We start from the raw sequence: 60,948 nt of genomic DNA on the forward strand, positions 1-60,948 counted from the left end.
TAGATATGTAGCCATAACCAGTGTAAGAAACACCCACTGGTATGTACTTGAGAGTTCTCCCTGGAGTTGATCAAAACTAGAGAAAAAAAAAATACAGGGGCAGTGTCAGATTATATATATTTAGCTAAAATCTCATTTTTGATGAAGAGAATATTTGAATATCCTTCTCAAGTTTAAGTGCTGTTATTTAATTTAAATATTAAAGCTGCAATAAGCAATATTTTTATATTAATGACTCTAATGACAATGTGTAATGTGAAAGGTGTCCCTCCTAAGGATAAACCCAGAGTAAATTATCACCTGACTCTTCAGATTCCCTCAGCTCTATGGAGCTTTTTAGTGTCTTTCAGCACATTATTTTGGTTTTCCAGCCTGCAACTTTAATGTCTCTGTCCCACTGCTCTCATGAAGTTTTTCTTCCAGATGCAGTAGCAGGCAGCCATTTTCAGTGAACGAGCTCAGATAAGCCCACTCTCCACTACCTGCCCAGCACCAAATGGCAGACAAAGTTAGAGACTAGCTGGTGAACACAGTGGAGTATTTAGCAGCCAGATATTTTTGTCAGGAGTTGGTGAAGACCAAAACAGAACAAAAAGGAGAGTGAATATTCAACTTGCGAATCTTGCTCCATATCTGTTGCATGTATAAATAGGCAACTGTTTGCTATCACGTTCACCATATCAACTTTATTAGGTGATAATATGTCAATATTGGGCTGGCAACAAGTTCCAAAAAATCAATTAATAAATGTTGAAGTAAAGGTAAGCGGCTTTTGTCGAAAACTAGCCATAAAAATTACAAAAGTAAACACAGTTACTAGTAGCTCGAGTACTTGTTATTGGGACATTTCCACCCTTAAAGCACAAAAAAAGTACATATAATTCCTGGACGATCACGTGCTTGGAGTTCACATATTCTCTCAGTGTTCACATCCCCTGTATAGGTGTGCCTTCAACTCAAACATCCCAGAGACATTCAAGTCAGGTGAACTGGAGGCTCTAAATTCCCCATGCGTATGATTTAAGTGTCTGTCTATCTGTACTCATCCTTCGATGGACTGGCAACAATCAAGTATGAGGGAAAAATTAATGAACAAAAAATAACATAATCACTACACAAAATAAAGAAGACCCATGGATGTTGTTTAGTATCAACTGGGACACATAAAGATGTTCACCCTCTTGGCCACCGTACAGAAATCTGTACACATCTCCCCAGCCAGTGTATCAGGTTGGTGATGGGAAAAACTTATATAATTACCAGACCACTATAGTTTATGAGAGGACAGTGCTGTGGCTCATCCTGAAGTAAACTATGTGGTTCTCGTTATGAAACCCAAACCCACTTTCTTCCCATTTGGTGATGAGCTGGCATGACAAAGTGACGTCTCACTTGGCAAACCACACAGAGTAAACCAATTAGAGTGATTCAATGATAGATGCCTGACTATGAGGACAGACAGATAGCCATGTCCACACACCGAATCAGTCATATTTTTGAGAAAACACAGTATGGAGCAAAGTATATAATAAAATTGAGCAATGTGTGTAGGGCATGTGGCATACCATACATAATTATTTATAGGCAGAAGGCTGCCAGATCACGTGCGCCTGCAGCCAGGGGAATCCCAGAAACCCACGTTCTTTCTTAAAACCAGCAACGGCTGCATTAGATCAGCCTAAATCTTAATATATCCTCTGTGCTCTGTTGAAAACATTGGCAACTAATACAGGAGAACTAGTGCTTTATTTCCTTCAACTGAATTAAAGTGGAGTAGCACTGAATGTTTTTCTGTCCTTGGTTTTGTTAGTGGAGTGGCTCCAAGCTGTTCATCAACGTGGCATTAAAGATTGGAGTTTTGGCTCTCTCCTCTCTGGCTCTGAGATAGATTTATTTCCTCTCCTGTACAGTAAGAACCACACATGTGAATTCTTAAATCAAGTCTTTGTCTTTCCATGTCTCTGTCTAGATCCTGGCCTTATGCATCATCCAGTTGGAAAGAATAAGAGGCTGTCGTTCCTCTGTATTCCTCTTCCTGTTCTGGGTTTTGGCTGTCGTCTGTTCCTTGGTGCCTCTCAGAGCTAAGATACAGCTGGCCATGGATGAGGTATGTGGTTAGCCTATTAATCAATATGTAGCATTCAGACAATGTCATACCACTTTACATGAATATTATCATCATGTAATTACACATGAAGCTGTATATTGCAATCCTACAACAACTCTCCACAATACTCTCTATAATGTAAATCAGGAATACATTGCAGCCAAAGTGCGTGTTTTTGTCAGGATCGAACTCGGTGAACCTGCAGTCCTGCAGTGTCAAAACACTGTGTAGGGATATCTAATCAGGTCTACTCCTACTCATAGTCTAGACACAAGACTCCAGCAGCAAAGCTTGAGATATACCCTGTGTCAGCAAAGAGTTTCTATTTCATCCCCCAATTTTAACCAAGGTAACCTAAAGTTAACCAAGTGTTGGAGGATGACACTGCCAATTCTGGTCAAGCCTGTGTGTGTTTAAGTTTTCCCTTTCTTCCTGTGTCTCCTGTCAGACACTGCAATCATTGTTGTATGGGGTAAGTTTCTATTCAAGCACACCCAGCCATGAGGCAGTCACATTTGCATTTCTATAAAAACACACAAACACACACTTCCATATTTCTGTTTTATCGTCCTCAGTGTGACATTCCCACACTACTTGGGGGAGAGTAATGATGGCCCTGGGATAAAAGCTGGTGAGGCATGGCAGCCCAGGGTCAGACCAGAGGAACGTCAGCGCTGTGTTTACGGGCCTACACTGCTGTAAACACAGCCAGATGGAAATCCATGCATCCACAGATAATGCCAGGCCATTTAAAACTTAGACACAGATGTTTTCATTTCATGCAACCCCGCGTGCACATAAGATGCACACGTGACCCAATATATATTTCTCTTCCATGTCATATATCAATGTCTTGATGAACAATATTCAGATTGCCAGGTTTGGTTCATCTGTTACTTTTCATCTTTTAATACCCTCTGGCCACATTTTCTCTTACAAAAACTGTAGACCATGGGAGCTAAAAAAACCAAAAACCAAAAACAATCAGGTTAATAATTTTGTAAAGACAGAAATTTAATGGTATGCTGCAGTGTCAAATTTACAGATGATACAGACAAAGTTGGACTGGAAATAATGACAACAATGAAAAAAAATGAACAAGTTCAAGGGATGGAGCATGGAAGAGCTCCTGAACCCTAAAACCAATAAAACAAAGGAAGTGGTAATTGACATTCCATCACAGGCTAATGATGTAACTCCTGTTAAAGGAGTTAAAGAGTTAGATGAGGAGATTGATACCACTCTCTTGACTGCATTGTATATATAGGTTAAGCTATTTAGCTTAATTTAGCATCAAGACTTGAAACAGGGGGAAACCGCTAGCCTCTCTCTGTCCAAAGTAAAGAAACCCAACCAAGAAAAAGCTCATTAATTAACATGATATAACTTGTTTTTTTTTTAATACGTACAAAAATATGTACAAAAATAAAGTGTAAAAACAACACTTTGTGGTTTTACACAGGGTTACGTGTCTGAATATTTTTTGGCCAGAAATATCAATGTGTCTTTCTTTTCACTTTCTTCATACAGATTAAACAAATGAGATATAATGTGTCAATTAGTGTTAGCTGTCTCTATGCTAAGCTATGCTTACCTGCTGGTGGTTATATATTTAGTGTAGAGACATCTAACTCTTTGCACGAAACAAAATAAATGTTTCCCAAAATGTCAAAATATGCTATTGATATTCATACAGTTGCATTAGAAACAGTACAGGATTAACCAACATCCATTCAAAACTGAACTGATGCACAGGTAATATTTAAAAAGGAACATCACAGTTACCTCCTGCCAAAAACATAGGTATGAAATAGCAAAAAAATAGATCCACTTTATAAAATCAACATTATAAAGATTTCCAAGGTTTAAATTCTTAGCTGGTATGGTTCAACTTTTGTTTTTCTAACTCTGGTCTGAGATTAAAAACTCTCCACATTTAATGCCCCATTTTATCCTTTCCCCATTTATCCCAACGAGTATCACTTTTCTAAAATAGCAACAATTTTGAATGTATTTGACAGTTGTTTTTGTACATTTATATATATATGCACACACACATATATATATATATATATAAATATATATATATATAAAAATGATGCAGTTCATGTCAGCAGCTTTCCTCTGTTTTCTGTGTCAGCTCACATTTAAATATTATACAAATTCATATTGCAGCGTTGATGGCTCGAGTTGACAGAGTTCATATTTGTGAACCCTTGGCCAATGTTAGTCATTTGACCTACATTTTTCCCAGCCACTCTCTGGCCATCCTGACCGTGTTTTTCACTCTGTGGCCGGATCCATTTGGCCCCTTCATATCTCCTTTCTAGGCACTGCATACCCATAGTGCTGCACAACAGACTGGCTGTGGCAGCGGTGCTGACCCAGTAGTAAACAATGGCTTTGCCAGAACCCACAGTTTCTGTATGTCAAGAATAACATGCCAGTCCTACATTTCACAAAAGTCTCTGAGTGGTTAATATTGCAGCTGTTGCCTGGACTGAATTAAGGGTGGTGGTTTGTAAAACCACAATCTCCCTATTTACAGATACAGCCGCTTAGCGTGACAGAGAGGCAGCCGTAACTATGCTTCACTTATATAAAGTACACCATTAAAGACTGGGTTTTCACACTGATTTAGCTTAAAGGTCCAAAATACTCTTTATTGTGTCTTTGATCTTGGTGTATAAACCATATCCTCTGCTATACAATGTGTATGAATGGGAAAAGCTATTTAATGAATCTAGTGCTGTCGTGAAACTGCACACAAAGCCACAGTGAAGATAAATGGCACAGTATACCACAGGATGTTGTGTGATTTGTTAAGTAATGTTGCAAGAGATGAACCAACCAAAGCACATTTTGATCCTATTGAAAACTTTATGTCTCGATGTAAGTACAATGTTATTTTTCTGTGGCATGTGCTTGGCCATGAAACCAGTTAATATTGGCCCTCGGTTTAAAATAAAAGACACACTTATGAAACTTGCCTGGAATAGCTTAAAGCAAGTAAACTCAATGAACTCTGACTCAAAGATTCTGACATTTTTTTCAGCCCTATAGCAGCCTCCTTAGTCTTTGTTTTCTTATTTATTCCACAGGGCATTGCCTCTGACATTGTGCGATACCTCGCCTTCTTCTCCTACTTCACAATCCAACTGGCCCAGCTCTTCTTTTGCTGTTTTGCTGACCAGCCTCCAGTGGGAAAAACCGTCATGGAAAAGGTAGGCAAAAGAGAATTTATCCCACTTCCGTCAAAACCGTCCACTCCTGTCTAATACCCAGCACAGAAAATGCCTGAGCAGCTATCTTGTGGTTTTGAACTTTTTGTGTGAAGACACTTTTCCCTTTTGGAGGAAATGCTGTGATTCACCTCCCTCCTTCCTCTCTCAATCTCAGTTCACTACTTTGGCTTCCTGTGAGGGGAGTGTGAATGAGTGCATGTGTGTGTTTGACAATGTTCTCCTGCATACCGTCAACACGACTCACCCACTTCAGCGTTGGATAACATCATGACCGCTGCTTGGAGTCCGTGACCACACAACAGCAAAGCCATTATTTAATACAGATCTCACTCTCCCAGCAAACATAAGCCTGATAAATCCTTTTCAAGCTCAAATTAGTAAGGTGTACTGCAGGACGGCTGACATGTGAATGAAAATGAGCTTCTACTCAAACCAGCAGACGAGTGATGTAATACATCCCTGGTGATAAACAAAATAGCTGGAAAAGTCCCTTACAAACTCTTGGCTGGCGGTGAGGAGGCAGAGGGTGCAGCAGCCGCAGTCTGGCGTGGTGGTCACACCCACTGGTCACTCCTTGTTGTGTCCTCTTCTTCCTCCACCTCCTCCTCCCCCTTTCCGCCCCACGGTCTGGTTAGGGTTACTCACAGGAAGAGCGGAAGTGCACTGCGCTGGTAATGTAAAGAGCACCATGGTGAGTGGGTGGCAGGGTGGAGGGATGCCATAAAGTACGCATGAGAGAACAAACTTTCTGTGTATCTGCGTATGTTCATATCCACTTGTTGGACAGTTTGTGATGACACATTTCCGCTCTGTCTGCACTACAGCTCAAAACGTCATCTTCAGCCTGCGCTAACACTGAACTCTATTTATTCTGTCCCGTGGGAGTTCATGGCCTCTTCTCCCCACAATAGACCACCTGACCATACAGTGTTGTTTACACACATTAGCATCTTTAAACACACTCACACACTCACCCTCACAAGTGCAGCATTCAACCATCAACCAACAGCCTCAGTTGAGCTGTGTATTTCTCTAAAGCCTTTAAGTGTCGAGAGATTTACTGCAAATCAACAGTGAGTCTGGTCTTTAATCTGTTGCAGAATCCCTGTCCCGTGAAAGATGCCTCTTTCCTGTCAAAGATTCTCTTCTGGTGGTTCACTGGGTAAGATGGTTCTCCGAACCCCCCCCCCCCCATTTTTAAGCTTCAGCTAAAAAGCTGTTTTTACTTGTTTACAATAATATGTGTGTTTGGTTAACGACTATGTACGTGATCATTTCTGCACTGCCTCCTCAGGCTTGTTGTGAAAGGTTATCGCACCCCACTGGCAGCAGAGGATCTGTGGACCCTGAGGGAGGAAGACACGTCACACAAGATAATCTCCGAGCTTCAACAGGACTGGACAGCAGAGTGTGCCAAACTTCAAAAGTGAGAATTATTGATAATTGATGTCTGACGGTTTAAAGGGAGTACCGAGGCAATTTAGTATTGCACTATAATAAAGTTGGGGGACTCACAAAAGACTGATTTTTAAAAAATAAAGGTCAAAGTTGACGCAGGAGAGGTTAAGATGTCCTGACTTTCAGTCTGTAGTATGGATCAAGTTAAAAAAAACTGGATCCTACATTTCCTGGAATGCAACAAGCAGCATCATTTCATTTGACCCTCCCTGTACTTTTAACACACTCACCTTTCAAACTTCAAATTTTTAACGCAGACTTTCCCTTATGAATTTTTAGTCTCCAAGCCACTGACAAGCTCATGCTGATGACATCATAACCACCTATGAAATCATTGGGGTTAAAAAGCTCCTTCTAGAGCAACAGAAGATATAGTACAACTGTTTCTCAGGCTACATAATACTCCTCGTGATGAGTAAACTGACCTCTGCCTCTTTAATGACCCTTGTCATTGGCTCACTAACTTCAGTGTGCATTAGCCAGGAGCTGTAACATGAATATGCAGCAGAAGCCCAGACTTCACAGGGAAATGACATGTGCAGGACACGCACATGTTGTCTTTCATGTTTCCTCTGGCTCACATTGCTTGCTATTTCGACACAGGCCTGTGATCCACTTCACAGCTCTTACTATTGTCATAGTTCAACAGCCGAAGAATCAATTCTGTTTTTATTGCAATGTGGTCAAACAACAGCATGGTGCTGGTTGAATTAATGACCCAAGCAGAGCATGACTTGGCCATGATTGCGGTAAACTGAACTGTGGGACGTCTCATCACCAGAAGCATTCAGGGCCAAAAATAGGCCCAGTAGAGTTGCCTGAGGACGTACAGTACCATAATGTTAAGACAAGAGCCCTGTGTTATTTTCAAGGCTTGATAACAGTATCCAGTGCTTCTGAGATCTGTCTTTATGCCCAATATTTACTTCATTGAATAATGCCCTCTACTGTTGCTGGCGGATTCTTGAGTCCATCAGTGATGGCATGAATAATAACCTTTTTTCTTACAGTCTGTTTTACATTGAAGACTTAAAAAGTTGCCAGGACCATGTTGGGGCATCTCTGACACAGATGACTTGTCTGTAACCTTGCATTTTCTCCCCGTGGCAGGCAGGAGAAGGCCTTGGCATCAGGTGTGCCGCTGGGGAGCAGGCTGCCAGACCAGGCTCAGCTCCTCAGGAAGCTGCAGAAGGAGCAGAGCTCTGGCTTCTTCTTGCTCAGGACCCTGGCACGCAAGTTCGGTCCATATTTCCTAACTGGTACCCTGTGTATCATATTCCACGATGCCTTTATGTTCGCCATCCCCCAGGTGCTCAGGTAAGACATGAATGTAGAGTGGACTCAAACCTATATCTGCTCTCACCATGAGTGCCATCTGGCGATAAGCAGCTGTGGTGGGACTTGCCAATGTTTGGAAATATTAGCTGTATCTCAACCCAGTCTCATAAGGCTCAGGGGTATTTGGTTTGTGGTGCAGAAAGCCCCCAAAAATGTATGTTTCAGAGATAACCAATAGATATTGTTTTGAATCGTTAACATAAAGATAGAATTCAGATGGTTGCACTTTGATAGCAAGAAGCTCTCAATAAAACTGCTTATAAGAAGGTTACTGTTGCAAGTAACTGTGTAATTATATTTGGAAAGAAATGTTGTTGTTGAGTTTTTCACATATGACTTTTTCAGTGCTCGGAGTCCCACAAACCAAATGGCATTGAGCGGGCTGTATTAAGGAAAGTTGCAGCCAATATTTCCAAACCTCAGCTCTGAAATTACCTGGATGGACAGCAATCCAGGCTAGAGGGCAAAAAAAAAAAAAAAAAGGTTTTATTTTGTTTTGAGGTGAAACTGTCCGATTCATTTTGGAAATTTGAGTAAAAGAAATGATATTTTCCTGGTATGATAATTTAAAGACGTTTGTGGGGAAAACAAACCATATATATATATATATATATATATATATATATATATATATTCCATTGTCTAGATAGACAGATAGATATTGCTGTGTAAGCAGCTCTTCAGATATCACCTTCATTGTTCTATTTTAAATGATTTATTATACCGACAACCAAAAAACAACAGAAGCTGGCCCACCATCCCACTAGCCAGACTGGAATGTTGTTGATGCACAGCACAGAATCATTGGAAGTGTTAATTATGGTCATGGAGCTGTGAGCAAGAAAAGTAGACGAGACCACAGCCCTCTGTGCTCCAGTATGGAGGACACGCAGTGCGGGAGAGGAGGCTCTAAATGGCAGAAATGCAATTGGACCACAATAAGGGAGCCGCTGGCCAAGTGTGAGGGCAGCCTGGCCACAGGCTGAGTGCTGTTGTGCAACCTGAGCTACTTTGTGTGGAACGGACAGCCAGCAGCCACAGCAGTGCTCAAGGCCTTTGGTTTACGGCACACAATGAAAGTCAAATAATACCAAACTGAACTTGTGTTGACAGGGTAAAAACCTCTCTGTGTCTCCTTTGTTTTGTATCATTTGCTACTTTCCAGGGAAAAATCACATAGGACATAGGGTTTTGGTACAGTATCGTCAGTGACTCTTAAGTGCACTGAAGGGTCAAACCAAAAAAAATGAACGTTTGAAAACTATTGCAAATCCTGTAGTAAGCTCCTGTTTCTCTTCCACTAGTCTTCTCCTGGGTTTCATGAGAGACGAAGATGCTCCGCTGTGGAAAGGTTACTTCTATGCCACTCTTATGTTCCTGCTCTCTTGCCTCCAGTCCCTCTTCAACCATCAGTACATGTACACTTGCTTCACAGTGGGGATGAGAGTGAAGACAGCTGTTATGGGCTTGGTTTATAGGAAGGTGGGTAAATCTGTGTCCATGGACATGTAGCCGCTAACCTCTAGAGACAACATAAGTTACGTCTTAAATGGCAAAAACAAAAGCGTTCTTTGCTTCCAGACTGGAAAACAGTACACAGTGTGTGATTAACAGCTTTTACCTAAGATAAAAGATTGTCTGAAATCTTTACGAGGGTGTAAAATTATATTGTACACAATGCACTGAGGGCGAAATGTCTTTGTCTCTTTTGTTGTCAATCCAGTCTTTGGTGATAAACAGTGCTGCCAGGAGGACTTGCACCGTGGGCGAGATTGTGAATCTGGTTTCAGCAGACACTCAGAAGCTCATGGACTTTGTGGTGTACTTCAACGCTGTCTGGCTGGCTCCTATTGAGATTGCTCTTTGTCTCTTCTTCCTCTGGCAGGTATGTTGAAATGTAGTTTTGTCAAAAGGCTGCCCATTCATGCACAATTTCCATTTAACCGAAAAGCCCTCGACACAGTTTTATCCTTTCTCTTATTTAGCATCTTGGCCCATCAGCTTTGGCAGGAATTGCCACTGTCATCCTCATTTTTCCACTCAACGGATTCATTGCCAAGAAAAGAAGCAAGCTGCAGGTAAAAGCTGTTACATGAATCCTTCACACTTTTGCTCCAGTAGCCCTTACATATGGCATGTTAGGTCAGGGATGCCACAGCTGGTTTAGATAGTGGCTGAAGAGCCATGTGGGTGTTTGGCCTGGATGGTACATTTTCTCTTGTCCTTTTGATGTCTGCCACATATAACGTGTTTGAAAAACAATGACAGGAAAGGGTAGGCAGTAGGAAGCCATAATTTTTCATTTCTTTGGAAAAACAACAGACGGTTCTATAAATTTGGATGCCAATTTAATCGAACTTAGGCTTCAATGCACCGACCACATTCCTGGCCCTTTGTTGTTTCCTTTTTATAAAAATCACTAAAATGTAACAAGCAATAAATTCTTACTGAATTTAACAAGTTCTGTGATGTTCAGTAAAACTATTACAGCTGTAACAAGAGCAGAAAAACCCATGTTCACAAATGTATGTATTTGCTTTGGTCTGGTAATTGTCTTTCCACTGTGTCCAGTTTCAGCTTAGGATCGTTTTTTTTTATTATTACAATAAAATGTGAAAAAAAGGAAAAAGAAAGAAAATATTCTTTGTCTGGTCAACAGGAGGTCCAAATGAAGTTCATGGATGGCCGCATCAGACTGATGAACGAGATCCTGAATGGAATAAAGATCTTGAAGTTTTATGCCTGGGAGAAGGCCTTCCTGGAGCAGGTTTTGGGCTACAGAGAAAAAGAGCTCAAGGCCCTGAAAAAGTCTCAGATCCTTTATTCCATCTCCATTGCATCCTTCAACTCCTCTTCTTTCCTGGTAAAAGCAATAAAACTGAAAGAGCTACTAATAAAGAGGCTAATTCCAAAGTTGACTCAAAGGAGGAGGCTGGTGATATTTAATATTTTTGTTACTGTCAAGAAATTCAATGAAAAGACCAAAACCAACAACTAATTGATTCTACTAACAAGTATGTGTACCCAAAGCCTGATATGTTTTATTCCACTGTGCCGCAGATCACTGTTGTTGTCCAACAGACAATACAGCTATGCTAAGCGAAATGCTGAACATCAGCATCTTAGCGTACAATTTTACCATGTTCACCATGTTAGCTTAGTCTGTTAGCATGATAACGTTTGCTAACGCTAATTAGTACTCAACACAGATTAAAGATGAGGCTGATGGGAATGTCATTAACCAAAGTATTGGATGAATTAAAAAAAGAGTTCATCTTTAGGGGACATGAATATCTGTACCAAATGTCATGGCGATCGCGACATTTCATTCAAAACCACATGCTTAACTCATGGTGGCGCTGCAGGAAAAGGGGATCGGGGGATTACCAGAGTCATCGGGATTCATCCTCTTGGCATCATGAATGCCGGGACCAAATTTTATTTTCTATCTATCCAGTAGTTGTAGTGATATTTTGTGACCACTAGTGTAGCAAAACAAAGATTGTCTTAAAGATTTATGCCTTCAGTAGCAACAAATGGGCTTAGGGCTGAGTGCCACAGACAGGGCGGGGAAGTCAGAACAAGAGAGACAGAGCAATGGGATTTCACAGGATATATTGAGAGTGCGAAAAATTTAAAGTACCGCCAGCCTTATCCTTTAAATTGTAGCTCTAAAGATCATCCATCACACAAAATTCTGCCTGTTAAGGTAACATTTAGCGTCTTTTCTTTCCTCCAAGATTGCCTTTGCCATGTTTGGAGTCTACGTAATGCTGGATGACAGGAACGTCCTGGATGCACAGAAGGTTTTCGTCTCAATGGCACTGATCAACATCCTGAAGACCCCACTTAGTCAGCTGCCATTTGCAATAAGCACAACTATGCAGGTAGGTGACATTTCACTTGAATACTCATGATTGCTCTGAGATATTTTCTCCATCCATGGTGCCTGGTGAGGAATATTTTCATGGTACCATATGATGGATATAGGTCAGTTAATTAACCACTGACTCTGTTTCAGGCTGTGGTTTCACTGAGACGTCTGGGAAAGTACCTGTGCTCAGAAGAACTGAAAGAGGACAATGTCTCAAAGGCTCCATTAAGTTCTGGTAGGAGCCTCACCAATGTGTAACTATTAGACTGAATGACGAAACAACTCTTCTTCACTGTTAAATTTCACCAATTTCCACAATTTGGTTCCCATGCTGCCTGAAATCATAGGCTGTCGTAATCAATATAAGCAGCCCAAAAAAATTTGTTGTTTATATCTGTGGATTACCACAGCCTTGTACGGATCATGTGCACTGTCACTTTCTGGGTCCCGGCCCGACTGGTAGACATGGTAATTATAGGATGTCCCTATTTAGTGGTTGAATGTAAATCATAGCAAGAATTCAGACAAATGATTCATAGAGAAATAAAAAAAATACTGCACTCCTCGGTCTGTAATCTGTCAACACTTCCTAGGACAGCTTGTGTAAAAGCAGTTCACTTGTAATTATGCCTAGGCTGCACTCTGACGACAAACTTCAAGGGGGAATTTTGTTTTGACAGTTTGTTTGTTTATTGCTCAGGTTGAAAGAATATGTCCTGTCTTCAGTGCTCATTGCAGGTTTTTTTCATTTCACTCAGCCTTTCTTTCTTGTCTAGATGGGGAAGACGTAGTGATAGAAAACAGCACTTTCAGCTGGTCTGCAGAGGGCCCTCCATGTCTTAAAAGGTATGAGTTATAAAAAAAAAAGATTAGAAAAATGTACAATCATATCAAGAGAGACTTACTGGATACTTCACTTCTTTGTTGACAGGATCAACGTCCGTGTGCCACGAGGCTCCCTTGTTGCTGTGGTGGGACATGTGGGCAGTGGAAAGTCCTCTTTGTTGTCCGCCATGCTTGGTGAAACAGAGAAAAGAAGTGGTCAAGTCACTGTCAAGGTACTGAGTTTATGTTCAATGTGCAGGATCTATTTGTACTATATGGGTTAAATCTAATAAATATTGACAGTCTCCTATGACATCTGTCTTCACAGGGCTCTGTGGCGTATGTGCCCCAGCAGGCCTGGATCCAGAATGCCACAGTCCAAGACAACATCATATTTGGCCGAGAGAAGCTGAAAACATGGTACCACCGTGTGTTGGAGGCCTGCGCACTGCTGCCCGATCTGGACATCCTACCTGCTGGAGATGCTACAGAAATTGGAGAGAAGGTATGGAAGTTTGTGTTCTTTTAAAATAAATTATTTAAATTTCTTTCTTGTCCTTGTCTGAAATTTTCTAATAATCTTGTTCGTGCAGGGACTGAACCTCTCCGGTGGGCAGAAGCAGAGGGTGAGCCTGGCCAGGGCTGTCTACAGGAAGGCCGATGTATACCTGCTGGATGATCCACTGTCTGCTGTTGATGCACATGTGGGTCAGCACATCTTTGACAAAGTCATTGGACCTAAAGGAGTCCTTAGAGACAAGGTAATGCATGTAACAAAATCTGCAAAAGTGCAATTTAGCCTCTTCGGTTCAGCTGCAAAGAGCCAAAACATAGTTTTATGACACCTAAACCACTTGCACTTGACCTGTGCTATTGTTATCACAGTATGAAAACCACTTTGCTGACACTTTTGTTTTTGAGAAAGCCTCAATTTAGTGTTGGATTTTTCTGTGTGGTTTGCTATACAGACCCGCATCCTGGTGACCCATGGGATGACCTTCCTGCCGCAGGCTGACCTCATTCTCGTCCTGATGGATGGAGAAATCACAGAGAGCGGCTCCTACCAGGAGCTCCTCAGTCGCCACGGTGCCTTTGCTGACTTCATCCACACCTTCGCCAGCACAGAGCGAAAAGAGAGCGCCATACAGAGAGGTGAAGAGACATTTCAGCAGTCACTGTTCTGTGTATTTCAGTTTTTTTTAGTCAGCATAATTTATTTTATTTTATATAAAAGATTTCTCTTAAATAAACTTCAGAATAAAGAAGAGTTAGGTATGCAGTTAACATGTCCTTTTCTTGTAGCTGGTTCCAGGAGGTCCAATGCTCGTCTCAGCATGGTCGACTTCATGCCATTCTCCAGAGACCTGTCACAGGAGCAGCTCATTGGGTACGTAAACAAATGTGTAAGCTGTCGTAAACGTGTGTTATCCAAAGCATCTTTTTCATGAAACTGACTTTGGCCTCTCCATATCCTCCAGGGGTGATACCACTAATACCAACCTGCAGAATATGGAACCTGTGTCTGAAACAGACCAGGAACAGGTACCAGAGGATTTGGGCAAGCTGACTGTGGTTGACAAGGCCCGCACCGGAAGGGTAAGTCTGACAATGGCTTTTGACTTCAATTTTAATTGTGTGAAATCAGGCGAAATTGCTCCAAAACCTATCACACATTTCCTTTTTTAAAGCTGCTGCAATCGATATTTTAATATTAACAAATGGATCAAATGTCTACTTGTATGTGCAAGGAGTTACTTGTGATGCACCCACACAGAATTATCCAACTTTGCCTTTCCCCTCAGCTCTACAGTGCTTTATAACTTCTGTTAGCTAATTGTTTTGTTTTCCAAGATGCAACTTTAATATTTTGGTTCACTCTCACCGCTCGCATAGTGTTGTTTTTGGCAGCAGCAGGGAGCTATTTTCATTGAAAAAGCTCTTAAAACCCACTCTAAACTACTTGCTCAGCACCAAACAGGAAATGGACACAGTTAGCAAATAGCTGTGAACACATTGGAGCACTTAGCAGCCAAAGAGCCAGATTTTACCCTCAGGAGTTGGTGGAGACCAAAACAGGGTTAAAATGAGAAGGAATATTAGACTTCCATTCATCAGGTGACCAGAAACTTGATGTCAAATGAAGGATAATGTTCCATATCCTTTTGATATATGAACAGGCAACTGTTTATTAACAAGTTCACAATAAAATCTTTACAGGTGATAATATCATTGTTGTGTTTAAAGCTTGTTCCCATTGTCTCCAAGTCCCCTAAAAATCAGTTATTGCAGGTTTGAACGTGAAATGAACGTAAATGAAAAGTATAAAATTGTTGATACAAAGATAAACCAAGTTTTCTCTAATTCCTGGAGACTGAATGGTATTTTTTGTTTTGTTTTTCTACAACAGGTGAGGTTGGAGATGTACAAGAAGTACTTCAAGACCATCGGCTTGGCCATCATCATTCCCATTGTCTTCCTGTATGCCTTTCAGCAAGGCGCCTCATTGGCCTACAACTACTGGCTCAGCATGTGGGCTGATGACCCCGTTGTTAACGGCACCCAGATTGATACAGACCTGAAACTAACTGTGTTTGGAGCTCTGGGCTTCGTACAAGGTCGGTTCCTTCATGTTTTGAATCTTGAGCAGTTCACATTGGTTTGTTAATGTTGGACTCTGGTTTAATCAAAAATGTCTCCCCTCTGTTCAGGCATCGCTATCTTTGGTACAACCGTTGCCATCTCCATCTGCGGCATCATTGCCTCTCGCCACTTGCACATGGACCTGCTAATCAACGTGCTGCGCTCTCCAATGTCTTTCTTTGAGTGCACGCCTAGTGGCAACCTACTCAACCGCTTTGCCAAAGAGATTGATGCCATCGACTGCATGGTGCCTGATGGTTTGAAAATGATGCTGAGCTACGTCTTTAAACTCATGGAGGTCTGCATCATTGTGCTGATGGCGACACCTTTTGCAGCCGTGATCATCCTGCCGCTCGCTTTCCTTTATGCCTTTGTCCAGGTACATTTTTCCCCTGACATGTAAACTCACCACTGATGACTTTGATCCTTATTTTTTCCTTGAGACCATTATATTAAAGGTGGCTTAGCAGGAGCTGGATTCCATTACTGTGTGTTATTAGAAAGCTCTGGGCTCAAAAACCAACCCTGCTTATTTTGCCATTCACTTGTATTTTGTTCCCCACCTGCTGACATAGATGTTACACACATTCACTATGAATTATGGGAAAGCCATCAGCTCACCCTCTTGGTTTCACTCATTAAAGCTGGTGTTTTACTTTTCCACTGTGGTCTACAGAGCTTTTACGTCGCCACATCCTGTCAGCTGCGCAGGCTGGAAGCTGTGAGCCGCTCACCAATCTACACCCACTTCAATGAGACAGTGCAGGGCGCCAGTGTCATCCGGGCCTTCGGAGACCAGTCGAGGTTCATTATGCAGGCCAATGAGAGGGTCGACTTCAATCAGACCTCCTACTTCCCCCGATTTGTGGCCACCCGGTGAGATGATATGTGATATTTAAAAAGTGCTTTAACTTAATTAATATATTAATTTACTTAGTTAACAGTTCATGGGGGATGGTCATAATTCAAAGCACCAAGATTTACCATTGAATGCTTTTTTGCTACATGGTTAAACAAAACTACTTCTGGCTTCAGTAATGAGGACACATTTTGGAACTTGCTTGCCCACAGCTAAATCAATGTCACATCCACAGGTGGCTGGCAGTCAATCTGGAGTTTGCTGGTAATGGTGTGGTCTTAGCTGCTGCCATTCTCTCTGTGATGGGAAAAAACACACTGAGCCCAGGCATTGTTGGTTTGGCTGTGTCACACTCCCTCCAGGTAAGGGGCTCTACCCACACACGCGATCACACAGTAGTACTGGAGGTGTCCCGGTACCCAGCGTATTAACATCAGAGACAGTCATTTTCATACACCACGCAGCATTGTGGGAATTTTCATCGTTTCCAGGCTGCACGAGGCAATTAAAGGTTAAACCAAAAAAGAAGAAGAAGAAAAAAAAGTGAAACATAAAGGCATTGCTTTGCTCAATCAGCAAATACATTTTCAGTGCAGGAAATAAAAGGATTTAAAGTAAACCTCATTGCCTTGGATATTACAGGTGACTGGAATCTTGAGCTGGATTGTGAGATCCTGGACCGATGTAGAAAACAACATTGTTTCTGTGGAGAGAGTCAATGAGTACGCTGACACTGTTAAAGAGGTCAGGGTTCCCATCAAACACACGCACGCTCACACGCACACACACACACACAATCACTGCTTAGGATACTAAATCCAACAATGTACAGGAGGAGGGCTTTTTTGTTCTCTACTCACCCTTTGTTATTGTCTCATTTAGGCCAGTTGGAATATAGAAGGCAGCTCCCTGCCTCTGGCCTGGCCCCAGAGAGGCAATATAGAATTTCAGGACTACGGGCTGCAGTACCGTAAGGGCCTTGACTTGGCTCTGAAAGGCATTACCTTGCATATTCATGAAAGAGAGAAGGTGAGTCATTTTGTGTGATACAAAACAATGTTTGCAGTCTCCACCAGTCTTAATCCTGGATCACTTAAAATGCTTAAATTGCAACGTTATGTCATACAGAAATTCTGACTAAAAACCTCTTTTCATAGGTTGGAATTGTGGGTCGAACAGGAGCAGGGAAGTCCTCACTTGCCCTGGGAATCTTCAGGATCTTAGAGGCAGCAAAGGGAAAGATCTTTATAGATGGAGTCAACATCGAAGACATTGGACTGCATGACCTCAGATCACGCATTACTATCATTCCCCAGGTACGACAGTAGCGATAACAGAAACTGAGCCCTGGCTTTCGTCAGGTAAACTGTTTGCAATAATTTCAATCAGTATCAAATCTAAAATAAACCATTCTAAATTGTAATAACCCTTGTACCAATCAAGACAGTTCAGTGTTGAATAACAGCTGCTGTCCTCTCTCCCAGGACCCTGTGCTGTTCTCAGGCTCCCTCCGGATGAACCTTGACCCCTTTGACACCTACAGCGATGAAGAAGTGTGGAGTTCACTAGAGCTCGCTCACCTCAAAAACTTTGTCTCCAATCTACCTGACAAACTCAACCACGAATGCTCAGAGGGAGGAGAAAACCTCAGGTACACGAGTACATCGATAGGACACGTTGCAATGCAGATAAACCACTAGCCGTTGTTTGGCCTAGTTTGTCAGCAATAAATTATTAAAAGGTATCAACACAAAGCTCCAGGATACAAACAGCCCTTGTTTAATATGTGATTCTGCCCATCCCTCTACAACTGTCCTTTGTCTGTATAGTCTGGGTCAGCGCCAGCTAGTGTGCCTGGCCAGAGCCCTGCTGAGGAAAACCAAGATCCTTGTTCTGGATGAGGCGACAGCTGCTGTGGACCTGGAGACGGACACACTCATCCAGTCCACAATCCGCACACAGTTTGAAGACTGCACTGTCCTGACCATCGCTCACCGCCTTAACACCATCATGGACTACACTAGGTAGGTTACAGTCCACTACACTGTCATTTAAGCATTTAGTCGAATGACAGAAAACTGATCAATAACAACAAGGCATTTAGCAAGTAAAAATTAGAAAATACTTGATGGCTACAGCTTCTCAATTGTGAGGATTTACTGCTTGTATCTGTTTCCTATCACTGTAACCGGAATACCTCTGGACTTTTTTACTGCTGGTCAGACATAATAATTTTTGACATTTTAGACACAAAACAATTTATAAAAATTCACTTCCTTTCTGAAGAAATCACTGCTTAGCTGCAGCCCTACAATCCACCGATCAATAATTTAAGAATACTGAATCCTTGTTTCGCTGCTTCACAGAGTGATTGTAATGGACAGAGGCCACATTTCTGAGATGGACTCTCCAGCGAACCTCATCGCACAACGGGGACAGTTCTACCGAATGTGCCGGGAGGCTGGGCTGGTCTAGGCCTTTGTTGGGCCTCGTACCATGGAGCTGGTGATCTGGTGTACAGATGTGGCACCTTATTTGCGTGGCTCTCCAACACATGTTAAATTGGGCCATTCCAAGATTTGTGGCAGCTCAAAACGCCTCTCCAAGAGGGCGTTGTTGATGAATCTCAAGAGCAGCTGCTGACACAGTCCCTACAGTATTTGTTGGTTTTTAACACACACAGACAAGCTGTCCTATGTCAGGAAAAGACAGTGTTAACCTCAGATGATGAAAATTCAAAACAAAGCTACAGTGGATTGTTGAGAGTTTCCAAGCTATAAATATTGTATATAGAGTAGCGGAGTCAGTTTATTCCATGAAAGGATTAAGCCAAAGGCTGGAATGAGAGTGCTACAAATCTTAAGGATTTTCATTCTCTTTTTGAATGGGAGCTATATTATTTTTGTAGTTTTGTAATTGTTTCTAAATCACATGACACATTTCTTGATGTTCTCTCAGGCTTAAATGTTAATGTTTACTCATACTTTTTTTAGCCTTGTATACCAAAAAAAGAGACAATTTTGTAACTTCAAATTGATATAAATCTTCTTGTCCCAGGAACTAGGGCAGGAAATACTCTGACACACTAACCTTAAAAAGTTTCACGCTGGCAAACGCAGAGGAAGTGAGGGTTTGCAGCCCTCAAAATCTGAGCTCGAAGCAGCCAATCTGGAGTTTTTATATGTCAGATAAAAGAGGAAAAGATTGACGTGAGCCAAAATATTAGCAACCGTCCAACTATGTTGTGGCTGTTATATATTTCTGTCAAAGTAAACACATAAAAAAGTCAATAGAGACCTTGCTGGTCAGACTTAACCTGACACCAGTAGTAAAAACCACCATGAATGAAGAGAATGCCTCTTCAAAACAATGGCGATAAATCTCTGTGTGATTGCCTCTCTGCCTCCGCCACACAAACTCAGGCCAAACACACACACACACACACAGAGAAGAAAGAAAATCAGTATTTTCCTTTTGGTGCTGACATGACAGACTGTATATAATCCACAATGACCTTTATTCTCGATTCAAAGGAAGAACCCTATGAACTTTTCAAAGAGAAGAGGCGTTTACTGTTTTTGTCTTACTGGTTTAGACAATATATTCTCAGAGAAACGCTATAGTTTATTTATGTCACATGACAAAATGTATTAAGTGTCCTTATAATTCTGAGGATTGTATTGTATTTATACTTTTTATTACAAGCTTGTTCATTTTTCACTGACCATTTACTGTCAATGTACTGTCTTGTTCCATACATCATGCTGGATAAATAAAATTTATTTGAATCCATAGTCGTGCTTGAATTCATGTCTTTTTAAGGGAGTGTGGCATAAAATGTATAAACATACATGCTTTAAGGCAGCCCTTTAAATACCCATTTAAATAAAAAATAGAAATGTAATGAAAAAAAGTACTCCAGAGTGACCGAGACAGGTTGACAGCACATTTGACTGTAGTGATGGTTTAGCTGTATGTACTGACATTTTTACTTTTGTATCAGTGGTAATGCAGAGTTTATAGTGCAGTATAAAGTAGTATGATTGGCCACATTCTGGTGCATGCAACCAGAGATGTCATGCCCCGTGCAAAGTGAAGCTCAAGCATCCACATCAAGTAACAATAAGCAAAACAGTGGAGGAAGACTTGAACTGTCGTTCAGCATTGTAAGTTGTCTAGTTAGTTGTAGTTACTAAACTCAGCCACTAGATGGCATGAAGTCTACGGCATGAACAGCAGCAGATTGTCGTCTGTTTACACTTGTTGCAATGGCGACCATCACCGAGCTGAAGTGTGGTAAGCGCTCGCTATCTTTCCCGATTTGTTTGTTTAACTATTTACTACACTCTTGAAGTAAACAAGAGCGTAGAAACGACAGACCAACCCACTGCATAGGCTTGTCTACAGCTACTAACACGGGCTAGCGGACGTTATCTTAAACAAAAAACAACACGACGGCCCCGTTTATGAGTCTCCATTCAAAAAATTTTGACAATTCAGCTAACAAAAGTCGCTCTAAATGTGAGGCTAATGTGAGCTTATGGCTCGCGATTTCCTCTATTATTAAAACCTACATTTCAATTCGGCACAGCTAAAAAAGTTACTCAAATCACATAAGTCTAGGTCGTTACGGATTTCCAGCTGTTTACAAATGCTAGTTACAGTGATTATCACTTGCTAGCTAACGTTAGCTAACGTTAGCGCTGGCTGTCTCGGTGACTTCTGGCCGAAGACGATTGTGATGAAATGGTGATACACACTGTATTTGAAAGAAAACGGCTTAATTATTCACTTGTATTCCGTTTTAAAGACTGGTCTCTAATGATCCTGATAAGAGTATAAATCATATTTGACGAGGTCTGCAGCTTTGTCAATTCCTTAGGGCTCGTTGAATTCTCAAATTACTAAGGGGAGTATGGCGTGTGTTTAGAGAAGACCATCCGTCGTGGCAAACTTTAGCTGAATTAACTGGCTTCCACTTATTGCAGTCAACATAACTAAATCTGATATTATTCCGGTTAAAATGTGAACATCTTAGCCGTGAGGGAAACGCTGGAGTCCCGCGGCGTGCTGGGCCAGCTGAAAGCTCGTATCCGCGCCGAGGTGTTCAGCGCCCTGGATGACCAGCGTGAACCTCGCCCACCGCTGTCCCACGAAAACCTGCTCGTCAACGAGCTCATCCGGGAGTACCTGGAGTTCAACAAGTACAGGTACACAGCGTCGGTGCTGACGGCAGGTGGGTGGAAAGGTGAAAGTCGTAGCGCAGCCGGTGTTTTTCGCTCACTGGCTGGACAGCATGACCGCAAATCCGTGATGCGCGGATGCATCGCATTTGCTAACAGCATAGTGTCACATAAATGATTGTTACATTTGTTAATATTGGTACACTGTTGAAGATAATATGTAGTTGGGGATTATCCCCTTTCAAAATCTATTGGATTGATTACCCTATGGTCAATGAGTAAAAGCAGCGCCCTTTTATTTTTTTAATAAATAAACGTTTTCATGTGAAAGCTGCGGCGTTATACTTGGAAAATACTCCTATTTACATTTCAGACTCCAGCTGCTGTTTTCGAAACCAGTCACTGTTGTAGAGCAAAGTGCACTACTTCTAAACTCAGCAGTGTTTGTTTTCTCAGAAGCAGGCCAGCCCGAAGTTCCCTTGGACAGACAGTTCCTGGCAAATGAGCTGAAAGTCGCAGAGGATGCAAGCTCCAAGTCTGTGTGAGTGAGTAAGCCAGGGGTTGGGAAATAGCTGTACAATCTGCCATCCAACACAATGTTCAAAGACTTACTGAACTCCCCTGGGATATGATCAGTTATGGGATAATAATTTCATAAGCTCTGTGAATCATCTCCATCATCATAGTTTCATTTTGAAATACCATTTCTCCCTGTCAGCCTTTAATAAAAATTAAAAAAAAAGAAAGAAAGAAAAATGCAAAAATGTTAGTTATGCTTCAGTTTTTTCCCACATTTTACTTTCCAGACCTCTTCTTTATGGCTTAGTGTCCTACTTCCTGAACAGTAGTGATAATGGGGGGAAGACGTTCCTGCGGGCTGCCTCTCTGCCAACTGGTCCCACTGCCAGCAACACAGTAGCTGGACCTGATGCCTAAAATCTGATAAGGCTCTGAGTACTGGCATAGCATGGACCAAAAAGATGCTTTGACACGCCAATACATGACACGATATGTTGCAGCATCTCATTGGACTTCAGTGACATAAATTCCTTGTCCATAGACTGTACTGTGTTTTCCCCTGAGTGCATGCATTAAAGCCCAGAGTACATGAATTCTGCTAAGGTGAATATGAATAAATAAAACATTTGTGTTGCTTTTTTAAGTTGCCAAATGACCCCAGATGGCCTTTTTCATGTTTTGATTTCAATATCTGGCTTGGTCTATTTTAGCACCAGTCATGGTGGTACTGCTAGTAGTAATCCATATTCCTCACACTCTCGGTAATACAGACAGAAAGTTTAGATTACATTCCTTGATGTCTTCTCTGTTTTAATTTACACATGTTTGATGCTTTTGATGTTGTCTTTTAATTGTTAAAAAATAAATGTTTTATATTTATACACTACACTGAATCAATATCATTTGTGGAAGCGTTGTTTTTATTGGGGACACATGGTGGCAGTGTCACTAAAGATAAGGCTGAAGACTGGTCCTGTCAGAAGATAAACAGGGATACCTTGTTTAAACCTGCAGTAGCCTGATAGCCACTTCTCTAGTTGTGCATAAAAACTGTGTATTTTCATGTCTCTCACTCTTGGTCCTTAATATGTAAAACAACGAGAGCCATTAATATGGGAAACTTGATGGACATGAAACTTTTAAGATAATATTAGATATTAGTATTAGATTTCAGAATTGTGCCAAGTGTTGTGTAATTTTTTTTTTTTTCAGTTATCAAGGGTTATGAATACAGCACAGATCACAAGTGCGCAATAATTCAGCTGTATACATTTATACTGATGCTAAAATGATCTTATAACTTTCATTCTGTCACTTCACTGATCTGATGACATGGGGTTTTGTAAGTTTTATAAACGTATAACACTCATTCACATGTAAGGTGTGTTGGTATTAATCAGAAGTGTATTTACAAGTACAGTATGTACTGCTGAGCATTTGCTTTGTGCAGTTTTCATCACGGGTCATTTTAAATAGTGCTGAATAACCTGCACCTGAAAGTCGATTAAATTCGCATTCACATACTTTCCTGTGATTGTCCTAACATTTTGGCACTCATTGTGTTGTTATGTGCAACCAAACCCACCCATGTTGCCCCTGCATGCTTTCCCTTGAGTTGCCCATAAATATATTTACTAATGCTACTTCACACACATTTGTCTGTAATAGTCAGATATGGATTCTTGATTATTAAGATGTTTTATCTTGGTCTCATATAGCAAATAATTCACGTTTTTGGTGAGCGGAAGGAGGCAGCCTCCGTACTTTTCAGCGTAGCTACTCTCCTGCTCGTTCACTTCTTTTGCACTTGTGTTCTCTGTAGCTTAGGAGCAGAGGCTGAGAAGTCCTTATGGCCACCCTAATTGAGATGAAAGCTATGATACTATATAATTATATAATGAAATAATAAAATCATATTAATACGGCAGGAGAGTAATGAGGCCCCTTCCACTGATTTCAGTAAGTCCTAAAAAAAAATACTTTTCATAAAAAATATGTATAAAATTAAAAAAACAAAACAAAACACCACATGTATGCCAGACCCCTCTGCTGGACATGCAAACATCTACTGCAACAAGCCCATAGTTTTTGCATCTCACTTCCTGTTTCACCATTTAAGGGAACTTGACATTCTTATCTCACGCGACTTAAAGCCCTGAGTTTCTGGAACTGATTATCTACAGAGCCGGCAATTGTTTTTAGCCTGATTACTGATGCTGGACATGGAGTTCCACCTCTTCTACCGTCTCTAACCTAATCCATGTTTTCAGTATTTTGAGCTCTAAGTGCTTCGTTTATCCTGTCTCCTCTAACATATCCACATCTCTCGCTCTTGATTGTAGGAGCTTGATAGGTGAGATCATAACCCTCAAATTAGTCAGCTGAAGGAATGAGGTCATAATATTGAGCACACGGTGTGTTTTGCTGAATTTACCCATGCCTCAGATGGAGCCAGTAGCTGTAAACATGAAATGTAACCTTTAACCTCCAGTACAGTTTGTACGGCAAGATGTAAATATACACAGTGTCCTAATTCATTGCTTCTCAGCCCCGTCAGAAATGATAATGTGTTGTTTAGTGCATAAGGATGCTGAAAATTGTGCCACAGCGAGCTTCATCTGGAACAGTTTGAATTTACATTGCCTCCTTGGAGCAAGCCTTATTTGCCCTTAAAGACTGTGGCCCTGAGGTGCCTAGTTTATTGGCCCCAGATATGAGCGTTCTCTTGAAAATGGCTATATAAGCGGAGGAAGTTGAACAACGGCGCGCGACTGTTCAACTGGCAGTTTGCCCTGTAAATAGGTAGCATTTCTCCTCCACTGTATAAATTAATTGTGTGTAAAAGCCACAGCTGTATAAATAGTATTGAATGCAGTGGTCTTTTGACTGCAGCAGAGCGAACTGATGTTGCCCCTGGGCTCAAATTAGAATGCAATGGCATTCCACGCGGCTCAAACATACCCATAAACATATTTTCTCTCCAATAGATGGCCATCTATGGACATGAGGGTGAGGAAAAACATTAAACATATTTATGTAAGAGATCTCTGAATTACCGTTCATGTCATTTTTACTGTATGCTGTTTTTATTCTACAACATTGTGTTCAGGGACAGTCCACATGTATGCAAAGGACTGTTTAGTGGGTATAGTTGTGAGTGGTGAACTGCATAAATGTGAGTCCTGCAACTTCAGACATTTGCTGTGTAAATTAAGTTGAAATTGTGTGATTAAAAAAAAATTAAAACACAAGATCAAGATTTTAAAGGCCTTTTTCTCATTGTAATGCAGTCTAATTGTTTTAAATACAAAATGTACCTCAAGTTTTCAAATGGGATTCGCTGAACACTGTTGAGTTCACCATCCTTCACTTGGACTTTTTATCCATATTCACTCCCACCGCCACTTCTCCTTCTTTTCACTGCAGACTTTTCATGGGTTTATTAATAGCCCTGGGGAATCACAGAGAACCGGGAGAGGGTGAAATTTTTGGCCAAAATTTAGGACAAACTCATTTTGTCAGCACACGGTTCCACTGAACTTCCATGTGAGCCCCTTCAGGTTTTTAGGTGGGAGAAGGCTGTCCTCCCTTTTTTCCGTGTGTGGTTCCCCGCACATCACACTAAAGAGAAATATAGAAGTGACCTTTTCGCCGACAGGAGTCAGGGAGTAGTGATCCTGTAACATACCTGTGGGGAGCAGCATTGAGAGCAAATCGGTGACTCGGAGTTTAAGAGATTCATGACTGTGCAAAAGTCATCAGGTAGACTGTCTATTTAATCAGGTTGAGTGCATGAAACGCAAACTGCAGACTGCGTCCTTCATACTTCTCTCTTCAGCAATAATAAGACAGATAAACAGTATACTATGTCATCCTCCTCTGACAGCAGACATTCCCTTGTTACCTTGGTGTACCATAGATTGATAGGCTATAAACAGTTTCTCTGTCACAGCAAACTACAAGTAAATAACAAGAGTTATTTCCATAGAGGTAACTTTGTTTGTTTGAACAATGCTATTGCTGCTGGACCATATTTAGTCACTGAGGCGCGGGGTGCTTGCCTGTGTTAGACTTTGATAGTTACACAGAAAGCTGCCGAGATTCCATACAGACCCACTGTCCTTATATGGCACACACTGCAACCTCTCTGTTCAGTGTATCTGCCGCTTTCTTTCCCTCTCTCCTCCTCCTCCTCTTCATCTTGTTCGTCATTGCCTCCCTCTGGCTTGTCTTTCACCCTGTCTCCCATGAGTTTTTCAGCCCTGGCTCCTCGTTCGTGAACACCGCCCCACCTCCTTGATGTTAGCCAGAGGTAGCCCAAAGGTCTTCCATGTTGGTCTTTGGTCTGTCATCATGTTTCACACAAAAACACACACACACACACACACACACACACACACACACACGTACCAGTGCAGTGTTGTGCCTCTCGGGTACAAAACAGAGCAGACTATCAACCGGCAGCTTGATTTATTGCAGCAAATAGAGCGGTGTCCTTATATAGGAAGTTCCATTGGAAAGAAGCTGGAAACAGGAGGGATGCAGCAAGAGAGGGCTGGAGGGGGGCAGGGCTGTTTGTGGTAATGGAATGCAATGTAAGTAACAATAGAGGATGCTCGTGTGGGATGTACACACACACGCACAAAGAAACTAATATTTATCATGTCAACTATGAGTTATGTGTCTTGGATGGGGGGGAAACCTCTCTGGAGCAGGTACAGCAAAGGGGGATTCCTGCGCTGGGGACAGCTGGTTTGCCTTATCAGGAGAGAAAGCTGATTGCATAATCTAACCCTACAGGGTTCGGGACTGGACCATGGGTGTAAGTTCTTTTGGGTCCATCATATGATTCTGATGACTTTTACATGTTGTAAAGTGTGTGATCCTGAGCACACCAACATAGATGCCAAAATTGATGCACCATCACTGATATAGTTTCTGATGAGGTCTACCAAACTTTTAGCTGAACAAGAAACCGTAAAACCTCCCCTATGAGGAAATGGGACTTGTACAATAAAACCGCTCAATGACTTCTCACAGACATTGGAATGGCTCATACAGTAATGCCATAATACAACCTCACCAATGAAGTAATTTAAAAGCTAGGGCCAAAAGACAACAACAAAACAAAAACAAAACAGTACCTCTCTCATACACCAGTGGTGAGAGAAGTATTCAGATCTTTTACCTACGTAATAATGGCAATACCACGGTTAAAAAAATACTCATTAGGCCTTTTTCACAGAAGACATTTTGGCATGTCACACTGTCCTGGTTTACTGGGGCACCTGGATAGAACAGAGCCACGGTTAGTGGTATTAGTAACACCTGTGATTTTCCTACTACTATATACTACTATATATAATAAGCCAAAATGTCTGCCGTGAAAAAGATCTACTACAAGCAAAAGTCCTGTATTAAAAATGTTACTTAAGTCCAAGCACAGACGTATTATCAGAAAAATGTACTTAAAGTACTAGAAGTAAATGTACTCATTAAGCAGCAGAATTAACCCCTGCAGTGTTGTATTACCATAATGATTTATTAATTAATGATTATTACTGATGCATTAACATGTACGCAGCATTTTCACGTTGTAGTGGCTCAAGGTGAAGCTTATTGTAATAACTACTTATATACATTGTTGGGTTGTCTAATCTGTAATACACAGTGGTAGTACATTTATTCAAGTACTGTACGAAGTCGTATTTTGAGGTACTTGTACTTTACATGAGTATTTCCATTTTGTGCTACTTTAAACTTCTACCCCACTGCATAATAAACATAGAATAAGCTTATAGAATACAGTACAATGTTCCAAATGAAAAACAGGTTTCCAACCTTTTTGGCTTGTGACCCATTGCAGGACAGCAGTGCCTACCCCGGTCTCGTTGTCACGTTTCAGATGCCTGTGAGTTGTCAGCAGTTCCAGCACTTCCTGTCGAAAATTTTCACATTGTTTCATTTAAATGACTGTGTGAGGCTCAAAGAGTTAAAACTCTCCAATATTCCACAAAAAAAGCAAACCATTAGAGAAAAGTCCAGTAGATAAATACAAACAGGCACAGTCTTCCAATCCCATTAATCATCTCACGACCCCCCAGATTTATCCTGTCACCATTTTTTAAAGGGGCCCGACCCCCTTATTTCGGGAACCACTGGACAAAGTGGCTATCCCTTTACCAGCCACAACATCAATGTGTTGCATCAATGTGAACAATCTAATAAAGTCATATCAAATACTATAGGCATCAGTCACAGGGGACATAATACTGCAGAACAAGTACTTTTGGTACTTAAAGCACATTTTGCTGCTTATATTTCTGTCCTTTATTTAAATAGGATTTTGCATGCAGGGATTTTTATGGGGAGTGGGTGTATAAAGCAGCACTTGGGTAGATGTACTTAGAGTCCTCCACTGTCATGTATCTTATTTGATATCCTACTGCAGAGGTTCACCCACAACGTCGCGTCGTTGTGCATGTCCCAGTCCACTAACACCAGTCAGGAAGACGGAGGCGCTGGACTTCGACGTGACATTTGGGGGGTCTCAGCGCCCCGTCACCTCATCGGCGGGGACCCCTCCTCGTCACCATTCCCACCGCCGCTCCGACTCTTCCGACCCGCTGGCGTCCGCAGTGCGCATGTCCCCTGCCTCGTGCCCGGCCAGCAGATGCTGCCTGCAGCTGGACGCTGCGGGAGGAGGAGGAGGAGGAGGAGGAGGAGGGCCAGCTCGCGCAGCTCCACCCTAGAGCACCAGTGCGCAGTTTAAATGGTAAGGATGTGAAATTGACGGGGGTCATTTGGACTGTTCTTTTTTTGGAGTACCTCGTCAACGCCGGCCGCTCCGAACCCTAACTTTCCGAATCCAAAGCTCCCCTCAACACAAATCTCTTCATATTATGTAAGTATATCATTTACTGTGGAGCCTCGTTTTACGCCCAGTGATGCTGTAGTGCACTTGGCAATCCGCATCCCTTTTCACAGTTTGTCTAACTTTCACTCCGTCTGAGGAAGAGGAACTACGTTGTTTTGTATTTGTTTTTCCCTGAATGCTTTGAGATAAGTTAAAACAGGACTCCTTTTTGCAAGCAAAACCTGAATGTTCATTGTGCGGTAGGGTTGGAAACATTATTTAGAAAGTCATTAGCTTCCCTGGGTGTCGACCAGTGAGCCTTCATTGATTATTTGCATCTCTTCTTTTTGGAACTAATTGAAGAAACTGACGAAGTTTGGGTCTAAGGTCTAAAGAACATTATGAACTGTAGACATATGTGAGCACTTGTCATTTATGCAGACCTTTATTTGCATGTGAAAGGATACTGGAGAGTAAACCGGTTATACACATAGTTAAAAAAAAACAAAACAAAACTGAAAAGAAACGTTGCTCTCAGGACACGCTGTGGTATACTTTCCAAAGGAAGTGAGGGGAAGTCAATCTGAATATCCTAGAAATAGTCATGACGCTAACCGTAGAGTTTCCTGCTCTCCAAATATGGTTGTATGAAAGTCACATGCGGTGTAAACTGTTGGACATGGTGGCAGAGGATGCAGAAGCTATGGTGAGAGCCGAGTCCTTTCACGTGTCACCAGTGGACGCCATCGCTGATGGAGATGTTGAGGGCGTTCATTAAATCCCCCCTTCACAGACACATGTCACTGGGTTGTTTGTTCTCCCCATACTAAGAGCAAACTTTAGGGACGGTTCAATGATATCAGCTGCACATGAACTGCATATGCCTTTGCCAGGCTATGTAGGAAAACGTTTGTTGCCCCAAAAGAAACACTGGCGTTACTCTCATTGAACCTCATGTTGCTGACAAGGACCTTTACTACCGAGAAAGCAAACGTCCGCCACTGCTCACCAGAACGGGATAAACTGTTTCAGGCACAGATTCCCAGTGGGACAAAATGTGCTGTAAGCGTAACACCGTTGACTTATCATTTTTCTAATATCAAGGTGTCTCTGGAAGAGAAGGAGGTCATGTGTTTTTTTGCCATATTTGTAATTAGACAGTTCTGCAGTCGCTGGCATGTTCCCGAGCGAAGCCCTTCCCCTAACAGGACAAATCAGGTGTTTTCATCGCTCTGTTTTGGCCATCGCGATCGAATTATTTTCATGCCGAAATCCTATTCATCGCACAAGGCTCGAAACCCTAATGTGTCAGGGTTATTAACAAGATGATAACAGGAAGAATGTTTGTGGAATAGCTGAGAGAGGAAATGAGAAAAATCGTTCACAGGCCCTGTAGGTTAACCTTTTTTACCCACAAATAGAAAGGGCACGTAGTCTCCTGGGTGACATTTCTGCTTGTTTATTATTTTTGATAGAGGCTCTAAAATAATTGTCCCATATATTGAACCCATCAGAAGTTTTGTGCTCATTTTTGCCTCGCAGCCCTGTTGTAATGTGCTTAGGAACACGGGCCAACATTTACGCGCAGTGACGGATTTGATCATCTTAACAGAAGTGTAATACTGTTTTGGCTTGATGGTTCACACTGAACTGAGCAGGTCAGTGAGTCTCTGTGCTGCAAGGGTTATTCTTATTCTGTTTTTCGTGATTTATTGTGATGCCGGCGAGCCCCCCTTCCCCTTGTCATCCTTTAAATTTCCAGCCAGACTATATCAACCCGCTGTCCTGTCAACCCCACTTCAGACACCTGTTTTCAACATACACTGGCTGAGTACAAAGCTGTGTTGACACAACAGAGAAAGATAAAGGCGGCTTTACGAAGGTATTGAGCCGAGGTGGTCAGAGTTAAAGAGGGGTAAGGAAGAGGACCTTGACTTGCTACACTTACTTTAACACAGGGGGGGAGTGTCAGGAAAAGTCTGTTTACTTTTATCTGCAGAAATAGCTGATCATCAAAGTATCAGCTGGTCCCTTCCTTGTTTCCTCATAAGTGCACTCGGTTCTCTGGACTTTGCAGTTTTTGGCAAACAGAAAGTGTCCGACTCTGTCTCCAGTTAATATTTATACTATTTATACAATATCTTTCATTAAATTCTGGGGGGTTTGGTTTTTCTAGCTCCCTTGGGTACATTCATAGGCTTATCAAATCATAACATGGTTTTGGAGTTGTATTAGACTCACTGGACCCGTTTTGTTGGTTGGCTGATTGCAGAACTTGGTGATATATTTGAAATGCTTGCTACCAAGCTGTATTTCTTATTCATATTTTTTTTTAGACTTGTGTGCAGATGTCTTCACTTATTGCTGTTTGCATTTTACATCGCCTCCCACTGCAGGTACGACTCCCAGACATGGCTGAGTCCAAGACACTTGTTCATAATTTAGCCACTGGCTGTTGCATCTGAAAATTGAATGCCACCAGGGGCCCATGTGAAGCGTGATTGTTAAAGCTCCGGGGCCCCCTCAGTCTCTCTGCCTCACTGTTATCATTTTGAAGTAAACGACGAGGCCAGCAAGAGACATACTATTCCCTATATGGGCTTTGTTTGGGAGTTCACTTGCCTTGCTGTTTAGGTCCGCAGAAAAGACTCCGGCTCCAGACAAGGGGCCCATATATGGTCATCACAGCACGAGACTGAAGCCTCCTACCACAGAGACAGGGAGAGAGAGAAATGTGGAGGGGAAAAGACATGCAAAAAATGGACGTTGTCAATTAAGCAACAACTCAATGATTGAGTGAACATTAAAGATTTGGGGATATTTCAGATAAAGCTGTTGACAACATGTCCTTGTCTTTGTTACTGAGTTAATTAAAATCAATTTCCCAGCCTCAATCTCTCTATCTAAATTAGGGAGGGAATTGTTTGTGCGTCTCCCTGGTGGCGTGTGTGAAAGTGTAGGATCGAGAGGGGGTGGTGGTCTGTGAGAATAACTGCACTCTGGAACTCCCCGATGGATGAAACATGTTAACCCTTTGAGTTACAACCATAGGCAGGAGGCAACTTTGGTAGCATGTCTCCCACAGTACCCTTGGAGACTCATCATTTACTGTAGTGCTTAGTTAACCCTGTGTGCGAACTGTTGTCTTTTTACTGAAAAAGAAAAGAGGCTTCTAGCATTAAGGATTATACTCATCTGTGATGTCTATTATAAAGTTTGAGCTGTGACATTTTTCTTTATAATATTGTTTATCAAATTCTCTGATCACAATTTTTGTCGTTTGGTATCTGCAGCTGATGCATCACTGCATCATGTCCTGTATGATACACTGTGTTGAAACCTCTTTTCTTGCCCTCTCATCTTTATTTATTGCCTGCCTTCCTGCCTTGCTTTGTTCCCACTTTCCTCTGTTTCTTTCCTTCGTTAGTTCCTTCCTTCCTTCCTTCCTAGTTTTCTGCCTCCCTTCCGTCTGTGCTTCCTTTATGGTTCACTCATCCAAATCATTTGTTGTCCCCAACAGTTGGCCCTCCACCTTAACCCAAGATGTCCAAGAAGGCCCCAAGCGAGGACGAGAAGTTCCTCTTTGTTGACAAAGACTTCCTGAACAGCCCCATGGCGCAGGCTGACTGGTCGGCCAAGAAGCTGGTGTGGGTCCCATCGGAGAAGCATGGCTTCGAGGCAGCTAGTGTCAAGGAGGAGCACGGCGACGAGGTGCTGGTGATGCTGGCTGATAACGGCAAGAAGGTGACAGTCAACAAGGACGACATCCAGAAGATGAATCCGCCCAAGTTCAGCAAGGTGGAGGACATGGCCGAACTCACCTGCCTGAACGAGGCCTCTGTGTTGCACAATCTCCGCGAGAGGTACTTCTCTGGCCTTATATATGTAAGTATACACCGAAAACATGTGAACGCTCACAAAGTCATTTACTCACATCGAAACAGTCCTGTATGTAATCATAACTACACAGAATTTGTATTTCTGTACTCAACTTCATTGTTTCCCGAACCCTTAGTCCCAATCTTAACCCACTGAACTATATCCTAATATAATCATAATTCTAACATTATTTATTTACTCAAACCCTGACCCTAAATAAGATGCTTAAAAACTAATGTCCTTACATTAGTGGATTTTTACAGTATTTCGACCCGTATAAGTGCTTTAATTTCCTGACATGTTTCAGTCTTCCCATACAAGAACAGAAACATGTACAGTACAAACTGTCCTAAATACTCTCTTTTTTCTCACGGTCTCTTCTCTCAGACGTACTCTGGCCTGTTCTGCGTGGTGGTGAACCCTTATAAAATGCTGCCAATCTACTCAGAGAAGATCATTGAAATGTACAAAGGGAAGAAACGACATGAAGTCCCCCCTCATATCTACTCCATCACTGATAACGCCTACAGAAACATGATGCAAGGTAGGAATTTGATCCTACGTCTTTCCGGGTTCTTTCTATTCACTTGTTCTCCCAGTGGGTTACTCTCACACCGCAAAGATATGCTGATCAGGTGGACAAGAGACTTAGCAAATTGTCACAGTTATGTGTTTTTGTTTTGTCAGCCGTGTGATGGGCTGATAACCTGTCCAGTGCATGCTTGGATAGGCTCCAGCCTCCAATGAGTGGAAATCATTGGAATAAACTAATAAATCATATCAAATTGAGGCAATGCAAAGCAACACAAGAGCTGGTATACAACTCATCGACAGCTCTCACACACAACAAGGCAAACTGTTAGTTTGTGCAATTGCAAGCTGCTGGCCTCATAAGTTTTCAGTTGGTTTCTGTCAAAGTGAAGTGTTGGCTGCTAGCTGCAAGAGCTAGGCGTGGGTGAGCTCTGGTATCAGCTGTCAAACGTCTAGCTCTTGTCTCTGGGGACTGCCAGCAGCCTTTTAGCTCCATCATGCCCACAAAGTTGTTGATAAAAACCACAAATTTGTTAATTATTATGTACAGTCGAAGAGCAACCTCAGAGCTCCATTTGTCTGCTGCAAGGTCATTACAAAGTAAGTTGGTATGAAAAAATATGATCAAAATTAAAAGAGTACTTTCTGGACTATTTGAGAGTCAGTGTCTCATAGAGGTGACGATGGTGGATAGGGGCCTCGGCAGAGTCATGCTTACAGTAAATGGCTCTCGGCTAACCCTGCAGTGGCGTGACTTCGGACCGGCTGGTTCTCTACAGAATCTGTTCCTTATGCTTCCAGGGGGTCATGCCCGCTGGACTTCATGTTGACGTGAGGATGGTCTCTCAAAGGAGTTGACATCTGGATTGAGAGATGGGTGGGGGCAGTAAAACATTTCCTGTTTCAGCAACCTCCCCTTCCCCATTCAGTTCTTCTAACTTAATGTTTTCTCTTTTGGTCAATATAAATACCAGAGATTTTGTCCATGGGCGAGAGAGGAGATTTTAAAGTTCCCGTTAAATGGGCCGAAGTTTGTGCTTTAGAATTGAAGTTTAATTTTGAGTTTTCCAATGAAACAGGATGTTTAGACAGGACTTAAAGTAATTGTTAGGAAGTAACTGTTTAGAGTTCAAGAGAAAGTGGGATCATCCAGTACCATACCACCCCTTCTCTCTGGCTGCAATGAGGGCTGCAGAAGCTGATGGTATAGCTGTTAAAGACCTCAAATAGACGGCCCGATCTGATGATAATGCTGCTACTGCCATCCAAACAGCCGAGGACAGTGGTAAACCTGTAGGTTTTATATGACAGCAGAGATTGGATCTATGATAAAACTCTGCTGAAGGGTATTTTTGTGCTTGCCCCTAAGTACACAATGAGTAAGAGAAAAAAAATGCACTTCGCAAGAAGAAATTTGGAAATTTGGATTAGATTTTGACATACTGCGTATAAGGCACATGGACTGATAGGTATAGCATAAAAATACTTCCTGGGATGGGAAATTACATTGATTGGACTTCTATTTGAGAAAATGTAGTCAGCCTCGAGAGCAACAACCTCTCACAGCCTCTTAACTGGCTCTCGGCAGCTCGAGGCTTTCCCATACTTCTCCCTTGACTGTCTGTGTTATTGATTTCATCTCAGGTCTATTAGCAGATAATACGCTGCGTAGCAAATCATGACTCGCACAAGCATTCACACGTCTGTTTGCCAATTGCCGCCTTAAACCAACAGTCCATTCATAAGAACATGTCATTATAGAGAGAAATAATTTTCAAAATGAACAATTGTTAATAGTGACACTGATTTATGTTACTCAATAAAGATGATTTGGAGAATTTTACCAAAGAAAAACCTTTTCTCAATTTACGACACGATATAGATTGCTCAATGCCTACTAGCATTTTACAATCATAAATGTAGATTCCCAATTAGAGAAAAGATATTTCATTATTATTGACTCCCTACTGATCACTGATCTAATATACTGGATACATTGTCCCTACTGTGCCTACCACACTGATGTTGTCACTTCCTGTCCATCTTCATCTTAAGGACTTTAGCTACAAATGCACAAGTTATGCAAGTGCATTTAGATACAATATGAAAGCTAACTTTTGCGCACATAGCTCTGTTTCTTTCCTGGTGGTTAAGATCTCTGTATTTTAAGGGAGCTGATACATTGACTGTTGCTGAAATGATATCTGACAGGAATCTGGCAGCTCTGAGACATGACTGATCAAGTGAAAAGGAAATAGGGAAACCTAAGAAATGCAGCTGAAACAGTGTGCAGCTCTAATCCGTGGACTTTAACATCAGATCGAATGTTAACATAATATTCAATTTCCTGAATTCTTTTGGCATTGTCATTATAAATGTCCTAAATCTGTTTTGATGATGTAGCAGAATGCTTAGTACTTTCTCTTTACTTTTAGCTGTAGCTGCAGCTGTCACTAGAATGTGCACATTGGAGGATTTTTTCCAGTCCGGTTCCCAGGAAGCTATAGTATTTACCATTACAGCTATGGTGTGTACACACAGGGCCATAAGTAAACAAGAGGGGAGAGGATTGATTGGTGTTTGTGCGGGTGTTTGGATTACACGTCTTCAGCCCATCCTTGCAGAAGAACCCATACAGCTGCATCTTAGAGACCATTATCAGTTAATGAGAAAATCAAACACTTGTTACCACCCAGGACACTGTGTGCACAAGAAAGAATGTGTTTTGATTTGCTGCATTTGTTTCAGACTAAACAGATCAGACATTTGCTTAGGCTCATGATATATGAAATGACAATTGATATTGACCACCTGTTCAGCTTTAAAAGGTAACACATTGCTTTAAGCTGCTTTACAGCCAAGTAAAACAAATGAAGTGAGCAGAAAAAGCAGTGACAAAATGCTCAGTTAATAAATGCAAAGGTAAACATAAAGGCAAAGCAGAAAAGGAAAGTATAAACACTTGTGGCTCAAAATACGCCAGAGATTTTACCAAAGAACCTGATTTGACAAGTTGTTTCAAAGCCTGATACCTAATGGAAAAAAATTGCCTCTTGTTTTTGGTTCAGAAATCAGCACAGACAGAAGGGACCATCTAATATGGGTTCAAAGTTCCGTGAGGACCCGGACGTGGACGTGGACGTCTTATATTATGACCATTAATCAAAATAGGTTTGAATTGCTTGAAGCTTAATATTTCACCCAAAACTGTTTTTAACAGGCACGCTTGTTTAAATGTTTTCGTGAGTCTTCATCCACAAACCCCCGTTGAGCCTTTATCATTTAACACTTTGGCTGGCAGGGATTTGTTATTGTTGATGCATTAATGGGATTTCCCATGAAGTAGTGACTAACGATGCAGGACATTCTGCACTGCGTGATGTAGTAGGAACAGTTCACTTGTTAGAGTGGAAGTGGTGCATAACTACAGCAAATCCAGATAACTCTTCTAAGCTTTGAAACATTCTTCCTCCAGTCTTGGCTGAGATCCCGTTCCTCCGAAAATGTTCCTCAGTCTTTGATGTCCAGGAGATAAAAATGTGAAATTCCCAAAGGGAGTTTTCTGTCCCCAGGGGCAAATGACTGATGCGCTGTTCCTCTGTGCTCCCAGTGCATTTACAGTGCTTGCTAGACAGGGGCAAAGACACTGACATTCTTGTATAATCAGATTTAGGTTTTTACTTAACAGGAATGAATCACCGTCACAAAAATATTCTTAATGTTTAGCGGTGACGAAAAACCTGTCTCTCCCCCCCGAGTCTCTGGCGCAAGACTGAGGTTTTGGATGTTTTACAAAAGCCCACAACTCTGGGGACCTCTCTCTCTCTCTCTCTCTTTCTCTCTCCATCTGCCTTAATTAGGAAGTGCGGAGAGGGAATGGGCTACATTATGTTTGTGTATGTAAGGAATGGAACCAGTGGAATAGCAGCCAAACTTGAGTCCAAACAGAGAAACAGCATCCATGCTAGTTTACAGTTCAGCGCAGACTGCACTCTGTAACTGTGTGTGTGTTTGTGCGTGCGTGTGTGTGTCTCCTGCATGAGTGGATGACAGTATGAAAGTTAGGAAACTGCATAGAAGTGATGCTCTTTATTGTATTAAGATGAAGAATTGTTGGCGTTGATCATTTTTGCAGTGCAGCTTTAAGGCATCATTTACTAAGAGGTTTCATGTCGAGAACTGACAGCAAAGTTATCTTTTTAGTCAGCACTCCCTGTACTCCCCCAGGGGTGGTTTGTATCGAAGTATACAGTAACAGAATAACCGTACATGGACTTCGTGTATTCTCTCAGGAGTATTTTTGGAGACGGTATAATGACTCAGTGCTCAGCACATTCAGAGTTGATTTTCAGGGTTAAAAATCAAGTATTTGGGGTGGTTAAATATTTGTTTAGGCACAGGGGAACCTTCCCAAATCACACAGCGTCCTCTAAGCTTTGAATTGATTCCCAGCTGGTGTCTTAAGTTCTTCATTAGATTGATCTTTATTCCCGGAGAAAGGCTTATGGTCTCACCTGTGGTCTGTACAGAAGTGTACTGTGCTATTGTGCATAACTGTGCACATATCCTCAGGCCAAACATGAGGGCAAAAAGAAAATTAAGTCCTGTGCTTGTAACACAAAATGGAAGATGCATATTTGTACTTTGGTTGTTGCAGATTCCTCTGGTTTACCCCCTAATTTTTCTGCTCTTATGAGTGATCTGGACAGTCACTTACATACTGTATATTTGAGGAATGAGTTGCCTTAAAAGTCATCTAACACTATAAACTTTCCTTGTTTCCACAGATCGTGAGGACCAGTCCATTCTCTGCACGTAAGTGAAAATCGTTAACCTCCGAACTCACCTTTGCCGTCTTTCCTTAACCTGTACCCTAGATGTCACATTAGTGCTCGAAGGAAGGCTGTGTGTGCATGTGTGGAAGAACATGCTTGTGTAAACACAGAGTTAAACAAAGAAGACACCTTTCTGGTCTCTCAGCACCCACTTACATACAACAAGAGATCATTCATAATTTAACGGTGATCTGTGTTTTTTGAGGATGTTGCTGGATGTTTGGTTTGTCGCAACGCATTGCCGTGGAGTTTTGTTGTATTCAAATGGAGCAAAGCTGCGATCTTTGGGGGCTGTGGCCTCGCTCTCCTCACAGATTCTGAGTCAGGAAGTATGCCCCGCATCCTGATGGGAGAACCAGATTAGCTCTCCAAATGTTTGGGCTCCATTTTGATTGTTTATTTGTTTTAAACTAATTATTGAGAACTTTGACTGGGGGATTGCACATCCAGGGACAAGCAGCCTCCTTTTGTCAGGCAATAATAGCCTGGTCTTTGGACTCATCTGAACTTGACTTTCATTCATAGAACACAAAGTTAACTAACAAATTAATTTTCCATTTGCATGTTTTAATGGCCTAGTGGGTTTTTGCAGTAGTATTTGCCATAAATGTGGACTGCATGCCCAGTTCATGATTCATTTCAAACATGGTGTATTCCCTACTTTTGCTAGGAGTTATTGCAACTTCTGTTGTTATCTACAAAAAAGATTCCGCTCTCACATACTGTACATCCCACTGGCTTATGTACTATGTTTATTTCATTCTACCTCCAGTATAAATGTACGGCATGCTTATGTCACCGGGTGGATAACTTTAGAGAGGGAGGACTTTTTTTTTTAATCTTTGAGTTAACAGTAGTACCTTTGCTGCTCAGCTGTGGTCCCAGTAAAGGAAATGAGAGGAAGGGCTCCTCCTCCTCAAGGCTCTTTTTACTCTAAATTCACTGATGCCAGGATGCTGCAAAATCTTTGATCACATCAGACCATTTCCTCAACCATCAAGATTTTTTTTATCAAAGGGAAACTTTGGAAAAGTTTGGTAGTATTTATCCCTGTCAGTGTGTGGACATGTTAATGGTTAAGAGTGCTGGTCTACAAGCGGTTTTGAACACGAAGCTGACTGTATGATGCCAATGTGACAAAACTTACACAGAGCTTTATTTAAAACCATTCAAAGACATGGACTGAAAATGAAACGATACAGTAGAGCTGAAGCACAAACTCTGGCTCTCTGTAGGTCAGGTACACGCGGTCACTTTAAGATTTCTGTTTGAGCTGCAGCCGGCCTCAGTCTCAGCAGGCCTCTGGAGCCATATATGGGAGAAATGCTTCTGGTGCTATACATGGAATTTCATGTATGACATTCTCCTCCTTTCTGTGGGTGCTTGTGTGTGTTTAATTGCACCATATGTTCTTTGTCAGAATTGTTTTTATAGCAGTTTATCATAGAGGCCTTGCATCTTCATAGTGTGAAATTTAGTTCAAGTATTTGTTACTCTTCGGGATTTCCTGTTTTAACTTCTCTATCAAGGATTCCAGTGACAGTTCCTATAATACATTTTCAGATTAAACCAGATCAAGTCCATCAGAAATGCATGGCGGTCAAGCTGACACCACGGCTGTTTTAGTGTCACTGTGGTACGTGATTGGTGGAAAAGGATGGCGTAGTGCAGAGTAGGGGTTTCTGGAACAACTTTACCTACTCGCAAGATGCATGGAGTAAAGGAAAACAGTCTGAAGATGAAAACTCTAGCAACACTCGTAGTATAAAGAACAACTTTTGTAAGACCTTTCAAACTTTTTTTTAACAACTTCCTCCTACAGAATAAATGATTCGACAAGATTTTTAGAGAGGCTTGCTGCATAAATGCGAATTCAGTTTGTTCCTATCGTTAATATTTTCTGTCCTTCACAGATTCAATAATGATACCCCCATAGCTTTGAATTATGTATAGGCAGGTATGCCGCAAAAAAATATTTCTTGAGAAGTGTATGAATTAGCTTAAATAATAAGATACTTAAAACCACAGAGAGTCAGAGAAGTGCTTCTAAAAAACCTCATAAAGCAATTATGAAAATTGTACAGGAATCCCCATAATCTAGCTTTCAAGTATGAAACCACCACAAAATTCAAAATTCAAAAATGATCACAAAATTGAAGTGACACCTGTCTAATACAGTTTCAAATAAAAAGTAGTCATGGAGCATTGATCTCAGGGCTGTTTTACTGGCTTGCATTAGATTTTACAGGTGGGTTTCTACTGTAGTTATCGGTCACTGAGTATATTCTGTTGATTCTAGCACTGATTATATTCCTCAAATTCTTCCCCACAGTAGCAAGAATCTGACATGGGAAATTGCAGAGGGCCTACTTAAATCCTTTTTCAAGATGCTGACATTTCATCTCAGCAGGGTCACCAGTTTCCTTTGTCCAGTATTCACAGTTTGTGTTTAAAAACTGCACTGATGGAATGAACTTATTGGCAGGATAAAGCGGCAGGATGTTGCTGAAGAGTGCAGATTCACTGCCTTTTCTGATCTGGCTGAGGGCTGCAATGTGCCACATTTATTAATAGAGGAGGACGAATCCTGTTAATTTATCTCTCTAGGTATTTTGTGTTTTTCCTTGTAATGCTAAGAGATCATTCAACTTTGCAGAAGACTGAGGGGGCAAGTGTTTGCGCTGTCCACAACAGTGGTTCTCAGCCTTGTTGACTTTTGACCCTTTGAAATAATGTAATCCCTCCTCACATTCCATCACAGGTTGCACACTTTTTCATATTTTGTTTAGCAGAGAAACCTTATAACATTCAATATTTTACTAAAGGAAAAACTAAAATTTCACAGAGTAATAAAACATGATAACACATCTGAATATTAGCAGTGTTTTTGCTCCGGCAAATATGATCTCATCTATTCTATCCGTTCAAATAATCTCGTGATCGTGAGTGAAATGGTAAGAAGGGCATGCAGGATGAGACAGTCTAATACACCAATTGCAGGAAAAAAAAAACCCCATCAGAATTTATTCCGCCCTAAAAGCTGTAGGAGCCTGGATGTCGTGTGTCCTTACCAGACCTGAACAGGACAGAGTAATTAGATTCCTTTCAGAGCTGCCAAGCCCTAACACAGAGAGCATCCCATGCCTTTTATGGACCCATGGCTGAGGATGTGTCTGTGTGTTAGACTGCTGGCTGAGAGCTCTGGGATCATTCAACTTTGTCTATCAAAGTATCCAAGATCGTTTTCCTGGAAAGAAAGAGTGTGTTCTGGCTTCTGTTTGAAAATGCCTCTAAAAGATACCATATCTTTCAGATGTCTGACTAGTGTGAGGATATCTGTCAAAGAACTCTTTTCATAATTTTGTAAATTTCATAGGAAGTTTCTCCCTCTCCTCTTTTTCTGCTTTCTTACAGAGAATTAGATGATAAGATTGATATTACTCTCAGGTCTGTACGGTAAATATTAGCTTTAGCCAGTATCTTGTTAACTTAGCTTAGCATAAAGATTAGAAACAGGGGGAAACACTTCCCCTTCCTGGCTTTAGCACCTGCGTTACAGGTCATGCACCCCTCAGCCAAATTCCCTGTCACTCTCTATACTATGCACTATAAAAATAAAGTTAGAAAAGCCAAGAAAAATCTTCTTTAACGAATAACAGCCAGAATTCCATATCATGTCTCTCCGCGTTTCTAGCCTATATGCTATACTAACCAGATGCTGGTTGAAGCTTCACATTTACCATAGAGCAATGAGAGTGTTATCAATCTTCTCATCTAAGTCTTGGCAGGAAAGTATTTAAAATCGAATTTTCAAATTTTCTTCCCCTACATTTTGAAAGGATTATGAAAGTGATGGTAAAAGGATCAGTGTGTGGAGGACAGACTGAACAATAAACATTATGCTTTGAGTCAGGTGTCGGTGCGGTTCTCGCTGCTTATGATTTCCATTCAATTAAACTGGGTTATTGAACTGTGAACAGAGAACCTGTCGGTGCTGATTATCATCCCGTTCTCTCTTCCTCTCTCATTTCCTTCCACTATCTCTCCCCCTTGCATCTTTTAATCCCCTTCTCGATTTTCCTTCTCTAGTGGGGAGTCTGGTGCTGGGAAGACGGAGAACACCAAGAAGGTCATCCAGTATCTGGCGGTTGTGGCTTCCTCACACAAAGGCAAGAAGGACAGCAGTGTCGTAAGTATCCGTGTTAAGTGCCCATGTTGTATTAAAAGTTAGGATCTGCCAACCAGTTCCCTCACTCTTCATCATATGTAGGAAACTGCCCAGTTTAATCCTGTATATCGCCATTTCCTCCAAATAGCAACAATCAGGATCACAGTTTGCCTACGTGAGTAAAGGGGAATGGAGTGTGTTTTTGTGTGTAGTGTTTGTGTGTGTTCCTTCATTAGGTTAGAAAAGTGCATGAAGATGGTGTCACCCAAAAAACGTTTTTTTCTGTTTGTAATTGTTTTTCTTACAGAAACGGTCAAGATCCCAGATCTTACTGCTCATTAGCGTTAGAAGGTGTTTCCCCCTAACATTTGTAATTTCTGTATCTTTACCCAACCAGAACTGATTTAGACTGCATGATCATCATCATCATAGTACTGACTCGCAATCACTTTTCAAACCTGCAAAATGTTCAGTGAAGGACGTCTGGTGTTGCATACTCCTGAACAGGTTTACCATGTTGAGTTTTGTGTCATCTATCTTCTCATGAACACCCTTTCACTGTCAGCGGAGATTAGATTGAAGCCTCCCCAGCAGTGAAAGAGTCTCTCACAGATCAACGAGCACAGTGTGAGCATGCCCGTCTCCTGTTCTTGTCTATCAAACACCGGTCTCCCCCCTGCTCCCCTTCTTCTCATCCTCCTACCTGCCAGTTGCCCTGCCATGGGGCATTGATTGTCGTGTCCGTTCAGTTTATTGGACCTTGTGCCCTGATGTCGTGCGACTGTATTCACTTCTCAAAATGCAGCCCGGGCTGATATGAGCTCAGACAACCTTTTTAAGTCTTGACTAAAAACTCTTTTTGAACAGCGCTTCAGGACAGATCACGCCCGAGTAAGATTGGGACTAGATGACTCCTGACTAGATGTTGATGGTTTGCGGTGTTGGTCTCGCGTTGATTTACTGTAGGTATCGGAAGGATTCATTTATGGGACTTTGCCAAGAGGAAATGTTGTATTGTACTCTGTCCTCTGTAGGACCTCAAGGTTCCCACGGATCTCGCCTGAACAGAAATAGCAGTGTTTGATCTCTTTGCTCTGCTCTGACTTTCTCTCCTCCTCAGGCACTATTTTGACTCCAGCTGCTTTTACCTTCCCAAGTATCTGTATGTAAAAAGAATCTCAAAGAAAACAATCCTTCCCATCAGCTGTTACTTTCAGTTTCTTGCCATTTTGCTGTGCTCTATTTCCCTTTTTCTTCTGTCTCCTTTCTTTCTCAGTGACTTAAATGAGAAGGAACCCTCCTCTCTGCTTTCCCAACTCTGAACTGCACCTCATCAGCTGGTCTGTATCTTCCCAGTTTTTCCATAAACTTGAAAACAAATCTTTGACCTTTATCTTGATAAATCTCATAGACTTTTCCACCAGGAAAATGAAAGTACAAATAAAAAACAACAAAAATACGGCAGTATATTTTCACAGTAAAAATTGTACGGATTATTTACCTCCTATCACCTTTACTTCTTAATTAGAAAACAAAAACAATAGAAATCCCTTTTATAATTATTGGCCCTTGCACTTAGTAGTTCAAAACAGGCAATGTCCATCATTAATTCTAACCATTCAGCAAAATCAGGCTTTGTTGGATGCTTGTCTTCCAGATTGATTCATCACAGTCGTCCCCTATCGTTGCCAATTTCAATCACAATCAGTCGTGCTTTCCCTCTCTTCGTGGCTTTAGCTCATTTACAGGGTAGTTCAAGGGAGTGTTTGTAAGTGAGAGAGTAAGTTAGATAGAGGTCTACAGCACCTGACCTTGATGCTAGGCTGACACAGACCTCTTTGATCAGGTGGATTAGCTCGATGCAAAGTGATGGGGTGTCTGCCTCATTTACTGACCATCCCCCAGCTCCACCCACCGCTCCAGTGGCTCTACAGTCACGCTGGAAGCAAATCGCATCTCCTCAAGGCTGTTTGTAAATCAGAATCATTTTTAGTTTGCCGATGCACTGAATCCAAAGATTGGCAGGGTTCTTCAAGCGTTTTGTAATGTTAACGTTAGTGTGAGGCCTCGTCTGACCCAACGTAACCTCTCTTTTGTATCTCCCGCTTTGTGTCCATGTCATCAACAGCAGCTTCTCCTGAAATCTTTAGGTCATGGGGCTGTGTTACATAATACATTGTAGAAACTCAAAGATTATTATTATGGAATTATATTATCCTGTCACAGCTAATCATAGATTTACTTGTCAGCATACTTATTGATTACTGAGGGGCCAATTAAGTCCTTCATCATGTTCTTTTATTTCTCCTTTACTTTTACTCGTCATTGATGATATTCTGGTAAACCTACCCCAACCCATATCCAACCTGAACCGCCCTCATTCCCACCAAACACCACCTAATGCACCCCACCCTAAGCAACCACTCAGTGTGTAACAGCAATGTTTCTGTATATCACTGTCGTCACTAGGGGGAGCTGGAGAAGCAGCTCCTGCAGGCCAATCCCATTCTGGAGGCCTTTGGAAATGCCAAGACCATCAAAAATGACAACTCTTCCCGCTTTGTGAGTTTGCTATTTGTAGAAGTGGATATTTTGATGTTTTGGTTTTTGATGTGATAGGATTCTTCAAAGGTAGAGTATCAGTCAACTGTTTCCTAATTTGTATTTTTTACATGTGTTGTTGTAATAACACCACTCCATCCTATAACATCTTTTTCCTCATCAATCTAACAGGGAAAATTCATCCGTATCAACTTTGATGTGACCGGCTACATTGTTGGAGCCAATATTGAGACCTGTATCCTTTATTTATTTTGGTGACATATTGTTCATATTTTTCTCTCACTCTAAGAAAACAGCTCCAGTCTTTGACCTGGAACATGAAGCGTGGTCTAAAATGACTTTTCTGTGAAATTCTTCATCTGTCCCTCAAGTTAAATAAGTTAAATAATTGTCTGTCATCACAACTACTTTTTAACATTACCATGGAATGGTATCATCTTAATAATCATGTTTTAGGCCTATTTAAAATATGTGTTTTATTAATGTAGATTTTAAGTAATGATTACAAACAAGCTTTACTGTTGGTGCAAAAAACATTTTTAGGGCAATTAGAGGCCTAAAACAGTGAAGCTAACTTTTATAACTGAGTGCCACTGCTAAACCCCTATGGTATTAATTGTTTCTTAACATGTAGTTTTAGTTTTAGTCACTGTGTTTGTGGATTTGACCTTAGTTATTACATTTTTGTTCAACATTTACACTACTTCCTTAAATCAGACCCTTATAAATTGTTTTGCCTTACAGAGGGTATGTGTTTAGATACGTAATTCAAATAACATGCATATGCATATGAATAGATCTAGCACTTACTTCAAGGTCTCCTACTGTACTGAAGCTTTAGTGTTTACCCTCACTTGTAAGTTGCTTTGGATAAAAGCGTCTGCCAAATGAGTAAATGTAAATGTATAAGATTTATATATATTACTATAATATACCATATTAAATTTTATTTTCTTAAATTAAATTATTTTTTATTTTAAAAAGTGCTACCAGTGTGGCCAATTTTACAGGACATCTGTACATTATGATTCTTATTTAGTAGTCTTTTTCAACCTATTCACACAGTAGAAATCACAGAGGGAGGTAGACAAACAATAGCCTGAAACTCAGATCTATATAAGGGGCTAAACAGGGGTTTATATAGCATGAGCACATAATACGTTTGTATGCTTTAACTGCTGACTGCTCCCAGACCTGCTGGAGAAGTCCCGCTGTATCAGACAGGCAAAGACAGAAAGAGCTTTTCACATCTTCTACTACATGATTGCCGGTGCCAAGGAAAAACTGCGTGGTGAGTTGCAATCTACTGCTCTCCTCTCTTCCATAAACTTGGTGATGTTACATCCTTCTGAGCAGTTATTGCAGGATAATTGGCCATATGTTGTTGTAACATCACAGTCATGAGGAAACAGCCCATTGCTGAAATAAAAGCCCATAAAGAGGGAAAGAAAATTGGTCTTATTTTCAGTTGGACTGCCGCACATTTTTTTAGTTGATCCAGTGGGATTTAGAAAGGGTTTTTTAAGGCACAAAAATTTGTCAGCTCATCGGGGAATTACATAATCCGTACTGATGTTAAGCCATGATAATGAAGTTAAAGGTGAGAAAACACACTCCTGTGTGTGATGGAAATCTTCTGAGCTCCTGGAGCAAAAGCATTTATTGATGTTCAATGCACCAAGGAGAAGAGTGATGAGCAATACAAATGGTAACAAGTTAACCAGTGCAGTGCCACCCCAAATCCGAAGCTATCCTCCCTGGTGACCACTATTAACACTATAACTACGTCATACTTACTACATGTCCACATGAGGTTATTCTTCACAGGACTAAATCACATCCATACAAGTGTGAAGATTCTATTGGGTAGGTACCCAATCCCAAACACTAACTCACATTCTTACTTAACTCATGTTTGACATGTCAGTACTTTTGTCCTACTTCGAGACGACTTGGGTAACCAAATGACCACGAGACTTTAAGGCGCTGGCTGTTTACCTCCTGCACAGCCCGCCTTTCCTGTCTCAGGGGCCTATACTGTAATCTTGTTCGCTATGGTTACTGCTGATAGGAACCTCGCAGATGCGTCGTCACAGAGTCGTCAGTATTGTTGTTTTATGGCAGCAGAGAAAATTCATAAAATGTTAAACCTTCAGTCAATCAGAGAACACTGACTAGAACTATGAAGATACATTAAATCACCAACTATGTACCCCTATGTGCTTTATTCTCAGAGGAGCTTCTTCTGGAGCCCTTCAGTAATTACCGCTTCCTGAGTGCGGGCCACGTTCAGATCACTGGCCAGCAAGACGATGAGATGTATGAAGAGACCATGGAGGCTATGAAGATCATGGGCTTCACTGATGAAGAGAGAATTGGTATCAGTGATAATTCTGATCTTATCTCTGCTTGGCGAGAGTAGGATAGGCTGCTTGGAGTGGGACTGGGTAGGATGTCTCTATTGTCTCTCTTTGATGATAACTGTCACACTTCTTTGTTTCAGATATCCTCAAGGTGTGCTCCACAGTGATGCAGCTGGGAAACATTGAGTTCAAGAAAGAGAGGAACCAGGAGCAGGCCACTATGCCAGACAACACCGGTTAGACTCCTGTACCTTCTACTTAGAAAGTCTGTTAGCATTTGATTATCAACTTCTGCTAATTTCACAAAGTACAGTATAAAATTCACTTCAGTCTATTTTTTTAGCTACAGCAGTGACACAAAACATAGACGGAGGAAAGAGAAAACATATAATTTATCAACACATTTCGTCTTGTCTCTCCAGCGGCTCAGAAGGTGTGTCACCTGCAGGGAATCAATGTGACAGACTTTACCCGTGCCATTCTCACCCCTCGAATCAAAGTGGGCAGAGAAGTGGTGCAGAAGGCACAGACCAAAGAACAGGTACTACAAGTAGTAAAACCATAAGAACAAGGAAACCAATTCTGCTTAAAATGAACACTTCCCAAACCTGTCATCTGAGTTAAAATCATTCTTCACCACTCTGGTCCCTCATCAGATATTTTCTGTTTGTGTGTATTTGTTAGGCTGACTTTGCTACTGAAGCCCTGGCTAAGGCTGTGTTTGAGCGACTGTTCCGCTGGATCCTGTCCCGAGTCAACAAAGCCCTGGACAAAACCAAACGCCAAGGAGCCTCCTTCCTGGGAATCCTTGATATTGCCGGCTTTGAGATCTTTGAGGTATAGACATGTTGATCACTGACGAGTCGGAAAGCAATAAGCCCTTATGTAGTTGCAAATTTGACAAGGTGAACACCAAAATATACACAAAATATTCATACAGGATAAGTGTCTTTAACTCTGGCTGTTGGTTGTTGCAGGATAACTCCTTTGAGCAGCTATGCATCAACTACACCAACGAGAAGCTGCAGCAGCTCTTCAACCACACAATGTTCATCCTGGAGCAGGAGGAGTACCAGAGGGAGGGCATCGAGTGGAACTTCATCGACTTCGGGCTCGACCTGCAGCCCTGCATCGAGCTCATCGAGAGACCAGTGAGTTGCCTTCAGACAGTGTTAATGCACAAAATCTACTTTACTTATATGTTAAACCAAATAAGTTCTCCAGCCTATCAGAGATATTTTGTGATCTAGTATGATGCGTCTTAATTGAAACCTTGGTCAAACTTAGTAAACACTGCATATTCTCTGTAGAACAACCCTCCTGGTATCCTGGCCCTGCTGGATGAAGAGTGCTGGTTTCCTAAAGCCACAGATGTCTCCTTTGTGGAGAAACTCTCTAACACACAAGGGAACCACATCAAATTCGCCAAACCTAAACAGCTCAAAGACAAGACAGAGTTTTCTATTTTTCATTATGCTGGGAGGGTGAGTATGAATGGATGTGTATAATATATGCCCTTTTGAGGACATAGATCTAGTATTCTCATGTTGAGTTATAATTTCGGTAACGTGATCAAAAACAATATTGCTGATTACTGAAATGTTGTAAAAAAAAAAGTTTCCATAAAGCTTAATTAACATGGATGTTGTTTGCAGGTGGACTACAATGCCACAGCCTGGTTGACAAAGAATATGGACCCTCTAAATGACAACGTCACATCGCTGCTCAACAACTCCTCCAGCCAGTTTGTGCAAGAACTCTGGAAAGATGGTGAGATGTCTGACTTAGCTGGTTTTGGTCAAACATAGCCCACCAACAATGGGTTACATTTATTTGTTTCCCATTAACATAAAGGCGTGTTGTACGTTTCAGTGGACAGAGTGGTTGGTCTTGACACGATAGCCAAGATGTCAGACAGCTCCATGCCGAGCGCCTCAAAGACCAAGAAGGGAATGTTCCGCACCGTGGGCCAGCTCTACAAGGAGTCTCTGGCCAAACTCATGACAACGCTGCACAACACCCAGCCCAACTTCGTCAGATGCATCATCCCCAACCACGAGAAGAGGGTAATGAAAAGTGCATTGTCATTAACACTAATGTCTCGTATGGCAAAGGTCCTTTCAAGATGAAGTCTGTCTGACACGGTTAGGAAAAAAAACATTACTGTAGGTGATAAAAATAACTTCACAAGACAGTGGTGTAGTGATTAGCACTGTCATCTGTCTACATGTGTTAGCTTTGGCGAAAGGCTGGTGACCTGACCACCCTGTCCAGATCCTATGAACCTGAGTAGGATAAGCATTTCAAAAACTGAATGTAGGTTCTGGAGGGAAAACTAAGTATGTACAACCGTTCCCGCACTTTGATCAAAACTACACAAAATCCATGTGTATTTACCAGCAACCAGTCAGCATTGAGGGAGTTAGGTGTATTTCCTTCATAATAACCTAGTGCATTAAAACTTATATCCTGTTCTCCTCAGGCAGGGAAGCTGGATGCTCACCTGGTCCTGGAGCAGCTGAGGTGTAACGGTGTGTTGGAGGGGATCAGGATCTGCCGACAAGGATTTCCCAACCGAATTGTCTTCCAGGAGTTCCGCCAGCGGTGAGTGGCAGCTGTTGGCTCTCTAACCTGCTAAAGTGCTGCTAGAAGCATCATGTTTGCTGTGAGGCTTCCCTGACATATTTCTGTCTCCTCGCAGTTATGAGATCCTCGCTGCTAACGCTATTCCCAAAGGTTTCATGGATGGTAAACAAGCCTGCTGCCTCATGGTAAACTTAGTTCAAAATCTCAACCTTTGTTAATCAATAAAAAAAAATCATAATCAGTGCAGTCACAGATATTTTGTGCCTATATATATAGTCTTACTCTTTGTGAGCCATCAACACCTCATCTCTCTCACTGATCTCCTTGTTGTGTAGATCAAACATCTGGACTTGGATCCCAACCTGTACAGGATTGGACAGAGTAAGATCTTTTTCCGCACAGGAGTGTTGGCCCAGTTGGAGGAGGAGAGAGATCTGAAGATCACTGTGATCATCATCGCCTTCCAGGCCCAGGCTAGAGGCTTCCTGGCCAGAAAGTATGAATATACAAGCCTCCTCACATATACTTCGCCCTCTAATAAATTGTCCTGTCTGTGATGTATTATACTCCCCTTTTTTATTTAAGTGTCGAGGAAGGGTTTCATATTTTTTGTGTTCTTGCTGTCTCTGTCACTATAAATCAGAATCTAGAACACTTTGCATTATATTATGCATGATTTTTGCTTTAACTGTTGTATTTTTTAAGGGCATTTGCCAAGAGGCAACAGCAGCTCACAGCCATGAAAGTGATCCAGAGGAACTGTGCTGCCTACCTCAAACTTAGAAACTGGCAGTGGTGGAGGCTCTTCACAAAGGTCAGCTGCTTGTTCGTGTAACAATATCACAGTGCCAGCTTCTCTTTTAGGCTCTCCTCTTACTTTTTATGTAGTATTAAAATTAATTCTTCATTCGATTTTTTCTTAAATTACAGACATAGGCTTACCTTGCCTTGACCCCATGTTAAAAATGTGATGTTGCCCATTCTCCTGAACCACAGGTCAAGCCTCTGCTGCAAGTGACCCGACAGGAGGAGGAGATGAGTCTGAAGGAGGAAGAGTTGCAGAAAGCCAAAGAAGTTGCTTCAAAGTTTGAAACTGAACTGAAGGAGATCACCTTGAAACACACATCGGTAAAGAATGATATCTGCAAGAATGACATATTTTTGCTCTCACTGGATGTCACAGCCACCTAAAACTGTGCCCGATTACCAAATTCCTGTTTCTTTTCAGTGGTTATTTAATACAAGAGTCAGTGGCTATTTAATACAAGAGGTTTAAATAAGAATAAGAATAAAGTACTGTGAGTTATCTACCGGGAATCTACTGATGATGAAGCTGAGCCAAATCTTTTCCTGTCTGTGTGCTCCAGGTTTTGGAGGAGAGGAACACACTGCAGGAGCAGCTTCAGGCAGAGACAGAGCTGTATGCTGAGGCTGAGGAGATGAGAGTTCGTCTGGCAGCTAAGAAGCAGGAGTTGGAGGAGATCCTTCATGAGATGGAGGCGAGGCTGGACGAAGAGGAAGAACGTGCTCAGACGCTGCTACTGGATAAGAAGAAGATGCAACAGCAGATGCAGGTCTACACATCTGTTTCTTGCTTACTGTTTCTTATTTGCTCTTGTTCTGTTGCAGTTGTTGCTGTTAAGAATTTCACTTTGCTTTTTTCCCCTTTTAGCTATGCCTACTCTGGCAATGTCATGAAATTGCAGCAAAAACTGAGGGTTAGGTCTTTTTTCTGTAGGAACTGGAGGAACATTTGGAAGAGGAGGAGGACGCCCGTCAAAAGCTGCAGCTAGAGAAGGTTACCTGCGAAGGAAAGATCAAAAAGCTGGAAGATGACATCCTGGTAATGGAGGATCAAAACAACAAGCTGCTGAAGGTAAGTACTGGAAAACGGCAATTATCAGAGAGACCTTAATATTGGTCAGTGACTTACTAAGAGTCCCTGTGTTAAAAGATATTGTAAACAGATTACCTACTTCGCGGTGTTTTGTAGGAGCGGAAGCTGATGGAGGAGAGAATCGCAGACTTCAGTGCCAATCTGGCTGAGGAGGAGGAGAAGTCAAAGAACCTCACCAAGCTCAAAAATAAACATGAGTCCATGATCTCTGAATTAGAGGGTAATCCTCTTTAATGCATTGTCATGTCTTAAACACCCTCAAACCTGATGGCACAATTGGAGCTTTGCTCATATTTTGAAATGTAGATTTATGCTAACTGTTACCCCTCTCCTGTACTAATAGTCCGCTTGAAGAAAGAAGAAAAGAGTCGCCAGGAGCTGGACAAGGCTAAGCGGAAGTTGGAGGCAGAGTCGAGTGACCTACAAGAGCAGATCGCCGACCTGCAGGCTCAGATTGCTGACCTCAAAGCTCAGCTCGCCAAGAAGGAGGAGGAGTTACAGAATGCCTTGGCCAGGTAAAGTCCTGAGAAGTTACAAAAATAGTAGCCATGGACAGATTTAATCTTCAATAAACCTGACTCCACAAATGTATACCACCATATCCTGTATACCACATCAACCTTGAACTTCTTGGAAGCTATCTCTGTAACTTCTATTATGCTCATAAGTATCTTCCTCTGTGCTTAACTTTTTCTTCGCAGGTTAGAAGATGAGACAGCCCAGAAGAACAATGCTCTGAAGAAGATCAGAGAACTGGAGGGACACATCTCCGATCTGCAAGAGGACCTTGACTCTGAGCGGGCAGCCAGGAACAAGGCGGAGAAGATCAAACGGGACCTTGGGGAGGAGCTGGAAGCCCTCAAGTCTGAGCTAGAGGACACCTTGGACACCACTGCCACTCAGCAAGAACTAAGGTTAGTCATACAATACTAAAATATTCAAGACATTTTATGCATTTATCTTGTGTACTTTGTTATCCAAAGTAATGCACAATGAATCTTAAATCCAAATAAATAAAATAAATAAATCACCAACACTGCACGTAACCGACACATATATACTCTTTTGTCATTATAATGCTCATTTTAGACAGAGGTGTAAAAAGTCGTATTTGTTTACTAAACATGTGCATAATCCATCCATCTGTTCTACAGAGCCAAACGTGAGCAGGAGGTGAACCTGCTGAAGAAAGCCATTGACGAGGAGAACCGAACCCATGAGGCCCAGGTCCAGGAGATGAGACAGAAACACACACAGGCTGTGGAGGAACTCACAGAGCAACTGGAGCAGTCCAAACGAGTAGGCCTGCATTATTTCAAGCAGTGTTATAAGTACTTAGGTGCAAATTAGCTTGTTTATTTAGGTTGATAGTATTTCTGGTAGAAAATCCTCCCTTTTTTCTGTCTAATCTAAATGATGTTGATCCTCCATTTTTCTCTCTTCTGCTCAGGTGAAGTCGAACCTGGAGAAGGCTAAACAGGCTCTGGAGAAGGAGGCTTCAGAATTAATCATGGAGGTGCGCTCCCTGACCCAGGTCAAACAAGATGGGGAGCACAGGAGGAAGAAGTTGGAAGGTCAGGTGGCGGATCTGCAGTCACGCTTCAACGACAGCGAGAAGCAGAAGGCTGAGCTGGGAGAGCGCTGCTCCAAGATCACTGTAAATACTGAGTGACATCAGTACTGTGCAGAGCAGGCAAAAACTGCGATTTTTAAAAAATACCACACATACATGTGCAATATAAATGTCCAAGAAACCTCATCTTGATCTTCATGCAGGTTGAACTGGAGAGTGTGACAAACCTACTGAATGAAGCAGAAGGCAAGAACATCAAACTGAGCAAGGATGTTAGCAGCTTAACCTCCCAGTTCCAAGACACGCAGGTATGTGCATTATATTCCCTATACAGTTTACATATAATATTTCCTGTGATCATTAAATACACCAAATAATGCTTGCTGACAGTAAGTTGAACTAAAAGTGATGACCTTTCACCTGGTGTGTTGCTACAGGAGCTGCTGGCTGAGGAGACACGTCAGAAGCTGCAGTTGTCCACGAAGCTTCGGCAAGCAGAAGACGACAAGAACAGTTTGCAGGAGCAGCTCGAAGAAGAGATGGAGGCAAAGAGGACCGTGGAGAGACACGTGTCCACCCTCAGCGTCCAGGTCAGAGGTCAAACTAGGAGTCGCTTATTAACAAATTATTTAGGCTTTAAGTGGGAGGCTTTAAGAGGTTACTCTTCACCTTGGAACATGAACAGCTGAAAAGACATATCAAATTTGCTGCTAAGTCACCTGAAAACAAAAGCAAGATTCCTCTTTTATTGTCAGTGACTTAGCACTGTCTCGGTCTGCCTACAGCTATCAGACGCAAAGAAGAGGCTAGAGGAAATGACAGGAAACATCGAGCTGCTCGAAGAAGGCAAGAAACGTCTGCAGAGAGATCTGGAGGCAGCCAACACCCAGTTTGAGGAGAAGGCCTCGGCATACGACAAGTTGGAGAAGACCAAAAACCGTCTGCAGCAGGAGCTGGAGGACACGCTGATGGACCTGGACAACCAGAGACAGAACGTGTCGAACCTGGAGAAGAAGCAGAAGAAGTTTGACCAGGTTAGATAAATCAGGAAACTGGTAACACAAAGAGATACTGCCATAATATGAGCTCCTCTTATTAAGTGACTAAAACCAATCATTACTGCCAAGACTAACTAATTACAGATTACATGATTATATAACCAAGTATTACCAACCAAAAAAGTTATTAAGAAAGTTAAGAACTGACTACTGACACATCAAAAAATATTATGGTGCTTTTGAAGAATAATGGGGAAATTGAGTCTTTTTTCATAGATTTCACAGATGTTAATTGAAGTTTAGGTTACGACTTTTCAAATCAAAGTATGACATGTTGGAATGAATCTCTTTAACAGCTACACCAATCCATTTATATGTGGTTATTGTTCCTCCAGATGCTCGCTGAGGAGAAGAGTATCTCCAATAAATACGCAGATGAGAGAGACCGCGCCGAAGCTGAGGCCAGAGAGAAGGAGACCAAAGCTCTGTCACTGGCAAGAGCTCTGGAAGAGGCCCAAGATGCCAGAGAGGAGCTGGAGAGAGCCAACAAGGCCCTGAGGATGGAGATGGAGGACTTGATCAGCTCCAAGGACGATGTGGGAAAAAATGTTAGTGCTGGAACATCAAAGAATGAGTCACACTTGAGACTGTTAGCGCTGGATTCATCAGTAGATTTTTAGGCACAGCATTCCAGTTAATTTGAAAATATATCGATGGCAGGTCCACGAGCTGGAGAAGTCCAAACGAGGCCTGGAGGCCCAGGTGGAGGAGATGAAGACTCAGCTGGAGGAGCTGGAAGACGAGCTGCAGGCAGCTGAGGATGCCAAGCTGCGGCTGGAGGTCAACATGCAGGCCCTGAAGGCCCAATTCGAGAGAGACCTCCAGGGACGCGATGAGATGGGAGAGGAGAAGAAGAGGCAGCTTGTCAAGCAGGTAAAGAGGCATAAAAAATATTATATTCCTACCAGAGGAATATGATCTGATCCAGCATTGCAGAATGTTGCACCAGCTGCATCAGAAGTCTGAGTCATGATTGCACACTGATGCACACTGGTTGCAGGTCCGTGAGTTGGAGACGGAGCTGGAGGATGAACGTAAACAGAGGGCCCTGGCGGCAGCGGCCAAGAAGAAGCTGGAGACGGACATGAAAGATCTGGAGGGACAAATCGAGACAGCCAATAAGGGACGAGATGAGGCCATCAAGCAGCTTCGCAAGCTTCAGGTAAGAGCGACGGGATGGAATAAATGCAGCAGCAGCTTTAGCACAGGAGAGTTTATCTAAATACTGTGCAGTCTTATTAAAGTCTTCATTGTAATTTTTTTTGGATGCACGTTTTCCTCAACATTTCCTTCTGTTTCTAAGCTTGCACCTTGTTTGAGGCTCGTACTTCAAACGGTGATAGTACCAGCTTAGCTCAAGTTGAAGCGCTCTGGTCGGAAATACTTGGATTAATATTTGAGCCTGATGTCAATAGAGATGGAAAGTGCTTAAGACTCGCTTGAACAAAATACTTTGCTGCATCAGCCATCAGGGCAGAGCTCTGGCCTAAGCACTGTAAATAAACCTGGTAAATAAATCACAGTCTGATGCTGATTGTCTCAACTCTCCTTGTTTCTCTGCCTTTGTCTATTTCTGTTTCTCTTCCTCCCTCTAGGGCCAGATGAAGGACTTCCAGAGGGAGCTGGAAGATGCCCGTGCTGCCAGAGAGGAGGTGCTGACTACTGCAAAGGAAAGTGAGAAGAAGGCAAAGAGTCTGGAGGCTGAGCTCATGCAGCTGCAGGAGGTAACACATTGGATTCCTAACAAGGCAGAAACGTGTTTCAGAGCAGAGGCTTGAAATAATGAATCCATCTGTAATCTGTTTCTAGGACCTGGCTGCAGCTGAGAGGGCGAAGAAGCAGGCAGAAGCTGAAAGAGACGAGCTGTCTGATGAGCTGGCCAGCAACTCCTCCGGAAAGTGGGTGGAGGGTTCACTCTGTTGCCTTTGTGAGGTGAACATAGAAATGAAAATATGATTACATTCGATTTCTACTGTGGTCCCTGTGTTCAGGTCAGCTCTGGCAGATGAGAAGCGTCGTCTGGAAGCAAAGATCTCCCAGCTAGAGGAGGAGCTGGAGGAGGAGCAGAGCAACATGGAGATCCTCAACGACAGGCTGAGGAAGAGCACACAGCAGGTGACCGGACTAGTACAGCCATACGAGTCTTTTCAAGGCTCGTGAAGTCCATAGACCTCGTCCCTGTCTCCGCTCCTGCCTTCCCAGCGTCATGATAACGGCATATATTCCCTCCACAGGTGGATCAGCTGAACAACGAGCTGCAGACAGAGCGCAGCACCTCCCAGAAGAACGAGAGCGCTCGGCAGCAGATGGAGCGCCAGAACAAGGAGCTGAAGGCAAAGCTCCAGGATATGGAGAACCAGGTGAAATCCAAGTTCAAGTCCTCCATCTCCGCCTTGGAGGTTAAAGTGGCACAGCTGGAGGAGCAGCTGGAGCAGGAGAACAGGTTAGGGACGAAGAAACACACAAAGCATTATGTCTGATATTGAAAACACCATAAGTTGTTGTTGGTAGGTGGTTTCATGTCATTACACACACTCAAATCCATCTAAAAGTAAAACTAAGAATTAAGTTACCTGTTCCAGTAATGTCTGTATCATTACAATCAATACTTCTTATTGGGTACCATATTCATGGGTCACTTGACAAAAACACTGCTTTTTAATTTTACGCCTCAGTTGTAATTTTATTCCTCAATCGCCTCAAACTCTTCTGTCTTTTCTCAGAGATAAGCAGCTAACTGCCAAGAGTATGCGCCAGAAGGACAAGAAGCTCAAGGACCTGATAATGCAGGTGGAAGATGAAAGAAAACAGGCAGAGCAGTACAAAGAGCAGGTACGATCACTTCATGCACTCATACACAAACACGGGCCTGTACGTGTTTCTTGTGTCCACAGACAAGGACGTGTGTCCAGGGCAAAGGCACGGTTTGGTGGGTTGGCCTGTCAGAGAGTAGTAAGCCTGCATATTTACCCCCTTCCCTCACCAGGCCGAAAAGTCAAGTACTCGCTTGAGGCAGCTGAAGAGGCAGCTAGAGGAGTCGGAGGAGGAGTCTCAGCGCGCCTCAGCCGCCCGCAGGAAGCTGCAGCGGGAGCTGGATGAAGCCACCGAGGCTAACGACGCCATGAGCCGGGAGGTCAACTCTCTCAAGAGCAAACTCAGGTAGGACAAAGGGCCAAGGAATCCGTCTCTCTGTGTCTACTTACCTGTCTGTCTGTCTGTCCACGAATCTTTACCTGTCTTTATTATTATAGGGAAAGTGGAGTGTTACATGTTCTCTTGTATGCATTTATTCCTGTGAAGGTACAACACTGCACAACTACTGCAAGGAGAAATATTGTTATTATAGTTAATTACTCCGTAGCCTGAGTACATATATGTGTATATGTGAAATACACACCATAGACACTACAGACAAAAAGTACATCTCTTCTCACATGACAAAATAAATTACACTTTGTCCGAACCTTTCACCGAACAGCTTATCTACAGTGCTCTTAAGAGGGCTGTAATCAAACATTTAAAACATTAACAATTGTTATTTAGTTCAGTGGATTTAGCCTTACAGAGCACAAGCAAAACAACCATGTTCATCTCTATTCCAGAGGCAACCCTGAACCCAAGGAGTAACACAGCAGGTACCTCTGTGCCTAAACGTTACCCCATCACCATTTCTATATTGCCATAACTTTTCATTCCACCATGCACTTTCTTAATGCTGTCATTTCTGTCATTGAGCCTAACTGAGAGAAATATGGCTCATCAGCTCCCAGTGATTTACGTAGAAAAAAAATGTTCAGTAGCAAGTCAAGTTGCACCATTCGGTTTCCATTGCACCTACTTCCCGGTGGCCATAATTTTCTCAGTGCTTGGTTTAATTGCCATAAACCAAACTCATTTCCCTGAGCCAGGAGTTAAATGAGTTAACAAAGATAACCAGCGTGCTTAACCTGTAACCAAACTACATCCTGTACATTCTGTATTTCATCAGTCCTCCCTGTAGTGTGCAACACCCGAGTGGTTTTCAAAAAAAAACCTTAACCACCTCGGAAACCGCCACATAACCACTCCTCTCACTGCAACGATGCGTTTGCATCCCTGCCTTGTGTGTGTCCCTGGGGCATTCTAGGCGTGGAAACGAGCCCTCCTTTGGCAGCGCACCTCGGCGTATGGGCGGCGGCCGAAGGGTGGTCGAGGATGCCTCAGAGGAGGAGGGGGACTCCCAAAGCGACTTCAATGGAACAAAGTCCACAGAGTAAGGGACGTCAAATAATCAGCTACAAAAATTACCTTCCAGGGCAAGGTCTGCCACTTAGAACAAAGAATAACTTCAAAAGCCTTTTATGCTTCCAAATATATAATATATATATTTTTTCCTCCCATTTCCAGTAGTGTACTGATCTGTCTTCCTTGTTTTAGAGCACCTTTTCTTGACACAAACCAATCAGAAGGACTTGGTATCAACTAGGGGAGTTGTTTTGGTGGCTCTGCTGATGTGTGATTTGCTGTTCCTTTTGTTATTTTTTTTTTTAAATTTACACTGTACTGCACTGAATGACTGATGCTTTCTTATGCAAGGTTTTGTACACAAAAATAGGTTCCTCTAATTAGCACGCTAAGTTGCCAGCAAAACCTCGGGTCTCCACAATAAGTGACCTTAGAACTTAAAGCAGAGACATAATGTAAATCTACAGATGTGTAACTATTACCAGCGACTGTCGTCCTGTTGCCTGTGACTGCTGTTAGTTTTTCAGAGCAGCGCTGAAGTGGTTTATCAGATTGGATATGTAGACAGATTTTTCTATACCCAGTCTGCTTCCAATCAGTGCTGCCATTTGTACCCCAATGAACAAATATTTAGCCGTTGAACATTTTTCTAAAGTCACCGATTTATATTATTTTCACCTTTCTTGTGCCCAGATGTGTTTAGTTTTAGTCTGGGTATAACAGAATGTTTGAGGGAAAACAAGGTTTAGGGTTACTCCAACTATAAAATCATGAGCCAAATGTCAGTATTTGGCACTTAGCAGCACTTGCATCTTCATTTAATATTTTTACTTTGTCCGGATTGACTGTACATGTTTAAAAATGCCCCCATATCACCTAGACTAACTCATTCTCATTTCTCTAATGTTAGTATATGTAATCAACTGATGTTTACATGACACCATTTGTATCTATTAATTGTTGAACCACCTGCACAAGAAATAAAGATATTTAAAAAAAAAAAAAAAAAAAGTTTTGATTTTCTCCTTTTAATGTTTCTGTCTTGGTCAGTAACTTCAGAGATCAAACATTATTCTCACCTGTTGTGTTCAATAAAAAAACAATTGCAAACCAACAGGATAAAAGTTGGGTATGGTACCTCAGGCACATTCTGTACAATTTAAAATCCAAATACAGAAGCAGTTGCAGAGCTGCTGCATACAAACAAACACCCAGTACACAGTGGTCATAGATTACGATTACAGTTAGCTCATGTTAGTTTGAGGAAGGTTACACAGCGAAGAGGAGCAGGAACTGCATTTCCCCTCAAGTATGAAGTTCATTCCTACACATAGGCTACAGTGCAGTATACATCGATGACTGCTGTATTAATGTGATATTTAGATATGTACTGAAATATTTGCTTAATGAGCTGCTGGATGGCAGTCGTGAAAACTCCGGATCAACCAGAAACATTTCAGGGAAAGCACACTCATCACATTAAAACTGTTGATCACTCTATTTCCCATTCACAATATCTCTTACTAAAAGGCAGGAAAAGGGTATTCAATATAGGCTCTATATAGCTACACAAACAGAAGTATGAACTGTGCTTATCTTTTACCTGTTAAAATCTATTATTGCTTTGCATTTTTCCCTGTTCGACAATCATATAACACTCAACGGCAGACAGGAGGTCTCACATCTATAGAATTATTACTATACATTCAGTAGTGCACATGTGCCGATCTAAAGTCTGAAGTTAAATAAAATTATCTTAGTAAAAAAGTTCTTTCCAACGCTAAGTCATAAATTTGCAGCATGACAAATCTTATCTCTGAGGCAGAAAAACCTTTTACCTATTCTTCACATTTACAAGCCTTGCATACCAGAAAATAACTGTTAAAACAAGTCTATGCAAAGGCGGGAAGGAGGAGAGCTGGGCCAAACTGAATTCAACAAAGTACTAAGTGGAATTGCTTAAACTAGCCTGAAGGAAAGTGTCATTTCCTCATTTTTAGAAGCCTGGTGGCGTGAGGAATAGATCACTTGTATTTATTTGAACTACAACGGCAAAGCAAGGCCTACAAACCGAAGAGGTAATAACATTGATGAAGGCAGCGATGGCTAAAACATCAACTCGTGGCAGCAACTAATTCATTCTTAACTCATTCCCAAACAGATTTTTTTGTAACAGTGGAGAATTGAGTCAGAAAGTTCATTATTTTATAAAAACTATTTTCATCATTTTAACCAGCAGTATTTAGCTTTAGCTTTACAAAGGTCTTTGTGTCTTACAAGTTAATTGATGCCATTCTTGATTAGAACTACATTAATACAGCCCAGAGTTTAAAGAACAAAGAACAAAAACAGACTTACCATGTCATAT

At 41.8% G+C, this 60,948-nt stretch overlaps 3 protein-coding genes across 5 annotated transcripts in view; all 3 read left to right on the forward strand.

The window, feature by feature from the left end:
* The window catches only part of abcc6a (ATP-binding cassette, sub-family C (CFTR/MRP), member 6a), a 26,875-nt gene extending 6,787 nt beyond the window's left edge, over positions 1-20,088 (forward strand). Inside the window, exons 4-31 of the mRNA XM_040146771.1 lie at positions 1,970-2,107; positions 5,209-5,331; positions 6,453-6,514; positions 6,647-6,778; positions 7,921-8,127; positions 9,453-9,630; positions 9,872-10,033; positions 10,134-10,226; positions 10,808-11,011; positions 11,889-12,035; positions 12,170-12,257; positions 12,799-12,868; positions 12,954-13,080; positions 13,176-13,352; positions 13,441-13,608; positions 13,816-13,999; positions 14,150-14,234; positions 14,326-14,443; positions 15,255-15,462; positions 15,556-15,866; positions 16,164-16,363; positions 16,582-16,708; positions 16,989-17,090; positions 17,229-17,375; positions 17,504-17,662; positions 17,831-17,997; positions 18,176-18,370; positions 18,713-20,088. Coding sequence (XP_040002705.1) covers positions 1,970-2,107; positions 5,209-5,331; positions 6,453-6,514; positions 6,647-6,778; positions 7,921-8,127; positions 9,453-9,630; positions 9,872-10,033; positions 10,134-10,226; positions 10,808-11,011; positions 11,889-12,035; positions 12,170-12,257; positions 12,799-12,868; positions 12,954-13,080; positions 13,176-13,352; positions 13,441-13,608; positions 13,816-13,999; positions 14,150-14,234; positions 14,326-14,443; positions 15,255-15,462; positions 15,556-15,866; positions 16,164-16,363; positions 16,582-16,708; positions 16,989-17,090; positions 17,229-17,375; positions 17,504-17,662; positions 17,831-17,997; positions 18,176-18,370; positions 18,713-18,821 — 4,188 coding nt within the window. The 3' untranslated portion in view covers positions 18,822-20,088. The remainder of the gene's footprint in view (positions 1-1,969; positions 2,108-5,208; positions 5,332-6,452; positions 6,515-6,646; positions 6,779-7,920; positions 8,128-9,452; positions 9,631-9,871; positions 10,034-10,133; positions 10,227-10,807; positions 11,012-11,888; positions 12,036-12,169; positions 12,258-12,798; positions 12,869-12,953; positions 13,081-13,175; positions 13,353-13,440; positions 13,609-13,815; positions 14,000-14,149; positions 14,235-14,325; positions 14,444-15,254; positions 15,463-15,555; positions 15,867-16,163; positions 16,364-16,581; positions 16,709-16,988; positions 17,091-17,228; positions 17,376-17,503; positions 17,663-17,830; positions 17,998-18,175; positions 18,371-18,712) is intronic.
* A 450-nt stretch (positions 20,089-20,538) lies between these two features.
* On the forward strand, positions 20,539-22,934 carry cep20 (centrosomal protein 20). 2 transcript variants are annotated; one of them, XM_040145055.1, is made up of 4 exons: positions 20,539-20,642; positions 21,385-21,582; positions 21,986-22,070; positions 22,336-22,934. In XM_040145055.1, exons 1-4 carry the CDS (start codon positions 20,615-20,617, stop codon positions 22,463-22,465), a joined length of 441 nt encoding a protein of 146 aa, XP_040000989.1. In that variant the 5' UTR covers positions 20,539-20,614; the 3' UTR covers positions 22,466-22,934. The 2 variants fall into 2 exon arrangements, with proteins under 2 accessions (XP_040000989.1, XP_040000990.1); XM_040145056.1 differs by having other exon boundaries at positions 21,989-22,070.
* A 5,893-nt stretch (positions 22,935-28,827) lies between these two features.
* On the forward strand, positions 28,828-59,560 carry myh11a (myosin, heavy chain 11a, smooth muscle). Of its 2 annotated transcripts, XM_040147219.1 has the most exons (42): positions 28,828-28,952; positions 32,425-32,789; positions 33,171-33,327; positions 38,102-38,129; positions 42,239-42,338; positions 42,466-42,492; positions 44,787-44,879; positions 45,051-45,114; positions 46,072-46,170; positions 47,114-47,257; positions 47,383-47,478; positions 47,665-47,783; positions 47,927-48,079; positions 48,220-48,393; positions 48,553-48,726; positions 48,898-49,012; positions 49,115-49,308; positions 49,725-49,846; positions 49,944-50,013; positions 50,164-50,324; positions 50,534-50,642; positions 50,825-50,956; positions 51,196-51,402; positions 51,567-51,704; positions 51,822-51,945; positions 52,069-52,240; positions 52,427-52,639; positions 52,880-53,024; positions 53,176-53,382; positions 53,502-53,606; positions 53,736-53,888; positions 54,084-54,332; positions 54,692-54,904; positions 55,017-55,229; positions 55,357-55,518; positions 55,952-56,080; positions 56,166-56,254; positions 56,348-56,471; positions 56,591-56,799; positions 57,080-57,188; positions 57,343-57,515; positions 58,483-59,560. In XM_040147219.1, the coding sequence occupies exons 2-42, from the start codon at positions 32,448-32,450 to the stop codon at positions 58,610-58,612; spliced, it is 5,937 nt and encodes a 1,978-aa protein (XP_040003153.1). In that variant the 5' UTR covers positions 28,828-28,952; positions 32,425-32,447; the 3' UTR covers positions 58,613-59,560. The 2 variants fall into 2 exon arrangements, with proteins under 2 accessions (XP_040003153.1, XP_040003154.1); XM_040147220.1 differs by lacking the exon at positions 42,466-42,492.
* Positions 59,561-60,948: the final 1,388 nt, after the last annotated feature.

The sequence above is a fragment of the Xiphias gladius genome, chromosome 15, assembly GCF_016859285.1.
Source record: "Xiphias gladius isolate SHS-SW01 ecotype Sanya breed wild chromosome 15, ASM1685928v1, whole genome shotgun sequence".
Classification (NCBI taxonomy): Eukaryota; Metazoa; Chordata; class Actinopteri; order Istiophoriformes; family Xiphiidae; genus Xiphias; species Xiphias gladius.

Coding starts and splice junctions, on each gene's coding strand:
- cep20 (XM_040145055.1), top strand. CDS start 20,615: ATGGCGACCATCACCGAGCTGAAGTGTG. Junction 21,583..21,985: donor AGCGTCGGTGCTGACGGCAG/GTGGGTGGAAAG, acceptor TTGTTTTCTCAG/AAGCAGGCCAGCCCGAAGTT. Junction 22,071..22,335: donor GATGCAAGCTCCAAGTCTGT/GTGAGTGAGTAA, acceptor TTTACTTTCCAG/ACCTCTTCTTTATGGCTTAG.
- myh11a (XM_040147219.1), top strand. CDS start 32,448: ATGTCCAAGAAGGCCCCAAGCGAGGACGAGAAGTTCCTCTTTGTTGAC. Junction 50,957..51,195: donor TCACCTTGAAACACACATCG/GTAAAGAATGAT, acceptor TGTGTGCTCCAG/GTTTTGGAGGAGAGGAACAC. Junction 56,081..56,165: donor AGCTCATGCAGCTGCAGGAG/GTAACACATTGG, acceptor ATCTGTTTCTAG/GACCTGGCTGCAGCTGAGAG.